The 72089-nt window shown below is 41.3% G+C and overlaps 1 long non-coding RNA gene across 1 annotated transcript; it reads right to left on the reverse strand.

The window, feature by feature from the left end:
• Nucleotides 1-22898: 22898 nt before the first annotated feature.
• Nucleotides 22899-58180, reverse strand: LOC119820965. The gene is made up of 6 exons (XR_005286564.1): nucleotides 58127-58180; nucleotides 57058-57157; nucleotides 32126-32806; nucleotides 31258-31391; nucleotides 26048-26204; nucleotides 22899-25765 (listed from the first exon to the last, which is right to left on the reverse strand). It is a non-coding gene; the product is annotated as an uncharacterized LOC119820965 (long non-coding RNA).
• Nucleotides 58181-72089: the final 13909 nt, after the last annotated feature.

Here is a 72089-nt window from a genome sequence, read left to right on the forward strand (position 1 = left end):
TGGTCCACATTGGAGCTTTAATGAAGAATCTTACTATATTATTATGGTCTTATAATAGTAACAGAAAAAAGTTTGACATTGCCTAGGCACAGATCACCAATTATCTCATATAGAATAAAATTAACTTGTAGATTAAAGCATCACATAGTGTTCTAATATTTCAGTATCTCACTTTCTTAATACAAAGCATTTAGAGCCAGTTGCAAAAGCTATGTGAGATAACGCTTTGGGGCACAGAATTCTTGTGGAGACGGGGAGCAAGGCAGTTAAGCACAGAGTTTGTCAGTGCTGTCAAGTGTCCAGAGGTCTCTCTGCATGGGGACCCAGAACTACACCTCCACAGTTGAGAGGGTGCAGTTGGGCCTCTCGGGTGTAAATCTCATAAAATTAGCTGCTATGAAGGAACCTCCAAGGAATGATTCTTTGGAGCTCACACAACAAACTTGGAGAAATAAATTCGGTAAAGACTCTGGTTTATATATAAAATCAGAAAACCAACCCTTCCCACACTACACATATTTATTATTTGAAATCTGTCCTGGAAGAGAATTAAATCAGAAATAACTTGTTGTTGTTGTTGTTTTAAATAAAATCTTAAATTTCATTACTATCCAGGGACCTTTTAAACAGCCTTAGGGCTGGCTGGGTGTGGTCTCTAATTTGGAAGAGCTCTGTGAGTTCAAGGCCAGCCTGATCTACTTAGTAAATTCCAGCCAGAGCCACCAAGTTACACTCTCTCAAAAACAACAACAAAAAGCCTCAAAATTAATAAATGAATAAACAATTAAAGAAATAAAAGCAGTCTTGAGGATGAAGGCTAAACTGGAATGTCTTTCAGTTTCTGTTTTCCCTTAGTCCTCCCCTCCTTCCCCCTTCTTCCCACATTCTCTTCCTTATTCCCCTCCTCTTCTCTCTGTTTTACATTTGCTTCACCAAATACATAAATTGTGAACCACTCATACAATCAAATAATAAGACAGTTGAAAACAATGTGTTCTTCAACACAGAAAGAGCTGTAATGAAATTTTCACAATAGATTGGATGCCCAATGTACTGAAAGCATAAAAACTATATCATGGGAATCTTTATAAACAGAATGCTAGCTAGATTCTACGCAATAATCAATTTAGACTCACCTTTTAGGTGAGAATAAGATAACTACTGACTTCAAAATATCAAATTAATTTATTAACTGCTTAAATTAGAGATCTTAGCTGTTACTTTAAGAAATAAAATTTGCTGTATTTTATATCATGTAAGTTATGATGTGAATAAGTAAAACAACCTAAAAATTACTGTGAATTATATTTTTAACTGAGAATTATTCCATCCACTATACCTTCCCATCTTCAGAGGCTCAACAAGAATTTTAATTTTTCTTCTGTAACCAGCAAATTCCGAGACTTTAGATTGTTTAATATCTGTGTGCTATAATCTTTTGATAAAACAAGTATATCTGTCCTGCATCTTTAAAAGAGTTTATAACCACTGAGCCATCTCTCCACCTCAGTTCATCTATATTTTAAGTAGCATATATTAGTAATTACAATTAATTTGTACTTTTCAAATTAAAACAATTTCCTAAGTGCAGGATACTATTATTGAACACAAATAAGAGCTTCACATCTGCCTCTCCCCTCTGTCTCTGTCTCTCTCTCTTCCTCTCTTTCTCTCTTTGTCTCCTAAGGATTCTAAAATGTGCCACTGGGAGGACACAGATCAACAAACATGCAGGAGCTCGGATTCCGTGATAAAACAGGTGACAGAGGACTCTAACACAGAGCCAGGAAATTCACAGCTCACGGCTGGCAAGGGACAGAAGGGGCAAGAGAGTAGAAAGGTAATCTTAGTACAGATGGGCACCTTAAATAACATGTGTATGAGATGCGATTCTTTCCTCTTTCCTACACAGGTACTGAGTGAAATGAGGTGGATTCTTCTTCACTGAGAATGAGATGGGCTGGCATCCTAGAACAAAACACATACCACAGGGAGGAATTACTGCACAGACCCAAACTACCCCACTGAAGTCAAGTATTGGCATCCCAGAGAAAGATCTGCCAATCAAACAGGCTACACATTGTCCGTGCAATTTCCTACGAACACAAGCAACAAAGGTGAGCTCAGACGTCAGGTCTCAGGCTTCACGGTTTGAGTGCTTTCTATCAGTTATTATCTACTGACAAAGAGGCAGTGTTTCCAGAATGAACGCTGGAATCTATTTGGTCCCAGTTTCCCAATCTTAAGTGTGCTTGGCATGTAAGAAATGTCTCTGACTGCGTCTGCAAGAGACAGTGAACTCACTGAGGGCAGGCTGCCTGCTTCCTGTTCTCCAGTGCAAGCCTAGCACTCAGTCTAGGGACATCAAGAAAATGTTAGGAATAAGTTTTTAGGTCACCAGGTTCAAGGCCATGAGTTCTTTCAGCCCTTAATTGTTTTTGTGTAGTTTGTTTTCGAAGCAATGACTTTCTGATGAAATTGTCCAGCACAGTGACCTTTTGGATTTTGAATAAGGTAACAGCTATGCCTGGCCTTCAGACATCATCATCTGCTATCTATCTCTTCTTTCTTCCTACAGTTTGAATCTGTGGCAGAATTATACAGCCTTGGCCTCTTGTCAGCAGATACAAAAACACTGGACATCCTGACTAGGGAGGATGTAGCTATATATTCCTGAAGTCCAGGGATCCAGGTCTCAAACAACACCTTTTCTTCACATATACTGCGCTTCTAGAACAAGACCTATGAGTTTTTGCTGGAGGCCCTGCTGATGCTAACATGGAGGTCTTTCATCTGACTGTGTGGTTTGTCGTAAAGAAAACACTTCAGGTTGTAGACTGTGATTGAGAGCCCTGCGCGTTATCTCAGCATGGACATACAGAACATAAATGTCATACATTTCCAGCATCGCACGGCTCAGCAGGGACGGGGCAGACTGCTGACAAACACGCTATCCTAGGGGCCAGACATGAGACAAAAGCCTGCGGAATTTAAACCTGGAAGCTGGTTCTGTTTACCCTGGCAGAGCTAATGAGATGCATCCTATCTTCCTGATTCTCCCACTTCTGTAACACTGTATGCCACTTGTAATAGAACGCACCTAAGGTGTAATTTTGCAATTATTTGTGTGATGCTGTGGTGAATGGCTGCCTCTCCCTCTTTCCCAGAGATGATCCGCTGCCTGAATCTAATTATCGACTAGCTGCTTTGAATGTCATTTTAGCCCCTTAGCCTAGCACAGGACAGATTATGCAATAAATATTAGGAGATGAATGAAATTCACAACTCTACAGTCGTCCAGCAGGCAGCATCTTTTTCCAAGAAAAAGCACAAAAGCAGTGGTTCTTAACTTTGCTTTTAACATAATCCCAAACGGAAAAAATCAGGATTATTTAGGGGTGCTCTTCAAGGTAATCATGCTGGGCTTTGAGTCAGAATCCCAAAGGACTGTGGCCCAACAGTTTACCCCTTAATGCATACTTCAGGAGCCTTTTAAGCACACTAAAATTCGGAAGCCCACTGTATCCAGACCTTTTGTTTGCTAGTACAATACACTTTGAAAGCAAGCCTTCCATCCTAAACATGCAATTCAGAGCACTGTGTGCTATTCAAGGCTCGCCGAGCTGCGGCAAAGGACGATAGCGAAAGAGAAGCTCCGCTGTGCCCCGATTGCACTGTGGACTTTACTTTCATGGCCTGGTGCTCCCAGCCTTCTGCTTTATAAGATTGCAGAATTCTAACAAAAAGCTGTGCTTCCGAATCTGCAGCCGTGTCTTGGGGGACAGACACGCAGTTCTTCCCATCATTCACGCAGCACCTGGGACAGATTGTTCGGGAACCAAATTCGTATGTTTGATGTGAAAAGCACACCTCTAATTAATCACCATGTTCCCAGCTGCCACACTTTCCCGGGTTTGCCGCAAGCATGACTGAGGGGCCTTTCTCACCTGCTTCCCAGGCACATAGGATTCGTAGAAGCAGCCTACTAATTTTATCTCTGTGCTTCCCTTTCTAATTTAGTGCATTTGTTTATTTTTGTCAGATTGGGAATGAGACACTTTACAATCAGGTAGCTTTAATGGGCAAAATGTTGACTCATTTCGCTAGACATCTGGAGAGGGGGGGAGAAGTGTTTCATTTATTGAACTTGAATTAATGAAAGGTGGAGGCACTTAGGAAAAGAAAAATAACCAAACTGCTTATAATCTGAGCCCTTGAAATGCTGGAGAATGCCAGACCAAGTCAAGGAACGCCTTGTACCCCCTCGGTAGAGTGAATTTCAAGTTTTAGAGGGAGCGAGCCCTGTGCAGACTTCCTTTCTCATCCCCTCTTCTTCAAAGGCATCTCTGTGTCTTTGAAAAGGTTGTTTCCATTCATCAGGCTCCCCCATATTTAACAACTGAAACAATTTTTTTTCTTCTCAGATATTAAATGAAGCAATCGATTTCTATCACACAAAGAACTCTTTACATGTTAATGGATTCTTTATCTTAGAGTAGCATGTTGTGCCTGAGATTTCAGAAGCCATGGTGAAAAACGAGCTTTGAAGTCAGATCCATGTGCGTGCCTGTTTCACCTGTGTGAGTCTTAAATGTTGTTATCCATCTCTGCATTAAAATACACAGTGTAACCTTTTGTAAAATTTATGGCTCTGAACTATGTCTTGCCATTATCTGTCAAGCCCACTTATATTTTCTAAAAGTCTCCTTTGAGGCACTATACTGAAGAGTCTAATAAGAGCTTTTCTTGGGAGAGTTACAGCCTTGGTAGAAGTGTGTGCTTTTCTAGCCCTGTGGGTATTGGGATGAGAAATCTCCTTTGTCTGGAAGGCTTGTATACAATATGGAGGCCAACTATAACTAACACATTTCTGAAAAATAAGAGGCAGAACTATGTTTAATACATTGCTGCCTCTAATTAGGTAGCAAACTTAGCTAAAGGGATTTGATTGCTATTAAGGCATTGTCTAGTATTAACTGTGATCTTATGCTGAAGCTCCAGGTAGAGGGGACATCCTCTCCTTCCTTCCCTTCTGCTGTCAGACTAACTTTTATATCACCATCCTCCATGGAAGGACTTGTATGTTTCACAGGTATACAAGAGTCAAAGCTGAAGCTGACTTTTTTATTTGTTTATTTGCTTGTTTTGGTTTTTTTTCAAGACAGGGTTTCTCTATAGCTTTGGAGCCTGTCTTGGAACTAGCACTTGTAGACCAGGCTGGCCTCAAACTCACAGAGATCCTCCTGCCTCTGCCTCCTGAGTGCTGGGGTTAAAGGCATGAGCCACCACTGCCTGGCAGAAGTTAACTTTTAAAGAAAAGATACTAAAGGCTTCTATGCCATCCCTAGGGACAAAGGGCCTAGAGACAAAGAACTCTGCCAGGTCTGGAATAGGTAGGAATCCTACCCAAGGCAAAGCCCTGAGACACTATCCTCTTTCAAAAACATAGGATCTGGGGCTGAAGAGATGGCTCGACACTTAGGATCACTTACTACTCTCTCAGAGGACCGGAGTTTGAATCCCAGCAACCACATTGGTTGGTGTAATAATGCACCTCCAGTTCCAAAGGTTCCAATGGCTCCTTCTGTCTTCACTTTCTTCACTTTTCCTTTACACATGCACACAGAAGCACACACATGAATGAATGAATTAAATTTTTGGTTTAGTGGGAGTTCTTTAGAATACCACTTTCCTCAACCAGGACTTGAATTGAAACAAAACAAAAACCAAACAACAATAACACAATCCATCTCTTTCTGTAATGGAGAATGGAGACGACCTGGGACTCAGGGCCCCTTTCCTCCCTCTCGCAAAGGGTGGTCGGCCTGCATTGCAGCTACATGTTCACGTGTCTAGCCTTACTTAGGGTCTTCTACCAGTTGGAAGATGGCCACAGACATAGAGGTAAGTAAACTAGACAGTCATCTAAGGAAACTCCCCACTATTTGACCAAACTAAATAAATCTATTCCCTTTGTCAATTTCTGTGTCTTCATTGATTTGAAATACAGGGAAAACTGAGGCTGTGGGTTTCCAGGCCTAAGTACCCAACAACAGCAGGACTAGTCCAAAGGAAGACAACTGACATGGGTAAATTATCAAAGGCCTAATCATTGTCACTGTCTAAAACCATGGCAACACCTGTAATTTAAAGCTGTTTAGAAAGAATGAAATGATTGCATTTGATAGTTTCCCACTAAAAGGTTATACTTCCCAAATTCCCTTTCAGACCAAGAAGTCATTTTTGCCTCTGTGAAAGGCTGCAGGGCATCTTCTGTAGGCATTATGGCCATTCACACCCATAGGTGATGGAAGTCCCCCCACCGGAAAGTCCTCAATTACTGTTAATAAACATGGTCCTACCTAAGGTCAGACCGAGCCTCTCTTCCTTTGTACCTTTAGCCTTGCTACAGCTACTCTTAAATAATCTAAGAGTGGTGCCCAAGACCCAGGATAGGAAGATGACCCACAAGTGTCTCAAGCCCACCCAAGGAAAAAACCTCCCAGGCTCTCATATGCTCCTGGCAGGGCCCTCTTTCTCTCAGAAAAACCTTTCTTTCTACTCCATTTCTTCCTTGTCTCTTCCACCTTTGCTGTCTTTTTCTGACACAGCCTGACCTTCGAAGTGGGAGGCCATGTTGCAGTCAACCAGAACACATATGAAACATAACAAAATGCCGGGACAAGGTAACCATGGACTTAACTCGGAGGTGGAGGTGCCCTGATTAGACCTGGAGCTCACTGGAGCTTTCTTCAGTCAAAGAGTCCAAGAGCTTTCCCCTGGCTGAGATTGGCCGAGAATTCCTGGGATTCTCCACTAGTCGTAGCCTAAAACTCTTTCAACCTTCCACTGGCCCGGCAATCTTAAGAGCTGGGATTTGTAGGGGCAGAGATTCCCCACCACACACACATACATACACACACACACACACACACACACACACACACACACACACACACACACACACACACCAATTACCAGGTGGCTGGTGGCTGGATTTTACCCATGCCTTTGCCTATGTCCTTCATCTGCTCCAAATTTTCTGGAGAAAACCAACGACTCTCCTTTGTCTTTCTTTGTAATTCTGTCCTCAACGTATACCAGACAAATGGCCGCCACCAGCAACTTCCAATTTCTAACAGCTAAACTGTTTAGGGTAACTTTATATGACAGAATGGTAGTGTGATCCACAGCCCCTCCCCATAAAACTCACAGCTCACTTTAATTCTTTAATCCTTTTCATGGCTTGCAAGGCTGCCCAGCAGACCAAGATACCTGCCAATGTTTCTGCCTCCAACCTTGTATCTATTCCTAACTGAGATAACATAGAACTCCTTGCCTTGTGCTTTTTGGCTACCTGTTTCTACCTCTCCAAGACTGGAAAATCATTCATGTTTCTTTAAGAACTAAGAGGCAAAAGCATTTCAGATAGTCTACCTCATTTGTCAATGCACACAAACTGGTTGTGAATATGTAGATCACTGGGTTCAGTCTTATAGAAATTCAAATGCCTTTAAAGGTATGCATAGTATTGTAAAATTGTTTCATGCTGTTCTACTCTACTGAGATGGTTTGCTCTGGAGTTGGAATTTGGCCCATTTGTTCGAGCGTGTTTGTTAAGTAGCCAGCATGAGTCTCCAGGCTCAAGGGGACTCCCTTGGATAGAGCACCATCCCACCAGAATAAGCAGCATCCTGCCAGTGTATGTGCCTCATTACAGGACAGGGATGCAGGAAGAATTCCAGGACAAGTCAGTACGATTAGTAGAGTTGCAGCTTAGGTAGGAAGAAAGTCTAACACAGGTGTTAAGCAGAGTAAAGAAAGACGTGGGTGTTCTGGGGAAGGATAGGGCACACCCAAGTGTAGGTGGGGGCCTCCAGAAACAGGTTGCCCTAAAGCATCCTTACAACATATGACTTTATTGTCTTCTGGAGTCACATCTCAAAAGGTTGCTAAGGAGCTTTAGTGAGATCCTAAGTTGGTCCCTGAGGTGTATTAGATATCATCACAGATGATAAGGTATACCCATGTCAGATGAGGGCACTAAACATGGGAACTAATATGTATTTTCATTGTGAACAAAGTTCATAGCCTTGTTTAGGAGATTCCCCCAAATTAAGGGTCTATATGTGGGAAGGGAATTGAAGGCCATATACACTTAGACCCTAAATGTGGTTCATTATTTAACATTGTATTTGGAACATCTAGATATGAAAGGAATAGTGTTTTTACATAGTATAAACAAATGTAATTGTGATGGACTTTTTGACTCCCAGCTAGTAAGCAACTTCAGTCAGGCCCTGGAGCAAGGGGTTCCTTTCCTTTCCCATGTCCCCATCGTTTTCCCTGTCTTTCAATCCAGCCTCCATATTATAATCACCTAAAGGAGTTTTGCGGGATTTGTTTGTTTGTTTGTTTAGCCTTGATTATAGGGGTAATGATTTGGTTCAGTGGGTCAGAACACTTGCTATGCATGAGGACCTGAGTTTGGATCTCTAACACCTATGTTAAAAAAAATAAAAATAAAAACTGTGGATGGCCTCCACCTGCAGCCTCAGAGCTGGGAAGCAGAGACAAGGGGATCCTAATAGTTTGCTGGTCTGAGGAGAGTAAAATCGGAGAAGTTCAGGGTCCGTGGGAGACCCTGTCTCAAATAATAAGGCAATCACTTGATCAAGGAAGGCATCAACCTCTGGCCTCCACTGTCAAAACTTTGGAATCCAGGCACCTGTGCTTTACTGCAGTCAGATTTTTAGGTGAGATTTCAACCAGGCACCAGGACTCAGTGTTAGTGTTCGTTTCCAAAGCAGCATCCTGCTTCTTCCTCCAGAGATGTTTCGTCATCACCTTTCCATACCATCATCGGCTAGCGACACGTGCACGCCTTGGAGTTCCTTCCCGACACAGTTCACTCTTTTTGCCTCTTCTGTCCTTTCTTGTCTCTTTTCTCTCTTGCTTCTTTTTACTTTGTCTTTCCTCTCCTTCCTCTTGCTCCTCTCTTATGCCTTGCTTCTCTTCTTCTGTCTGGCTACCTTCCACTCTCACGCCCCTGTTCCATCATGGCCTTTCGCTCTCGCTCTTCCCGAAGAAACCTCTTGCACTAACTCTGCTGCAGGTAGCATCTTTGCTTAATGGCAGCATACCTTGGCAGGGTCCGCCGAAAGTTACCCACTTCGCCTTTCTTTGCTTTGCTTTCCTTTCCTTTCCTTTCCTTTCCTTTCCTTTCCTTTCCTTTCCTTTTCTTTTCCTTTCTTTCTTTTTAAAATCATTACACCAGAACATCTACATTATAGCATATGCATATCTTCCTCTTGTTTTTTAAGCCAGGGCTTCTTTCTCTGTGTAGTCCTAGCTGTCCTAGAACTCACTCTGTAGACCAGGCTGGCCTGGAACTGAGAGATCCACCTGCCTCTGCCTCCCAAGCTCTAAGATGAAAGGCATGTCCCACCATGCCCAGATTTCTTATTTTAACATATTTCTTTATTAAACCAGAAAATGGTGCACATATGGAGGTCAGCTCTCAGGAGTTGGCTCTCTCCTCTCACCTTCATTGAGGGAGGATCTTTCTGGTCGTTTCTGCTCCGCACCAACGTCGAGTAATTTTGAGGCTTTTGCCTGCCATCTTGATGTTGGAATGCTGGGATTACTGTATCTCACTCCATCCAGCTTCCTTCACCTGTGTTCTCAGGATCAAACTCAGGTCATCAGGTTTGCTTGACAAACGCATTAACCCGCTGAGAGCCATCTTGCCAAACTTCTGTTTTGCTTTTGTGTTTTTGAGATGGGGTTTCTCTGTGTAGCCCCGGCTGTCCTGAAACTCACTCTGTAGATCCTGCTGGCCTCAAATTCACAGAGATTCACCTGCCTCAGCCTCCTGAGTGTCCTGGGATTAAATTTCCAAACTCTTTGCGGGTTTCCTTCAGAAAGTCTCAGGAAGCCTGAAGCCCAGGACTACAAAGCAAAAGCTCCTTTAAAGAGTGTGAAAGGAGACCGGAAATGGCTGGGCTCAGCAGCTGCTTCCTTGGGAGCTGCCAGACACCTGCTTCCTGCAGCTCAACAGAGACTTCACTCATGTATCAAATGAATTCTTAAAATCCATAATGCTTCTCACTAATTATGTGCAATCATGTCAGAGGAACTCAAATATGTAAAACTAGAGACTTTAATCAATCACACAGGCACAAACAAACAAAAAAGGGGAAAATCATGTTTTCTGCAATCGAGGTACTAGATTTATATTAAGAAACTAATCCATTCAAGAGAGACAAAGCAAGTAAAAACATTTTTATGGACTTGTTAAGTTAAAGCCTTTTTAAATACTTGTTAAATGTATGCTTATCTGGTGTGGGAGGTTCCATCTATATATGTCCTGCTTTTACTGGTTAATGAATAAAGAAGCTGTTTTGTGCCTGTGCAGGACAGAATAGAGCTAGGTGATGGGGTCGGGGGAGGATGGACATGGGACATGACTAAACTGAATGCTGGGAGAAAGAAGGTGGGGTCAGAGAGAAGCCATGTAGCCCCACTGGAGACAGACACAGGAAATTTACCCGGTAAGCCACAGCCTCCTGGTGATACACAGCTTAATAGAGATAGGTTAATTTAAAATATGAGTTAGCCAGAAATATGCTTAAGCTATTGGCCAAACAGTATTGCAAATAATATGGTTTCTGTGTGATTATTTCAGAGCTGAGCAGTTGGGGACCAACAAGCAGCCTCCTAAAACATTTATCAAGTATGGTGGATGATCTCATGATTGTATAATCTGCTTGTGGTATGAGAAAGAAATACTTTTTAAAAAGTTATTTTTATTATTTCAGTTTTTGTTTTAGGGTGTGTGTGCTTGTGTGTGTGCACGCACACACACACACACACACACACACACACACACACACGTGCTCATGGAGCACAGGGGCATTGGAGTTACAGACAGTTGTGAGCCACTTGACATGAATGCTGACATCCATGACTTGACAAGCTCACGTCCTCAGCAAGAGCAGTATGTGCTCTTAACCTCTGAGTCACATCTCTGAAAGCTAAAGAAGAAATATGAGGGATCACAAGGACACTTGGCTCATTGCTCAAGTTCATGTAGTTTAACAAGTCAGTATGCATTTCTGGTAAAAAAGACAGTAAATATTTCCTGCAGTCAATACTATCTCTGCTGATGCCATATAATGCTGCCCTTAGAGTCGGAAGACAGCCACAGACTATGCAGAAACAGAGAAGTGCAGCTGTGTCCTCAAGAAATCTATGCTTCCTTCCTTCTTTCCTTCCTTCCTTGTTCTTTCTTTTTTTCTGTCCTACCTTCCTTCCTTCCTCTGACTCCATTAGGCTCACAAGAAGAGTTTACTGACCATGTCTGATGTAGCATTTCTATGCAAGATTGCTGCATCTCATCTGTCTTGCAAGTTCCTGCATCTGCTCTCCTTTGTGTCAGTTGCCTGAGTTCTGTGGTCAACAGCTCAGTCTTCACAGGCAGAGCATTCTTTTTAGATAACATCATCTACTGTAACTGTTAGGCTCATGGTCAGGAATCTACATCAGTCTGTTGAGAACCAGCTGTTTGGCTGGAGGCTCTCTCCTACAGCCAGATGCCTTCTCTTTATATCCACTTAGAACTTCCATAAGCAAGGAAAACTCAACATTACAGCCACCACTGGCTTCCCTGTAATACCTGACTTTCCACATTTTGGACTTTTTGGAATGGGAGGTGATGCCTACTCCCGCTAGGTTACATGTGGGAGGTGCATCTTACACGTATCGCTGTAGCATCAATAGTCATAAGTCACAGCAACAGAAACTAAGCCCCACAGTCCTGAGTGCAGACGGGAAGGAAGCAGCTCAGCGAAGTCTGCCGTGCAATACCATCTGGTGAATCTGAAACACACACATTATAAAAACAACATTACATTTTTTCACATATATGTAAGAATCTGGCTTATAAACCAAATTACACAAATGCAGGGAGGGAGCTTTGGAGAGAGCAGAAAATGGAATGAAGATTGGAGTAAAAAGAAAAGTAATAATATAAAAAAAAATGAGAGAAGAAATTTGACAAGCCATAGATAACTCAATAATGCCTTTAAAAACCTATTTTTAATAGGAAATGTGCTGTAAAGCCACTGATCATCTGAGCCATCAAAACAGGGTAAGTGACTACATGGCCGATTACAATGAAAGTTAAAATTTAGGGTTAGACTGAGGTTACGTGATTATGAAAGTTTAGTTAATTAAATCAGGATAATAATTTTCAGTTGAGAGTATAAGTTATTTGATTGCAAATGAAAATTCCTGGAATCTACTAAAGAAGCTGAGTGTTAGTCTGCAGCATGGTGTGGATTTCGCTTAAGTTTTTAAATTGCATTTTTGTTTACTTATGTCATGACCATGTGTGTGTAAATATGGGCGCACATGTGCCACAGGACACCTGGAGAGGACGACTTTAGAAAGTTGGTCCTCACCATCAACTACCAAGGGCTTCCTGGGGCAGAACTCACGCCTTCAGATTTGAAGCAGGCGTCCTTACACACGAGCCACTCTACCAGCCCATGAATTTCTTTATTGCTGACTGTTTGAGTGATTTGTCCAAATGCGATGTCACATATCAAAACATGGCGCCACACCCAGACACATCCCGTGACATCATGTGATTATTTTTAGATCTATCACATGAAAATGCATGGGCAGAAACTTGGGGGGGGGGGTGAAATTGCCAGCTTCAATTTGGGAAAATGAAGGCATGACCAAAATACAGATATATTTTATTTTCTGCAAGAATAAGTCAAAGTGAAAAATGCTCCCAGTTGTTGCCAACCAGAGTATAAGCCAAGTGAGAGGTGGTTAGACCAGGCAGTCTCTAACACATGCCTTGAGAAACTGTGCTAGCTGCTGAGAGGTGGTTAGACCAGACAGTCTCTAACACATGCCTTGAGAAACTGTGGTAGCTGCTGAGAGGTGGTTAGACCAGGCAGTCTCTAACACATGCCTTAAGAAACTGTGGTAGTTGCAGTTAAATGATACCAACTCAACTTTTAGTTCCAGCACGCAGAAGGCAGAGCCACGTGGGTCTCTATGAGTTCGAGGCCAGCCTGGTCCACAGAGCCAGTTTCAGGAAAATTAGGGCTACACAGAGGAAACCCTGACTTGAAAAAAAGAAAAAGACACAAACTCCTAAAAACTAAGAAGGTATCATCGCCTTCTGGTTAGGTGCTTAGGATGTGAGAAACAGCTTTATCATTAAAATATGAAAAGCATGGAAAAGTGCTTTATTTTGGAAACAGAGCTGAAGTTTCTCAGTGTGTTGATAAAGTTTTCATTTTTCTTTGGGCTTTAGTGTTGTCAAACACAGGGCACATGGAAATTCTTCCCCCATCACTTCTTAATTCATCTCAGTTCCATTTCCTTCAAATCAGCAAACTTGTGCAAACCCAACATTAGCATCACTTGGGGAAGACACTGTGTGGGCAGAGACCGTTTCCAGGTCACTGTGGTTCTTTCTCCCTCACTTTCTGCTTCCCCTTATTGACCCGTGTACTGAAGTTCCTCACTTTTGCTTCTGCAGTTAAAATTGAGGAGTCTGGAGGGAAGGTGCAGAGATTGAATGCATACTGCTCTTACAGAGGACCAGAGTTCAGTCCCAGCACCAGGGTCAGACAGTTCAGAACACCTGTAACTCCAGCTCCAGAGGGATGCGACACCTGTGGTCTCCTTAAGTATTTGCACTCATGTGCGTGAATGTGCGCGCACACACACACACACACACACACACACACACACAAGTTATTTTCAGAGGGTAAGGGCACTTGTCTCCAAGCCTGATGATCTCTGTTTGATCCCCAAGACCCACATGGTGGAAAGAGAGAACCAACTCCTGAAAGTTATCTTCCGACTCCACATGTGTGTTGTGATACATAGGCATGTACACAGACACACTAAAAGAATGTAAAATGTAATACAACTTTTATAGACACATCTTAACTGTAGACATTACTGAGGTTCCATGTGACATTGGGTTCATTCTGACAGTTTCTTCCAGATACCCCCTTCTCTTTCTTTCACCCAGAAAAGGCAGTATATGCGAAAACCATCCATAAACTGCCACAAACAAGTCCTTTTATAAGAATTTTGGCAAGTCTATTTGCACAGAATGAAACAAATATCACGTACTCAAAAATAACAGAAGATTTAGCTTGAGGAGTTAAGAGTAAATGATTGCACTGACGGTGTGTTTGATTTCTAAAGAAGCTGGAATGATATCTAGACTGCCCTTCCAAGGAGTGCCTGGATTTTAAAAGAAGGCAGGCCTTCTGCACCTAGGAAACTGGCGAGTGGTAACTTCCAGATTCTGCACCTATAAAGGATGGTTTGAGTTAGGAGGGATGAGGAGGGGTGGGGATCATCCAGGAAACTCCATCTAAAGGAGCCGCATGCCACACAGAACTGGCTGCCACTCAGCTCAGCCCAGGTTCTATAAATATTGCCCTGGCATTCGAGAAAATGCCCCAAAATAAATTGAGACCATACAAATTCTAATTCTGAGTATGTTGACAAGTTTCCCTTGACTCCACGTCCTCTATCGAGCAGTTAATATTTTGTTCTGCTCTCGTGTCTTGTTGGATTTTACAAGCTGGGCACTCTCTCATTCCAAACACTGGCAGACACAAGGGACATGATGAGGACATTTCTAAGCAGTATGGGTCTGTGCTCTACGTCTTCAGCTAGAAGACCCTACTGCGCTCTGACAGTTTTTGATTGTTGTTAAGCATAACTAAAAGTATTCGTGTTTTGAAATCTCACTGGAAATAGCAAGCTATGAATGACTGGCATTCATCCAGACTTTTGGAACAATCACACATGTTGACTCACTGGGATTTTATTTCACCCAGTCTGGATTTCAAACTATAAAATCCAGACTAGTTTCCTCACCCCGGAGTGTTATGTCACCATATTTGGGCAAGGACTGCAGTGGTCTTAACATAAGCCCCTAGACTCTCTCTTTTCTTCCTCTTTCCTACAGAAAATGAAGTCAGCATATGGATGGTGTATGTTACATAAGTAAGCTAATTTCGCACAATCATATGTTCAATTGGAAGGAATTTAAAAGATAATAATGTACTACAAGCATATTTTTCTCTTCCCTAACTGATGTTCTTAGAAATGACCTAAGATCTCCACTGGATCTTGAGTGGAAATAGGCAGCTACTTGGAGAGTGAGGTGAATGGTGGAAAGCGGGGCTATCTCTCCACTTAGTTTCCAGCTAGCTTGTGAGTCTTACGCGTAGGACAAGACCTCAGGGCTTGCAAGAAATGGGTTTCCCTGGAGATGCAGGGTGAAAACCCTTCTATTGCCATGACCCATGAATATTCTTCCTTGTATCTTTTCAGATATGAAAAGAATTTTCTTAGCCAGCCCATCATTTAATGGCTATTATTAAGATCTTTCTATATACAAGGTACACAATTGGGTGCAAGGGGAGAAATTAGGGACAAAATAACTGTCCCTATCCTCATGGCATTTACAGTCAGGTTAAATTAATATTATCATTTTCTGTAGTATCCATTTAAGTGGCAATTAAAGTAAGGGTCAGTAGGCAGAGGAAACAAATCCTATTAGAGAACACAGCAGAGGACTATGGTTTGATTAGAAGATTAGAGAAGTCATTAAACTTGAGCTGAGAGTCATGAGGCCAAAGGTGGTGACCAGTGAGGAAGTAGGAGGGCTGAAGCTGGTGACCTAGGCAAGCACAAGGTACTAAGAACTTTGTGATAATAGGTTTTAGAACAATAAGGGCATGAAAGAGGGGTTGTGACCTGATCTTTGATGATCACTTGGGCTACAGAGGGAGAGAAAGAACTAGAAGGATCCATTGAAGATGCAGGAGGTTGGTGACTAAATGAATGCCATAGGCTAGGCAGGGGGGAATGGTGCCTGGGCTGCAGAGATGGGAAAGAGAGAGTGCTTGGGTGTGAAGGATGTTTAGGAGCTTCTATTGGGGGCAGGGAGGGGAGTCAGTGAGGAGCAAGGAGCAGAGACTCTGATTTTCAAGGTTATGCAAGAGCCATTCAAGAGAATGGTTTTCTCTTTTGAACTATGATAAGAAATTTGGCAGAGGGGAGTAGAGATAGTTAATTTTGAACAAAATTTTGGAACAGTGAGGAGACAAGCCAGGTGGAAAGCCTGGCTCTGAAAAATACAAGGTCCTCAGGTAGTGTTACATATGGGAGTCACCCATTGGAGCACTTCATATTCATAGTATAAAGCTTACGTGCTGACTTCTTGTTATCTTCTACCAGCCTAGTGGAAGACACTAGGTGAGGGAGGTCTTTTTTATGGAAGGAAATGTGGACCACTATGGTCTTAAGAGGTTTGAACTTGACTCTTCCCTGGGCTCTCCATTGATTCTTTCCTGAGGGCCTTCCTACCCCATGACTGTCGGTTCCTTCTGCATCCTTATGAGTCCAGTCTACCAGCTTCAGGCTTCTTTAGGTTCTGATCAAAACAGGTCCATGCTCTTCCTCGTTGGGGACTTCCACATCTTCCCCATGAGTGCCCTAAGATTACTGCAGATGTACTGCAGTGACCTATTGCCACAGAAATGTTTTAAACAACACAGCTGTGTTTCTTCACAGATGCAGGTCTATGTCTGAGAGCCGTGCCACTGCAAACCGCTTCCCATGAGATCTCTGTTCTTAGATAACTAGACTGGTCACTGTGCCCTCATGCAGCCAAGAATAAGTTCTTTCTTTCCTATAGGGTTAGGAATTTGCCCTAGCTATCCCATTGTCATTAAATACCCACTAAGACCTGATCTCCTGATAAAATCCCAATGGCATTAGGGCTTTGGCATCTGAATTTTATGTGGAAGAAGTCATTCTGTAGCCATGGGGAATACTTGTGTAGTTGGCCACCTCTCCCGACTCCTGGCAGTGCAAAGCCAAGATATTAAAGCTACTGTAAGTCTGAGAGGCTCCCGAATAACCCACTCAGTGTCCACTTCGTGTCTCCCAGCTCACAAAGGAAAGTCAATGCATACAAAATTATAATAAGATGCTTTTCTTTAGTCTCACAGCCTGTAGTGTATGGCTGAATGTAATCATGTTCAGCCTAATTTGTGGACTGGCAATAATTAAAAAAATATTTAGATCTAATGTTAGGATTTTGCAGAACTGGATATTGGAACCACTTGAGGGTCTTTAAACTGGTGTAACTTTTTGTTAAGTATTTGGCAATATCTGTGAAGAAATGGAAGAGATAAAATTGTGATAAAAGTTCTGAGACTTCACCTTTCAGCACTATTTGTCCACGGGTACAAAGCCCTGTGCAGAAGGACCCTTCTACTGCTGCTATGCTTTCTGCGATATCAAGAAGAAAAGAAAAAGAAAATCTTCTGTGGTGGAGTTCTGATAGGAAGCAGAATTCACCACTGCAGTTCAAGACAATAAGTCAACATACATAGGAAGGTGGTAGTGTGGGCCAGCGTCCTGTCCGGGTGTGCAGTTCTCTTGTTTACTGTAGTCAGTGGCGTAGGTTGGAATCTTACAGTCATCGCAGAAAGAGTTGCACCCATAGAAACTGCCAAACACTAAATATTCATAAGTCATTTAACCACTGAATGTTTAAAGGACTCTGTAGTGACAGACAGGGGGCATTAAAGCATGAAGACAAGGAACAGTGGCGTGCCATTTCCTCATCTACGCAGTAGTGGAGGTATGGCAAAGAGGAAGAGGAAGATTACATTGAGGGCTGAGGCTTGCAACTTCCAGGAAATTACACCTCTCTTCCAAGGAGAAGTAGGCAGTGGATGCCATAACATGGTCTCTTTGTTTCCACCCCAAACCTGACATGCTTTCCCTTGGCTAAACCCAGTAAGAAGCCAGATTCAATGTTTGATCATAAGGTACTGTGGGTAAGAGTAAAGAGAATCTGGGCCAGACACATTAAAAATAAACATCATTTTTCATTTGTAAATCCTTCAAGAAACTGTAATATCTTAGTCACTGTTCTACTGATGTGAAGAGACTCCATGACCAAAGCAACTCTTATAAAAGAAAGCATTTAATTGAGGGCTTGCACACAATTTTGGAAGTTTAGTACAATACCATCATGGTGGGGAGTACAGTGGAATGTAGCCAGGTACTGGAGCAATAGCAACAGGCAGGGGGGAGGGCGGGAGGGAGGGAGGGAAAACGAGAGAGAGAGAACTGGGCCTAGTTAGGGGTTTTGAAACTTCTAAGTCCACCCCCAGTGAAACATTTCCTCCAACAAGGCCACACCTCCTAATCCTTGCAATCCTTTCAAAGAATCCCTCTCCCTGATGACCATCCATTCAAACAAATGAGCCTATGGGGGCCATTCTTTTTCAAAAGTTTACAAGTGATTTGTACAGATTACAGAATATTCACTAAAATAAAATACTACACAGACACGAAAAGGATGAAATAGAGTTCCCTTTAATGACCTAAAACTGCCATAATGTATTGCTAAATGTTATAAAGTAACTTACAGAAAATACAAACTTGGGAGTTGGGGTGGATCTGGGAGAAGATAGAGGGAGGAATCGTAAAGGTGAATGTGACCAAGTGTATTATGTACATGTTTGAAGTTACCAAAAAAATAATTAAAATATAATACATATATATTTTAAATAAAAGTATAACCTGGATGTGGTAGTGCATGACTTTAATCCCAGCACTAATGAGGAGATCTCTGTGAGTTTGAGGCTAGCTTGGTCTACATTGTAAATTCCAGGAATGTTAGAGAACAGAGTGAGATCTAGTCTCAAAGACAAAAAAAGTATAAACCTTTAATCCACTTCTATAAAAAGAATATATACACACACCTATACTTTTCCTTTCTCCATAGGTCAAACAAGGTGTGTGTATGTGCATACATGTGCGTGAATGTGTGCCAAATCTCTAAAGTGATCATCTTTGGAAAACAAGATTAATTGAATAGAAATGGGAGATTGATTTTCTGCTCCACAGATTTCCAATGCTTTTGAGTTTATAAATGTCTGTACCTTTATTACAGTGTTTAGACAAAGCTGGCTATACCTGCTTTTTCTCTTTCAAGTAAACTCACAATGGAGAGACAGGCCAAGCCTTCCCAGCGGCACCTACAAAGGGTCTCCTTTTCAGCAGCTTACCTGAATATCTTTCACATGTTTCTTTGAGGCACAGGAGTCAGCATGTCACCTTGCTAGGTGAGAGTCATCGTGGACGTGAGGAAGTAGCCATCCCTGAGGGCTGTGCTGTCTGCCCTGGGGACATTCTACAGGCTAAAGAGCAGAGATTCGATGCAGAGGTGGACTTCTGCCTAGTGATCTGTCCGAAATAAAGTCATCCTGACTGTAGCGCTTAGTGTCATTGCTTTGTTTATGATTTGTCTGTTGGGAATACTGGAGGCCAAATCCATGCTAAGAAAGCCCTCGACAATCCAGCTCCACCCCCGCCCTGCAGCTGCCTTTACACTTTCAAGCTTGGCTATAGTTTCCGATGATTGATTTTGTTTTCAATGAGAAAAAGTAAGAAAATCAAATGATAATTATTGCTATTTTCATAATCCATTTCTAGTTGAAGGCAATATGCTTAGAAAATTACACATTGTGAAAAGTGATTCCCCAAACACAAAATGACTTTACTGCACAAAACAAATTCTTAATTCCTAATCATTTTTTAGTTTTTGGTTTAGGTTTTGTTGTTTGAAACAGGGTTTCTCTGTGTATCCCTGACTGTGCTAGAACTCACTCCATAGATCAAGCTGGCTTCAGATTCATAGGCTGCCTTTGCCTTCCAAGTGCTGGGATTAAAGACGCATCCCACTACACCAGCTTCATTTCTAAAGTTAAGGACTGGGGCTGTGTGTGTGTGTGTGTGTGTGTGTGTGTGTGTGTGTGTGTGTGTGTGTTGACATAATGTTTATTTTTTTCATAGAAAAGAAGAATCTTATACTGTTTATTAGATATATGAACAGAAAGTCAGTGTTTTCACAGCCAACAGTATTTTCAAACTCAAATATATTTATATTTCTGGGATGACTGAATTATAATCAACATTGGAAAAGAAAACATCAGTAAAACATTTTCTTGACCAAAATACACACTCCACCCTTCAGCCACTTCCTCAGGCAAGCATGTAGGCAGCAAACTGTTCACCCTCCCTCATCTGCCTCCCTAGTCACTAGAGCTAATCAGAGAGAGGCGCAGGCATATCAAAGAAAGACTGTGGTAACAGTGCGTACAAACATTTCATCATCTTACCCTATGGAAGCATCATGAAAATTTTCTTTGGAAATGTGTTGCTGAACATTATATAAGGCAGTTATAAAACACGTCCACAGAATAAATCAGATCAAATGAGAAATAAAAACTGTTAACATGCAGAAAAATGGAGAGAAATAGAAGGAAGAGGTGCTTTGAAAGAATACAATTTTGATATTTTCTAAATTTTATGTGTGATTTCTGATGGTTCCTGCTATCTATGGGCAATTCGGTGACCCAAGGTAGACTCACATTTGCGAGCATCTCCACTTTCCATCTCCAGGATTCTCTTCATCTTACTGAACTGAAACTCTATGTATCCTCTAAACAAGAAACCCCATTCTCCTTCCCCAGCCCCAGCCTCTCAATCAGCCCCATACCTTCTTGTCTGCAACTTTGCCTACTCTGCATGCTGAGCATGAAGGATTTGGAAATATTTGTGGTTGGTTTATTTTGCTCAGGTCTATCTGTGTACCCCCTGTAGGACAGGATTTCTGTTTTTCTCAAGGTTGAAAGATGTTAGCACTATCACACTGGATGTGTAGAACACACTGTGTATCTTTATCTGTGGGTGGACTTGCATGTTACTCCGACCTTCTGATGGTTTGACTGACACTGCTGTAATATACAGACCTGTCCTTGAGAGCCTTTCAGCTCTTGTCCTGTACTGTCTATACCGCAAAATGATCTTCTGAATCACACTTTGATATTTATAATTTTCTGAGGAACAACCATGCTGGTGTCCTTAGAAAGATCTCCATAATAATTTTGTTTTTCTTGTTTGCACGTTCATTCAATCGCCCCTGCGTTCATTCAGCCAGCTTGTAATACAAGGGATTTTACTTAGGGCTTATCACATCTTAGCGAGAACTCAACCACTAAACGATATCCCCAGGCTTTTTTTCTATTTTTTCCTTTGAGTCAGAGTCTCACTGAGTTTCTAAGGCTGACCTTGAACTTCCCATCCTCCTCCTCGGCCTCTCCAATGGCTAGAATGGCAGTACCGTTCCACCAGGCCAGGTGTGGTTTCATTTTCTAATGGAAGCCAGACTAATGAATATGAGGCTGTGTTCCCTTGGCGTTTCTGTCTTTGCTGATCCTTTAGGTTTGCAGTTTTCCTGATGATTAATGACAGTAAAGACTTCTCACATGCTTATTGGCCATTACTGAATCACCTTTAGAGAAATATCCATTTAAGCCCTTTGTCTATTTCCCCATCTGGTTGTTATTGAATTTTAGTCTTCTATATATTCTGAACATCAACACCCTGATAAAGTGTCCTTGACACAGTGGCGTGATATCTATTCACCTTTTAAATATTCTAATGTAAGAATCTTTCTTTGTGAAAAATTATTACTATATAATGTTAAATCACTGCTCTTGATAAAATCATAACTTAGAAATTCCATTGAGACTGTGGGACAGATCTAACGGGAGACCATCAAGTCCAGTTGGAATGGGACTGATGGAACAGGGGACCAAACCTGACTCTCTGAATGTGGCTGACGGTGGAGGAGGACTGAGAAACCAAGGACAACGGCAATGAGCATGAACTCTACAGCATGGACGGGCTCACTGTGAGCCTTGTCAGTTTGGTTGCTCACCTTCCTGGACTTAGGGGGAGCTGTGAGGACCTTGGACTTAACATAGTGAAGGGAACCCTGATGGCTCTTTGTCTTGGAGAGGGGTAGAGTGGGGGTATGGGTGGAAGGGAGGGGAGGGAAGGGGGAGGAGGAGGGGAGGAGATGGAAATTTTTAATAAAAAAAATGAGAAAAAAAACCAAGCTGATGAGCTTTACCAACATCATTTAGGCAACAAAATAAACAGTGGCCCTTCTTCCCCAAATGAGGCTGCAGTGTTTGCACAGTCTTGAGGAGCAGCATGGTAAACCCTTGGGGAACATAAAAAATTATTTTGGATCAGATATTAAATGTCCCTGCAAGACATTCTTCCAGTAAAATAAAAACTGAGATAGGGTCGTTTCTCTGCATGATAGGGAAGTTTGTCTAATGGCTGCTCTTGCCAAGCAATCATTTACTCTCTAAATATTTTTCACACAGAACAGTGACTTGCGGGTCTGGGAGCAGGGAAAAGGAAAAAATCTGGAGAAGCTTAACAGTCTCACCTTTTTCATATTTCTGAGCTAAACTGGTAAGCCTGACATGTTTTCCTAGCTGGGTGTTTGATTCTATGAAAGATATTTTTGTTTTGTGAAGGTAGGAGTGGGGATTGGCTTTTTACTTCTAATGACTATGATACTTACTGTATCTAACAGTGTGCATATTACTTCAAAAGAGAAAACAAAACACCTATTTATAATTTTAATTATTTGCATTTTAGACACAGGATTTCACTATGTAACCTAGGCCTGGCTGGTCTTGAGCTGGTGGCCATCCTCCTGCTTCTGCCTCCTGAGTACACCAAGCCCAGAAGCAACCATTTTCCAGCCCTTGAATTCTGTGTTGCTCTCTTTTCCATTGGTGAGGCTAAGAGCGCTTTCTTGAACTGCTGCTTCAATTCTCCTCACATGCAGTCAGCGATTATCCACCAACTGGCTAAGGTCTTTCTGTTCCACCCAGATATAAATCACAAGGAGTGTGGCGAAGGCATCCCTGGCTCGTGAATACTGAAGGCTTAAGAACTGGACTAACAGACTTGGAAGCTTGCATCTCCCAGTCTTGAGAAGTAGAGACCGGGATTTAGATGCCACATAGCTATGGGTGTAGACAATTAGTTTCGAAGCTTGGTGTTCTAAGATTTCGACACAGTAGCCACAGCACCTAGCAGCTATTGGAGTCTTTGGCTCCAAATGGCAATGGCAGAAAATGGGAGATGGTGCCTGCTAATATTACAGCTCCTGAATGGGTCATAGTTGCTGGGACCCTCAGCTCCTATAGTGGCTAGTGCCATAGGTCTCAAACCTAGAGTTTTGGAATCCTTGGACCATAAGTCATAGCAGCTCCCTGGAACTATTCTAGCAACAGAGTTTGAGCTACTAGGGTTATAGGCATGTGTTACCCTTCTTGGATTATTGGTGGCTTTTATGCTTGGATGCTTGGGGGAAGGGACGCATATAATCTGTGATTCAGTTTTCTCTTCACTCACCTACCTAAACCAGGAGTTTATAACAAGACTTCTGGGTCAGAATTCTCAATAATTCTTTACTTCAGAGAGACCATCCCACCTTACTCACCACGTGGTAACCGGTAAGGAGTCAAACGGAAAATAAACATCACAACAGCACCCAATTCTTCTGTTAGGCTCCCCACCTCTCATTGCTCCCCAACAAAGAGTACTGCCCATATACAACTTTGATCATCAGGAAAAACTGAAACGACATCTACAATCAGAAGCCTTTCAAAAGGAACATGTCTCGATCCCTTGGTATGTACCCAGTGTTCTATTATGGTTCTGTGACTTGGAGTTTTACCTAAGACAAAATCACATAAGGGGCAGTACGTGAGTGCTCACTTTATGTCAGACACAAATTGCATAGATGAATTTGTTCCTCAAGAAAACTGACAGGTGATTATTTTTATTCCCAATTTACAAATGAGGAGACTGAAGTTCGGAGAGTTTGACCAATTTCCTCAAGGTTACAATACTGTTGTAAATCATAGCCAGATTTGAGGGCTTCAAAACTCAGCTTTCTATACCATCCTATGGTGTTAATTTGATAGGGCTGAGGAGCAAAGAACACAGTCAGGGCACTTTAAACAAATAAAATCATTGTCTTTCTCCTTTGGAAGTTGGAAACTCAAGGCTGGGGGGGGGGGACGCTTGGTTTCACCCGAAGTCTCTCACATTGGTATGCAGATGGATCCTTACTATACCCTTGCATGGTCGTTTTCTCTGTACCACACATTTGTCAAATTGGTCTAATGCCCACCGATAAATTTTAATTTAGCAATGATTACATCTTTTAAGGTCCTGTCTCAATTATATCGTATTTTGAAGGGCTGGGTGTTAAGGCCAATGACACATGAAATTCATAAGGTCATGCTCTAGTCACAGTCTGGTTAGATCATAATGCAGCTCTCTTGTAGATTCTCTTTAGTTCAAACTGCAACCTGTCCCAAGGACTCTTAGCTTCCTAATCTATGTTTGTACATATTTCCAGCACCCTTCCCACTGCTCATAAAAGCTTAGAGACACCCTTACTGTAGAAGGAGCAAGTGGATAAAACCATAGGCATGAAAGTAGACTCTCAAGGATAATATGACTGTGTGCACAAGGTAATGATCATATCCATCTATCCTATGGTTCTTTTCTCAGTTATCAGAAAGCACTATGGGAATTCAAGGGCTAATCCTCACTCTGTAGTCTGGAAAACTTAGCCTATGGCCTGGAATACTAGGTAGAGTAATGCATTAGAGCTGTTTATGCCTTCAGACCTACCACCTCCTCACATCCTGTGGAAGGAAAATGTGGCTTGAGTCAGACTAAGTTGGGAATCAGCCCAGAACTTCTGGAATATGAAGTTCAACATGAAAAATTAAAATAATCTTCCACAGTCATTTCACTCTGAATCAGTGTTGGTTCTAAATGTATGATTCATTCACAATAAAGCCAGATTCTCTGACCACATAGTTTTAGAGCTATTAAAGCAGAAAGTATTATAAACAAATATATAAATATACACATATACATATATATGTATATATGCATATACATACAATTTTATGGTATTCTCTTTTATACTTTTTTAGTAGATGTAGCAAAAAATATAAGGAATTCAATTCTCTCTCAGCCACAGACCATATAAAGAGATAGTAATACACACATACATAGGCAACCACACAGACACACTAGGAAACATGATTTTAAAGTAATTGATAATTAAGATTTTCAGATGATATTGATACTCACAATTATTTAGGGTACTTGCTTTAAAACCCAAACTGTCATGAGACATGATTTCATTCTCTTCCCCTTCGTTCATTGTAAACTTGAGCTAATATGTAAATTATGAACATTCCTCCTAAAATCAAGAGGAATGTCAACAAAGCTATGTAGCTAATGGAAAGGTCGATGTGCTTTCTTATTTGTTTTCTTTTAAGTTGCCTTGCTAACTTGGCCTATTGTTAGAATGTTTGTTGATACAATACAAATCAGTTTGAAAGGATTTGGGAAAGATTTCAAGGGAAAGGCTCAGCTTGCTGCCATGTATCTAGATGAACCAAATAGTTGATGTCATTGTCCATTTCTCAATGAAGAAAGAATCCTGTCGTTGAATACACGATCTCATGCCAACAGATCATTGCCTCCAGCCCTGGACTACTCAAGTTTCCAGTACAGACACTGCAGTTACTTTGTTTTCCTTTGTGGAGCTAGAGTCACAAAGGAAGAATTTGTCCTTTGGGTCCTTCATAGATTCTGGTTGCCATGGTTTGTCCTTGAACCTCAAGATCTCTTGGTGCCTTTGTTTTGAATTCCTGTTTCCGGTAACACCATTGAAGCTTACAGTTTGTTTAATGCCTCCAGCATCCTGCTTGGGGGAAAGCTGGGGAGGAAGATCATAAACTTGAAATCAGGTAAATGTGACAAGCAGAGGTGACTTATTATTACTGAGTGTTGGTGACTTTCCTTGGGAGACAAAGAAACATGTATTCAACCAAGATAGTGACAGAACCCAACTTGATGAAGCAATGGATTTAATGAGATTAATTACATGAGTACGAACAATTCAAAAGTAGCTATACCAATGGGAAGTCGCATTCCAGCAATATTGAACTCAGGGGAAGTTATACCACAGACAAGTCCCACCTCCCAGTTAACTGCTAACCTCTTATAGAATCTCTGGGCAAGTCTCATGAAGACTTGATGATCTTCTGGTCTCATGAGCTTGTTGTACCTTGTGCCACGATAGAAGGAAAACAAACCTAATCATGAAGGTCTGCTCTGAGTCATCATGGTTGTCCTGCTTCCATACAGGGAGGCTCCTGTCCAAACCAGAGAAAAGAGAGACACTGTTAGTTTCTGTCTACAGTGAAAGCTCTCAACATTAGTCCTGGAAGAGAAGGCTTATATTTCTTATTTGGTCTCAGCAGTGCTGTGCCTGCTGCCTAAGGATGGCTAGCACCTTACATCGGAAGGAAACATCTTTCCAAAACATTGTCTTCACAAATTAGACCAATTTCTCCTATCGTTCTTCTGTTCAGATGGATTTCCCCATTCTTCTTTCTTTGCTGAACTTGCAAATGTTATTATTCTGACTCATTCCTGGCTCCTCTTCCCATTATGTTTTCATCCTAAACAGGTCTTTTCTGTTCAAGTATGTCTGGATGCCATTTTTACACTAACAGTTGCCAGTCTCCCCTCTCCCATTCTGAGTCCCAGACCTGAATACCTAGGTGCTTACAGTTGTCTGGATTATTTCCCTGACCCCCAGACCCACACCCATTGGGCCAACTTCAATTCTTAGTGTCTGTTTCAGGAAGCAGCACTGTCCTTTTCTTTCCATGTACTAGAGCCAGAAACCTGGAGTCATCCAGGGGAAACTCAGATGAGACTTCCTCCAGAATGTGTCTTTGTTCCTAATTTTCCACCTGAATTATTAAAATGCTCAGATCTGTTTCCATATTTCTTCAATTAAAAATCACCACAACTCTGAGCCTTTTTGTTTACCTCTGGAGGGAGGGCTCTGACCACTGTTACCTGGACTCTAGTTGGTCCCCAGAGACAAGTCTTCCAGATGTTCACCTCTTCCCAATCCCATCCAGCCCCAAAGCTCACCAAATGGAAGCCAGAAAGTATTTGCATCCCAGTTTGCAACATCCACCGCGGGACTGCTTGACACCATCTGTCCTTACCCCTGAGACCTACTAATTAGCCTCTTTAAAGGTGAAATCTTTGGTTTTCTCATTTGCATGCATTAGATAGGAATTTTATACTTAAGTATAATGTGAGACAGTACTGGGTATCTGTGTGTGTTCTATTGAGAGTTGGACATAGAACTCTGCCCAGCCCACGCAATGACTCTATCACCCAACCACACCTCCAGCTCCTGCGTCTTTCTGGGTAAAATCTGGTGTTTATGTTTGTCTTAGTGTTCTATAGCTGTGAAGAGACACCATGACCAAGGCAACTTTTATAAAGGAAAGCATTTAATTGGGGCTGGCTTACAGAGGTTTAGTATGGCAGGGAACATGGTGGTGTACAGGCACACACAGAGCTGGAGAAACTGAGAGTTCTATATCCAGAGTCACAGGGAGAGAGAGCTACTGTGCCTAGCTTGGGCTTCAGAAACCCTAAAACCCACCCTACAGTGACATACTTCCCCTAACAAGACTGCCACAAGCCTGCCAGTGGTGGCGCACGCCTTTAATCCCAGCATCGGGAGGCAGAGGCGGGTGGATCTCTGAGTTCGAGGCCAGCCTGGTCTACAAGAGCTAGTTCCAGGACAGGCTCTAGAAACTACAGGGAAACCTTTTCTCGAAAAACCCCCCCAAAAAAGACTGCCACACCTCCTAGACCCTGTCAAGGGGCATCACTCCCTAATGACCACACATTTAAATATATGAGCCTACGGGGCCATTCCTGTCCAAGCCACCACAATGCTGTGTATGTGCCTAAATTGAAACTGGTATTTAGTTTGTGTTAATGTGTTTTGCAAGGATATACAGATTTTGGTGTGTTATGTGAGATGGGTCTGTCTTTTGTGTATACAGAAATGGTCTTCTGTTGTGTTCTGCTCTGACAAATTCCTGAGACTGGCTAGTTCAGAAGGAACACTACTTTTCTTTCCTCACAATCCTAAAGGCTGATTGGTCCAAAGACAACTTCCAGGATCTGATGGGGTCTTTCTTGGAATTTATTAGACTGGCTTACAGGCTGTGTTCTGGGTAGTCCAACAATGACTGTCTCAAGATGGAAAAGTCGAGAATCTGGTAGCTATTCAGTCCATAAGGCTGCTTGTCTCAGTAGTGGCAGTCTGGTGCTGGGGTCCTGGAGGACTCTGAGAGAGTTGCTGACCTTCATTCCAACCTGGAATTCTGAAGAAGCTAGTTCCAGTACCTGAAGGGGAGTGCCTCAGGACAGGATAGATGCTTTCCAGCAAGACTGAGGGAAAGCAGGCCCAAAGCAAACTTCTTCTGTGTCCTTTGAGATGGACTGCTACCTGTTGTGGAATATTAGTTTAAGATGTGTTGCATTTGTTTATATTGTGGAATATTTGTTTAATGATGCAAAGATGTGTTGTATTATTTTATGTTGCCTTTGTTTAACTCTGGAAAACTGTGTTACTTTGCTTGCCTAAAACACCTTATTGTCTAATAAAGAGCTGAATGCCCAATAGTTAGGCAGGAGAGAGGAATAGGTGGGGCTGGTGGGCAGAGAGAATAAATAGGAAGAGAAATGTAGGTTTAAAAAAAAAGAGAGAATAGCAAGAAAAGGAAAAGGAGAGGAGGATGCCAGGGGCCCAGTCACCCCGCCACACACACAGCCAGTCATGGAGTTAAAAAGAAAGATATGTAAAGAAAGGTAAAATGCCCAGAGGAAAAATGTAGTTAAAGAGAAACAGGATAATTTAAGTTAGAAAAGCTGGCTAGAAACAAGTTGCGCTAAGGCCAGGCATTCATAAGTAAGACTTGGCTTCCATGTACTTATTTGGGAGCTGGGTGGCAGGTCCCCAAAGAGTAAAACAACAACAACAACAACTACAACTACCAGAAGATGTAGCCCAGATTTAGGATGGCTCTTCCTGTCTTTCTCACAGGAGTACCCAGACACTTGGGATTTTGTTGATCCCACGCTGACCTCCTATCTCCTTCCCCATATAACTCCAGTCACAGGAGCCTCTGTCATTTTTGGCTCTCTGCAAAACCCTTTCCTGGCTGCTCATATGACTAAGTCTCTATATCCAAACTCTCAGTGTCACATAATCACTTGTTTACTGTAAGTGTCGCAGTGAATGCAAAGGTCAGGGATGCCGATACTCTGCAATCGCATGAGGTGTTAGTATCAACAGGTACTCCCTAATGAGTGGATACCAAAGGTTTACAGTAGATTATGTGTAGAAAAAGTTAATGCTAAAAGTGATAACTAATGCTAACAATCATTTGGGCCTCTCATTTAGCAAAATCCTGATTATATTTTATTTTCAACATGTCAAGTAAACTTTGTTTTAAATTTTATTTAATCAAAACAGAATTCTGAACGTATACATGGCATGAATGTCTATAGAAGCCATGTTTGTATATTCTAGCTCTCAAAGTTACTTAATCATGATGGAAGCTTATTGGCTCTCAATTCTGAGAGAGAGAAAAAGGGTGAAGATTTTGAGGGGGGAAGATTTAAACAGTTTTGGAAAATTAGTACATTTACAATGTTACAATTTTATTGACCTGATATCTGAACAGATTAGATGCCTAAGCAGAAAATTTCTTAGCATGTAAATATTATGCCTGGCTAACCTAGGCATGGTTATGAGGGCATTCATCTCATTTCCAATACCAACTCCTGCTCATACTGCTGCTCTCTAAGTCTTTGTTTTCCACACACTGTAAGTTTGGTTCCAGTTGTCCCACAAGGAAGGACCATGCTCACTTGCATCCTCGGCACACAGAGTGGCTCGGCATGGAACGAAGGCTGTTGATGGAGTTGCATTGGCCAGGACTAAGGCAGCAGCTGCAGGCAGTTAATGAAGGAGACTTCTCCCTTGTCCTGAAGAACCTATAAACAGCCCAATCCACTGACATCTGGAACATTCTCTCTTCAGTTTTATTAATCTCATTTCTGGCAAGACATTTTTTTTTGTATATTTAATTGAGTAGCGTAGCTTAACTTTCTTTTTCAAAATTAGTGCTTATTTTATTCTTTGGCAATTTCATACACGTACACAGTGTATCTTGATCACACCCTCTCCCCACTCCCTCCTTCAACTCTTCCCACTGCAGTGCACCCTATCATGTTTTCCGATGTTTAAGTTATTCCGATTTATAAGTTATTTCTATTATTTGATGAGTATGTGGACTGATAAATGAAGGGTGATTGCACAAAGCAGCGCTTCTTGCTCATCTCTTGTTGAGAAAGATACTTTTTAAGAAACTGACCAAAAATTAGTTCCTAATGTAAGACTTCAGAGATGGAAAAGCTTTTGTGTCGTGTGTGCCACTCATGATGATAATGAAACAAGATCCCACTGCTCCAAAATGTACCTTCTAAAATTATCCATCACAGGGAGGTGGCGGAAAATTTTAATAAAAAAAAGAAAAAAAGAAAATTATCCATCAGCAGGCTTAGTTTCCCACCGTTTCTACTGGAAATGATTCCTACATGGTTTCCTAGTTAATCTAATGTCTATGGGATGTACACATAATAAATACCACAGAATAAAATTGGTTATGTTGAATTGAATTAAACTGAAGTACCCCAAATAGATTTGGGCCATCATCGGGACTTTTTTTTTTCTAGGCAGGGTTTCTCTGTGTAACAGCCTCGGCTGTCCTGGCACTCACTTTGGTCTGCCATACTGGCCTTGAACTCACGGAGAGCCGTCTGCCTCTGCCTCTACCTCCCCGGTGCTGGGCTTGAAGGTGTGTGCCACCGTCCAGCTATTCTTGAGACTTCTGAAGACCTACCAAGATAACTAAAACCCTTATCTTTGTCCTAACTTGACTCTTAAATGAAAATACTTTTAAACAAAACTCTATCCAAAAATATGTCCAAAATACCAGGGATGGTGGTACATGCCTTTAACCTCCACACTCAGGAGGTAGAGGCAGAAGGATATCTGTGAGTCTGAGACCAGCCTGTTCTTAATAACAACTTCTGGGCCATCTGAGGCTGCATAGAAAACGTTGTCTAAATGTGTCTATATATTTATGGAGACATGTATATCTCTACATAAATATAGAGATATGTATAGAGATAAGTTTGTATGTCTATATATTATGCATAGATATTTCCAAAGAAATAGTCATTATTGCCAAGGGGAGCCCATATCAGTACTATTCCAAAAGGCCCGCATAAAGGTATAGATACAACGAGACATACACATTTCCGTTTGTCGCCATTGTGATGAAGGGTGCTCTGACAGTGACTGCTAATGTCATGGGGTGGGTCTCGACACATTCTAATCCATCCACAGGTGGAGCAGGTCTCGACTTTCCTTAATCCATTCACATTTACTGCATGGGGAAAGAGGGAGGGAACAAAAATGAATCAAGTGGTCACAGTCTACCCAGAAAAGGGCTGGGACTTGAAATACATTCTCCCCCTGCCCCCACCACCTACAGCATTTTCTCAATTATAGTATGTTTTCTCTTTGCAAATTTTCTTGCTTTAGGAAGATTTTTGAAGAGGAATTTGGACTAAAGCAAGTAAAGCAAATTGCCAAGCAGGCTAGTGAGAAACTTTCCATGTATTCTGGGCTTTTCCCATGGGGTTCTGTGAGCTCTGAGACTCAAGTTAGACTCTACTGCGCTGCTGTGCTTCTGTCTGGGCATCAGCCCAGTACCATCCTTTGGAGAGCTGGGAAAGTCGTCATCAAAGTCATTCCCTGTGTTCTATGGTTCAGAATAGGGATGCCAGTAGAGGAAGATCAAAAGTCTAACACAGAAAACAGACGAACAGTGGATAGGTCACCAGAGGCAGAAAATGGGAAATGGGAAGAAAACATCTTGGTGTAGGGAGAGAAGGTGAGAAAAAATGGGCTTGTAGTTGGGCCACATTAAAGTTTTACCACATGAGGAAGTGGTGTGACTTTTACAAACCTGATTTCCTTCATCTATAAAACAAAAACAATACATCATACATCTCAATATCCTTATGAGGATTAAACAAGGTAATACATACACTATGTATATTTCATATACTTTATGGGAAAAAGATGCCATGTATCCCAGGCTGGCTTTGAACTCACTATGTAGCCGACCTTGATCGTCTGGTCTTCCATCTCCACATCTCCATTTCTCCAGCACTGGCCACCATACAGGTTTTATGTGGTGCTGGGGTTCAAACCCACAGAGGGCTTCCTTCACACCATGCACGCTCTCTAACATCTGAATAACATCTTTTGCTGTGCTTCATGTGTGTTTTAGGAGAGATCTGCATCACATAGGATGAACCTGTGGCCTTAAGGGCTGGACAGACTAGGTTTTTTAAGAAGGTAACCAGGATGCTGTAGAAGTTCCATGAAATATCAGCTCCTACCCCTTACTCTCCTGAGCTCGTTGTCTTCCATCCAGTTGGAATATGTGAAGATGGCTCTCAAGCTGTGCTGTGGTGTGCAGCAGAGTCAGCAGGAGGGCCAGCTCTCTGATGCAGTGGGTTTGAGGTAGGATCCCCAAGTTTGCACTTGTTGCAAGGCCCTAGAAATGCTGGGGTTGCTTGTGGCGCACACAATTATATTGATGTCGATACAGAGCTGGTTATGGGAGGAACAGGTTTGAGCTCTATTTTGATTTCTAATTGAAAGTCTGTTCTGAGACACTTTGATTTACTATGGCACTAATAGTGACAACATGTCTGGTTTCTCTTCTCAATCCCACTCTTCTCCTCCTCCTTCTCCTTCCACATACCACTTTGGAATGCAGAGCTCTGTCTGAAGTAAGAAAAGAGCAAGCGAAATCCTAGATCAATACTCAGTGACCAGACAGTTCATCAAATAAAAAGCTTGGGAATATATTTTTCCACTTCTACCAATTTATCAAGTTTCTCATTACTGATTTTGCAGGTGAAAACTGTAATCTATTAAACACTAAACCAAATACTATGAAGCACATTTCTGAAGGCCCAGCTTTATTTGAGAGCAGGCCACTGTTATTTGTGTCAAGGTCAATGGTGCTGCAGTTGTGGTGTGGGAAGTCATTCTGTCTATGTGTTGCTTATATTGGTTAATGAATAAAGAACTGCTTTGAGCCTATGGCAGGGAAGAACAGAACTATGTGGGGAAAGCTAGGCTGCATGCCGGAAGAAAGAATGATGGAGTCAGAGAGAAGTGATGGAGCCACCAGAGAAGATTCTGGGAACTTTAGCTGGTAAGCCACAGCTACATGGTGATTTACTGATTAATAGAAATGGATTAAATTAATATGTAAGAGATTAGCCAATATGAAGCTAGAGCTAATGGGCCAAGCAGTGATTTAATTAATACAGTTTCTGTGTGATTATTTCAGGTCTAAGCTAGCCGGGCAGCCAGGAACCAACAAGCAGCCTTCCCCACTACACAGTTGTAGCTGAAAGCCATATTTGGTTTGTTTAGTCCTATAAGATTTCATCATGGCTTTTCTTAACTCTGTTAGTGTTATCTGGTTGTTTTCTTTTTCAATATGAACTGAATGTTTTGCAGCTCCAGAATGTGTGTGTTGAAGATCTCACACTCACTATGGCTGTATTTGGTGATGGGCCTCAAAGGAAATTAAAGGTGCCAATCCTATCAGACCCCTGCCATAAGAAGGGGAGTCGGTGAGCTGAGTCTCCCTCTTTGTATGTGCTAGAGTTAAAACCAAGCAATACATGGCAATGTGTTAGCTGTCTGCAAGCCAGTAATATGTGAGCCATTACCAGAAACTGGCTGGGCAGGTCCCTTAGTCTTGGTCTTCTAGACTCCAGAAAACAAAATCGTGTTCTTTAAGCAGCCCATTTTTTTAAAAAATGACATCCAAACAGACTAATATAATATCTGGATGGCTGGGAGTGGTTTTTGGTGTTTTGTTTTAGTTTGGTTTGGTTTGGTTTGGTTTTGGTTTTGGTTTTGGTTTTGGTTCTGGTTTTTTTTTTTTTTTTTTTTTTTTTTTTTTTTTTTTTTTTTTTTTTTTGCTTTGTTTTGGTTTTGGTTTGTTTTTGAAACTCTGAATTAGCGACTGTGTCCGGTGTCCTGTCCTTGAAAACTTACCATACCTTCCCATCGCCATGTATCTATCCTGTTAGAGAGCTTATCTGTTTTGAGTGAGAAAAAATGATGATCTGATCAACACTTTAAAGTTGAGAAGTTTTCACATGAAAATAGATCTGGATTTCCAAGCTCCCATGAAAAAGAGAGCATGATCTGGCAACACCTGTAAGTATGCTGGCACTTCCCTTTCAGACTGGGCGGAAACTCTCACATTGGGCACAGTTCCTCTGGCACACTTCGCTCAATTGCTTTACCAGGCTAGTCACTGTGGCCACCTAAGAATACCATCCCTATTTGTCATGCAGTGGACGAGAGGCTGAAAGCCCAGATGCTCGGAAATCCCTTTTCTGCTTGTGGCAGATTTTGCTGGTAATGCCCCACCACAGCCTTTCCTGGAGTGGTGGCTGAAGTCACTGCTTAGAAGTGCTTAGCAGAAACATATTACAAAATGGCCCTCTCCATCCTGGAAAGAGCAATTCTCCATTCAGGAGACCAAGATGAGTCTTGTAAGGATGGTAGGCTTTATTCCTACAGCTAGCCTCACTATCAGATTTACTGACTCAGTATCTTATATAATATCACTCTGGATTGAGGGACCCATTCTATGGCAAGAGGGATGTAATACTGTGTAGCTGGAATCTTCTTTGGGCTGCCAACCAGCTCCCAAATAAAGACATGGAGACTTACTATTATGAATGTTTGGCCTTAGCGTAGGCTTGTCCCACTAGTTATTTTAACTTAATTTAGCCTGTTTCTATTCATCTACATTTGTCTTGGAAATTTTTACCTTTCTTTCATTCTGTATGTTCTACTTTTCTGCTTCCTCGGTGTCTGGCTGGCTGGATCCTGATATATCCCTAGCATTTCCTTTTCTTTCTTCTTCAAGCCTAATTCCTCCTCCTACTTCCTCTCACTGCCCAGAATTCCCACCTATACCTCCTCACTCACTAATGTCATTCAGCTTTTTATTAGACCAATCAGGTGCCTTAGGCAGGCAAGGTGAACATCTTTACATACCTAAAAAAATTCAACACATCTTTTCATAGTTAAACAAATATTCTGCAGCGGCATATACAAATGCAAGGCATCTTTGCATAACTAAACAAATGTTTGGCGCCAACATTGGACATATGACTACCAATTCTACTGGTTGTACCATACTGAAGCCACTGACACAGCAATGTAGTAGAGTGACTTCTTGAAATCACTGCCTAGGAACCAACTTGAGAACAATTGTGCTATTTTTACACCACTGTGATCAAAATACATAAAGAATGGAGCATTTATTATGACTCACAATTCAGGGGACACATTCCATCATGGCAAGAAAGGCATAGTAGCCAGAGAGACTTCCAACTGTGGCACTAGGAGTGTATAGACCAAGGCTGTCACTAATAAGGTCTCCCTGCCCCCAGCAACCTATTTCTTACAGCTAAGCTTCACTTTCGAATGAGTCTACATCTACTAAAAGCTGGAGAATGAACACTGACTATGAATTTGCAGGGACAGTTTACATTCAAACAATTATGATGATAGTATGTGAGGAGAGGAAACATAACTTTAACTAATGACTGTTAGTCCTATGCCCTCAATAACTAGACTACAGGTGTCTAGTCCCCTAAAGAGAAAAACAGAAACAAGCCCATTTATTGTCACTTCCAGAGAGCTTCAAAATTTTTCAGGCAGTTTTTAGAGGAGAAAGTTGTCCATCAGAGAGATACCATGGGAGCCACATTAAACCTAAAGCTTTGACTGCTACCTGGTCACTTCTGGTGTTGGAAGATCCATAAACAAAAAGGGAGTTTGTACCTTGGTGGTGGTCCTATCCACAACAAAGGTGGTTCTTTCCACCTCAATTATCATGATCAAGACAACCCCACATCACCATGCCCAGAGCCCACTTTTGAGGTCATTCTAGATCCTTTGAGGTTGACGACCGTAACCATCACAAGAGGTACCAGTACTGCTAGATGGTGTTGGCCAGAAGGAATACGGGCAGCACTTTGGTAGTCTCTTAGGGCATTTGTTGGTACTCTGAGATCACATTGTATTGTGGCTGACTACCATGACCATGGGCATCCAATTTGATAGCTACTCAGGCTCAGATATCTCAGGAATTAAGTTCTAAATCCCAAACCTTCTGTTGCAGTGGAAGTTTGTTAGATGGCCTTGACACAAGCTTCTATCTCAATTGTTACTTTCCATTAAATTGTCTTTTTTCTCATTCAAGCCACCTCAGCCAACAGATTGGGAAATGAAAGGAATAAGAATGGATACAAAAGGGGAGAGATGATTGACTTATTTTTATAATCTTAGAACCAAATGTAAAAGCACAGCTATAATCCATTCCAAAAACCTTCTTTATGTAAGTTTTTTTTTAAGGAAATCCAGAAGTGTTGAGAAGTTGTGGAAGGCTGAAGAGAAAGAAGTGAAATAGGGTATCACAGAGGATGGCCTGGAATGGGTTCTGCCCGTGATGGTCACTGAGCTGTGATGCTGATGATGCTGTGATGATGCTGTGATGATGCTGTAATGATGCTGATGACACTGTGATGCTGTGATGACACCATGATGCTGTGATGCTGTGATGACACTGAGATGATGCTGTGATGATGCTGTGATGCTGTGATGATGCTGTGATGCTGTGATGACACTGAGATGATGCTGTGATGCTGAGATGCTGTGATGCTGTGATGCTGTGATGACATTGAGATGATGCTGTGATGATGCTGTGATGACACTGTGATGCTGTGATGCTGAGATGCTTTGATGAGGCTGTGATGCTGTGATGATGCTGTAATGCTGTGATGACACTGAGATGATGCTGTGATGCTGTGATGATGCTGTGATGCTGTGATGATGCTGTGATGCTGTGATGCTGTGATGCTGTGATGACACTGAGATGACGCTGTGATGCTGAGATGCTTTGATGAGGCTGTGATGCTGTGATGATGCTGTAATGCTGTGATGACACTGAGATGATGCTGTGATGCTGTGATGATGCTGTGATGCTGTGATGATGCTGTGATGCTGTGATGTTGTGATGCTGTGATGACACTGAGATGACGCTGTGATGCTGTGATGCTGTGATGATGCTGTGATGCTGTGATGATGCTGTGATGCTGTGATGCTGTGATGACACTGAGATGACGCTGTGATGCTGTGATGCTGAGATGCTTTGATGAGGCTGTGATCTGCTACCAATGACTCACACCTGAAGTATTCACCTAAATTTTTCTCCAGAGTGGGGCTGCTGTGGTAGTCTGTGGAAGCTACAGAAGTGGGGCTTCCCTGGTTAAAGTAATTCACAGGGCATAGGTTTTCCAAGGTTAGACCAGGGCCCTGATTCTTGCTGCTTTCTTTGCTTCCTGGTCCACAAAGATGTAAACAAACCTCACTACGCATTCCCACCACAAAGCTTTCCCCCTGGGATGGACTGAGGCCTTTTGAAATATGCACCAACATACATCCTTTCTCCCTTAAGTTGTTTCCTGTGGGCATGGTGATGACAAGAAACAAGCATATCTTTGTTTATCCTCCATCTCCCTCCAAGATGTCTCCTGAGAGCACAACCTGAGTTAATCATCGCACAAAGATCTCAAGCTTGGGCTCTTTACCAGGCTGTCCTTCGACAACCTTCCACCCCATGGTTTTCTCTCCTACTGCGTTATAACCTTCTATTGCTCAGTTTGTACCTGAAGAACAGTAAAGGCAGTTTTATGGGGGTGTGAAATTATGGGAATAAAAGACTCTCCACTTTTTTGAGATAGAGAATCTTGTGTAGAAGTCCCAGGACCCTATGTGTTTTGAAAGCTCTGAAGATGTACAATTTTATAGAAAGTAGAGCCTCCTCCTGCTCACAAAGTGAGTCTGAATGCATTCTCTACAAATAACAGGGAACTTAAGCAGATATGCTTTTTTTCTATTGTAGATTTTCATTTTTTATAAATTCAATATTTCATTTATGTACAGATTATATGTGTTAAATAATGGGTTTTATTGTGATGTTTCATACATGTGTTAATACACTTTGACCATACTTTCTCTATTGCATTTTCATCTCCCTTTGAGACAAAATTGTTTTAAATTATTCAAATTACTTCTGGTTTTCCATTTCATATTGCTTGTCCAAATCTTGTCAGAATCTTATCAAAGCTATAGTAATACTTTTTGTATAAAACGGTTTTTATTTCAATTGAGGAACCTAAAAATCCTGAAGAAGATGAGCTTAAAAGTAAGAAAGAATTTTCCTAAGCTGGAGAAATGGCTCAAGATTAAGAGGACTAACTGTTCCTCTGGAGGACTTGGATTCAATTTCCTGCATCTACACAGTGGCTAATAATGGTCTATAACTCCAGTTCCAGGAGATGTGACGCCCTCTTCTGACTTCCATGGGAACAAGGCACACACATGGCACATAAGCACACATGGAGGCAAAAGTCCCAAACATATGCAATAAAAATTAATCTTAAAAAATTAAGAAAAAAGCAAGAAATTTTCCAAATAATTGCTGTTAGTATAGCTCTGTTCTGTGCTGTCTTAGAAATTTAGGTTTTTTGTTTTTATGGGGTTTTTTTGGTTGCATGGGGTTTTTTATTATTATTCTATTTTTAGTTCCACACTTTAGTTATTGTTCAACTCTTACTATTTCCATGGATTAAAAAAAAACTCTGGAATCTGGGAAAAGTCCCTTTCTTAAGTATATCTTGCTATGTTTATGCCTAGAAGTGTTGGTGCAGTTTAAAGAATTCTTTCTGCCTTTGAGAGGTTTTGTGTGAACTCAAAGCACACAGCAAGGGAGACAGTGGAGTTCTGAGGACGGGAGAGCAGAGAAAACATCTTAATCCTAAAGGCAAAATTTCATTTCATTGCTGATAAAATTAATAGGTGTTGGTGTTTTCTCTGAAGTGGTGCCCAAATTGCTTGCTGTTTTTAATATCAGCATGGCATTTATTTTCTTCCAGGATCTCCTCTGGAAATAGCCAAGGGTTTCATGCTCTTTCTTGAAATCACGGCCCCTCTTATGTAAAGATGGCCATCATTTCCCAGCCACTACTGTGAAGATTCTGTAAATGCCATTTAAACTTAACAAAGCTCTTTCAAAATTGGTTCAAAGTGTTGTGTAATTTCTCTGTGATTTTTAAATATTTGTTTATGTTAGCTATAGTTTTTTCTCAGTTAAATCATGATAGTATCTGGTTTTTTTTAATGCTTTGTTTTACATTGATGGTCTTCACAGTATTGTGAACACAATTTGGTACTGAATAGCATGGTTTTCCAAATATCCCTTCTCCGTGTGTTTTTTTTTTTTTTGACCAAGCCTTAGAAAGTTTTAAATTTTTTTCTCTTCTCATCCCTTCCTTCTTCTGCTTCCCTCCTTCAGCTCCTCCTCCCCCTCACCCCCCATTCTTCCCCTCTCCTGATCACATCCATACTGATCTCAACATACTGTTGTGATCTCATGATCACAACATACTGTTGAGGAAGAGTCAAGCATCTACATGTTTTTGAGGAGGAATCAGGTGCAATGGCCCAGGGCAAGGTGCAGACGTAGGAATCATCCACACCAGCTTTTGCCCATGGTGGGTACTGGACCTTTAAAAGGATGAGAGCACTCATGAAAATTAAAAAGCTCCACTCCCTTATGGGTTTTTAGACCCCAAACATTATGAACAGATTATTTTCATAAGAGTGATAGCCTACAATATGAAAACCTGAGCTGAGTCAGAAGGGTACACTGATGCAGGGGTGGGCCCAATATGGGTTTTAGGTGAAGTTTACCCGCAGAATTCAGAGGGTGGGAAGGCCAGTACCCTGAGGGCAAGGTGGAATGGACATCCACAGTTGAGGGGTGTTCTGGAGGTCCTACAGAAGAGGCTTGGCCTTTGACTGCCAAAGTCTGGGTTGAAATAACGGTTGACTTGTTACAAAGCTCTGGGGACCAAAAGGTAGAAGGAGCGGAAAACTCCCTATCAGAAGCGTGGATCAGATCCCCTGGAACTGGAGTTTCAGATATTGTAAGTTTCCACATGGGTGCTTGGAACTGAACAAGGGTCCCTTGCAGGAACAGCCTCTTCATTGTTGAATCATGTCCCTAACCCCCTCAAAGCCAGAAAATTGTAAAGATCTGAATTTTAATTTAAAAGAAAATTTCATTTTACTGTATTTAGACCATTCTGATAATATCTGCTCAGGATTCCTTTAGACAAGGAGGTATTCTGAAGCCGCCCACTCACCCCCCCACCACTTTGGTGATTGTTTGAGGCTTCGCTAGTGTCCTCTCCCCTGAGTGTCTCAGAGGCCTCTTACTGATTCTGCCTATCTTGTCTGTAGTTTGCTCTCTACACAGCAACTAAAGATATCTTTGAAAAAGAGAATCCAGTTCTCACACTGTTCTACGAAGACTCCTATGGCATTCCATGGCTTAACTTCAAGTTTTAAGTCCTTACTGGCCTTTGTTCTCTCTCAGGAGGTCCTAACCTTCACTTCCTGGTTTCCTTGTTATGGCCCCCGGGTATTGTTACTCACTGAACCTAGAGACATGGTTGTTTTTTCGCAGAGAAAAAAGGCTGCTTCTAAGGGCTATGTTAGTCACCCCTGTCTCACAACCTTTCTTAGTTCTCCACTGAAATCTTTGTTTCCTGTGTAGCTTCCCTGGTTGGATAGGGACCTTGTTTTGCACTTCACTGTTAAACTTCAATGCCTAGAACTGATCCAACATCCCTGAGAAAGATGTATGAAGGACAAAAGCAGAGGTAGAGGAATATAGGTTGTAGACAGCATAGCTCACACCTGTAATCACAGCACTCGGGATGCCAGTTCAAGAGCAAGAGTAACTCCAGAATTGGGGAGGCCAAGTCAGGAGTGCTACTCTCAAACTTAAAGCCAGCCTGGAGTATGTAGTGAGTGTCAGGCTAGCCTAGGCCATACTGTGGGACTGTCGCAATAAAACCAAGGAGAAGGAGGGGAAAGGAGAAGAGGAAGAGGAAAAAGAAAAACTGTGTGGGAAGAACTTTTGAGCCATGGAAACATTGTCAGTTCAGTTCAGTTTTACTATGTAGCCCTGGATGGCCAGGAATTCACTGTATAGACCAGGATGGTCTTGGAGCCACAGAGTTCTGCCTCCTTCTGCTCATCCCACTTGGCCCCTGAACAGTCGTTTTCATACAAATGTTTAAGCTGAATCTAGCGATTAGGAAACAATCAGACAAATTTAGGGCATATGAGTCCCTTTGGAGACACTGCCTTCGTTTACCAAAGTAACAAGGGTTTCAACAGGCAGAAAAGTAAGGCAACCCTTTCCGTAGATTACAAAAATTCAGCACAACTGTGGTTGTAGCGCACACCTTTCATCCTGGCATTAGTCTGCAGCCAGCCTGGTCTACAGAGTGAGTTCCTGGACATCCAGGGCTACACAAAGAAACCCTGCCTTGAAAAACAAAAACAAAACAAAATAAAAATGACAACATGACAAATGCAATGCCCCACCTTCTGAAGGAGAGTGTAACTGTGATTCATTGGTCTGAAACATAGTATCAGATCCTTTTTTGTTACATATAGATATGTATACATAGAAACATACAACCATGGGTATATTTTGAGAAACTTGCCACTGAAAAATCTCATGGCAGTACAAATACCATAATGTGCTCAGATGAACTATGCCTCTATTCCCAGGCTATATAAACAGGTAAGGACAATGTTATTTACATATAACATTAAAATATCATTACACTGAAAAAATAAAAACATATATCATGTTCATGGGTTGGAATTTTTAATACTTTTGAGAACAAATAGGTATGGTAGTGGATTGGGGTGACAGAAGGCAGTAAGGTATAGAAATGTTTATGTAAAAGAACCAGCCTACAATTCACAATCCCAGAGAACCTAGACAGCAGTGAGGACCCTAAGAGAGATACACATGGATCTAATCTACATGGAAAGTAGAAAAAGACAAGATCTCCTGAGTAAATTGGGATCATGGGGACCATGGGAGAGGGCTGAAGGGGATGGGAGAAGAGAAAAATGTATAGCTCAAAAAAATAAATTTTAAAAAAAAGAAAAGAAATGTTTGATGTAGTGACTGGGCATATCTGTGAATATGAAAATCCATTTAACTAATTGCTTTAAATGAACAAGCATGTGAAAATAAAGCCACAAAACAACAACAGAAAGGAAATATCATCACACAGCAAATGGTTATGAGACTGCAGCTGGGAAGACTATGGTAGCTCACATTTGGTGAGCTTCAGCAAGGCGTAAACAGTTGGAGAAAGGTGATGACGATAAAAATTGGCAGAGTCTGGGATCAGATTCTGGGTTCAAATCCAGGCTCCAAATATCTACTGTGAGTTAGGCATTTCTAAATCTGCTTGCTCATCTAGGAAAAGAAATGAAGAAGTCCCAAATGGACAGCTTCCATTCCAGGGGAGCCCCAAAGCCCTTGTCACCCATTGCTGGGTTAAGACAACTGCACAGACTGAGCAGTTTAACAGAGGAGGCACTCAGGGAGGGTCTGAGAAAACACAACAGTCATGCACTGTCAGAGCAAAGAAAGATCAAATTCTGTGGTGTGGGATGTTTTCCTCTGAAAGAATTACAATTCCAGCAGCCTAGCCCAAAGGTGTGGCCCAGCCACGGGGTGGAAGGCAATCTCCGCGGGCAGAAGGGACTGATGGAAAGAGAGGTTGTAAGTGCAGAAGACAAGGCTCTTGCTTTGTCTGTCTGGAGCTAGTTAACCCTGTTTCCATGGAGCACAGATTCCCAACTCAGACTTCTGTCTCTGTGTCTTAGTTTCATATAATGTCATCGAACTGTGTTTAAAACACTGATGGAAAGCTGACTGGACCTCATTATGTAGCCAAATTGGCCTTAAACTCCAAGAAGTCCTCCAGCTGCCTCAGCATCCCCAATCGCTGGGATTACAGGCATGCAGTTCCATGTCTGGCTGAGAGAGAATATTTGGAGGCTGCACAATTTTGCTTCCTATGTGGGGCAGGAATCAGCAGCTAAACTTAGAGGACAAAGTCAAAAAGCATGGGCTGTGGAAGCTCTAATTTCAAAAAAAAAGTGGAAGTAGGAGGTTAGGGATTCAAATTTTTATTATTTAATCTATTATTTACTCTGTGTGTGTGTGTATGTGTGTGTGTGTGTGTGTGTGTTTAGCTCAGTGGTGCCTAGTAAGCACAAGCACAGGAAGAATAAAAATTAAGATAAAAAAGAATAAAAATACATAACAGAAATTTTTCTTCTCCCATTCTCAAATCCACATGATCTTGTGAATAAAAAATGCAAAACCATTGGCCAGATGGATGCAAGGCATGGCTCGCCCTATGAAGAGGCCGACACGTGACTCCATGGGGGACCCTGACACCTGGGATCAAAGTCAGGAAAACAGAAAGCCGTTTTCACTAAATGAGTCAGACACACAAAGCCAAACCACTCTCCGGGAACAGCCTGGAGGTTTTATTGACTTTCAAAATATTCATACCTCTGATTTTTCCCAGGTCTGCTTATTATGGAATGCTTCGATTTTAATATCTTATCCAGAAGCCAGGAGAAAAGGAGGACTTTGTCATTTACTCCAAGACATGAGCAAATAAATTGTTGAGTGATTTAGAAGGAAGGGAGACTCACTGCAAGTCATTTTCCTGAATCCTCACTTTCTTCAAACCTGGTGAAAGGGCACTAGACTGGCAGAATAGATCCAAGCTATCAAAACTGCGTTGGACTCTGATTGATATTCAACTTCATTACTTCTGCAGATCAAAGGGGGCAAGGGTATGATAGCATGAAAAGATAGATAAGCCAAAAGTAAAACTGAAAAACAATTTTGTCTTAAACATGATTTTGATGAAGAACTTATTCAATAGTATGCAAGATCTCAAAGATAATGAAAACGCAATATGGGAAGGGCATACAGTTAGAAGATCTATATTGGGGTTGGACAGAATAAAGCAGGGATTCTGGCCTTAGCACTACTGGCTATATGGCAAGATATTACTTGATACTACTAAACCTAATTCTCCCGAGTTGTAAAGGGGGCTTGTGCCATTTCATTGTAGGATGCCAGCCAGCAGGGGTTATTAGGTAAGTAGGATCTGTATGTAGATGACAGATGGTCACTACTATTGCTCGGATACCGCTCTTCCCCAGCCAACCCTTTTGACTCTGTCCTTCGAGTTCAGCCACCCTAAGATTCCTGCTTCTCAAAGGAAGCAAAATCCTGCCTGGATTTCCATAGAACAGTAACAGTCTTCAGTCTTAGCATGAGATGGTGGCCCGTGCCTATAATCCTAGTGCACGGGGAAACCAAGGCATAAACAGGCTTCCTTGGGACTTTAAGGGTAGTCTGGGCTACGTAGAGAATTACAGGTCAGCCTAAGCTACAGAGTGAGACTTTTGCTTTTAAAACAAGAGGAGGAAAAGGAAAGAGAAGAGGAGAAAGAAGAGAAATAGAAGGAAAATAGAAGGCTTTGTCATGATACAGGTCTGAATTGAGTTCACTTTCTCAAGATGAGGAAGAATGACAAGTCAGGACACTAGGAGGACTACCAGGCAAGGTTTGTTTTTTTCTTTTTTTTCTTTTTTAGTCTTTTTATTGATTTTATTGAGCTATACATTTTTCTCTGCCTCTCATCCTCTCCCCTCCCTTTCAACCCTCCCCCAAGGTCCCCATGCTCCCAATTTACTCAGGAGATCTTGTCTTTTTCTACTTTCTACTTCCCATGTAGATTAGATCTATGTAAGTCTCTCTTAGTGTCCTCATTGTTGTCTAAGTTCTCTGGGACTGTGGTTTGTAGGCTGGTTTTCTTTGCTTTATGTTTAAAAACCACCTATGAGTGAGTACATGTGATAATTGTCTTTCTGGGTCTGTCTGGGTTACCTCACTCAAAATATTGTTTTCTAGCCGGGCGGTGGTGGCGCACGCCTTTAATCCCAGCACTTGGGAGGCAGAGGCAGGCGGATCTCTGTGAGTTCGAGACCAGCCTGGTCTACAAGAGCTAGTTCCAGGACAGGCTCCAAAGCCACAGAGAAACCCTGTCTCGAAAAACCAAAAAAAAAAAATATATTGTTTTCTAGCTCCATCCATTTGCCTGCAAAATTCAAGATGTCGTTATTATTTTTTTTTCTTTCTGCTGTGTAGTACTCCATCATGTAAACGTACCACATTTTTCTTATCCGTTCTTTGATCAAGGGGCATTTAGGTTGTTTCTAGGTTCTGGCTATGACAAACAAATCTGCTGTGAACATAGTTGAGCACATGTCCTTGTGGCACAGTTGAGCATCCTTTGGATATATAACCAAAAGTGGTATTGCTGGGTCTTGAGGAAGGTTGTTTCCTAATTTTCTGAGAAATTGCCACACTGACATCCAAAGGGGTTGTACCAGCTTGCACTCCCACCAGCAATGCAGGAGTGTTCCCTTTTCCCCACAACCTCTCCAGCATAAGTTGTCATCAGTGTTTTTTATTTTGGTCATTCTTACAGGCGTAAGATGGAATCTCAGAGTTGTTTTGATTTGCATTTCTCTGATGACTAAGGATGGTGAACATTTCCTTAAGTGTCTTTCAGCGATTTTAGATTCCTCTGTTGAGAGTTCTCTGTTTAGGTCTGTACTCCATTTTTTTTTATTATTATTGGATTGTGTGTTCTTTTGATGACAAATTTCTTGAGTTCTTTTTATATTTTGGAGATCAGCCCTCTATCTAATATGGGGTTGGTGAAGATCTTTTCCCACTCTGTAGGCTGTCATTTTGTCTTGTTGACCATGTCTTTTGCTTTATAGAAGCTTTTCAGTTTCAGGAGGTCCCATTTACTAATTGTTTCTCTCAGTGTCTGTGCTACTGGGTTTATATTTAAGAAGTGGTTTCCTGTACCAATATATTCAAGTGTACTTTCCACTTTCTCTTCTATGAGGTTCAGTGTGGTTGGCTTTAGGTTGAAGTCTTTGATCCATTGGACTTGAGTTTTGGTGTGGAAGGTCCTTCTGTCTATGTGTTGCTTTTATTGATTAATGAATAAAGAACTGCTTTGAGCTAATGGCAGGGAAGAACAGAACAAGGCAGGGAAAGTTAGGCTGTATGCTGAAAGAAAGAAGGGTGGAATCAGAGAGACGCCATGGAGCCAGCCAAGACAGTTGCTGGTTGTAACTTTACCCAGTAAGCCACAGACACATGGCAATACACAGATTCATAGAAATTTGTTAAATTAATATAAGAGTTAGCCAATAAGAAGCTAGAGCTAATGAGCCAAGCAGTGATTTAATCAATGCAGTTTTTGTGTGATTATTTCGGGTCTAAGCTAGCTGGGCGACCAGGAACCAACAAGCAACTTCCCACTACAGAGTTTTGTGCATGGTGATAGATATGGATCTATTTTTATTCTTCTACATGGTGATCCAGTTATGCCAGCACCATTTGTTAAATATGCTTTCTTTTATTCATTTTATATTTTTTGCTTCCTTGTCAAAAATCAGGTGTTTGTAGGTGGGTGGATTAATATCTGGGTTCTTTGATTCAGTTCCATTGGTCCTCCTGTCTGTTTCTATGCCAATACCAGGCTGTTTTCAATACTGTAGCTCTGTAGTGGAGTTTGAAGTCAGGGATTATGATGCCTCTTTTATTGTACAGGATTTTTTTGGCTATCCTGGGTTTTTTGCTTTTCCATATGAAGTTGAATACCGTTCTTTCGAGGTCTGTGAAGAATTTTGCTGGCATTTTGCTGGGCATTCCATTAAACCTGTAGATTGCTTTTGGTAAGACTGCCATTTTTACTATGTTAGTTCTACCTACCCAAGACCATAGGAGATCTTTCCACTTTCTGGTGTCTTCTTCAATTTCTTTTTTCAAAGATTTAAAGTTCTTGTCATACAAGTCTTCCATTTGTTTGGTTAGAGTTACTCTGAGATATTTTATGCTGTTTGTGGCTATTGTGAAGGGTGATGTTTCTCAGATTTCTTTCTCAGCCCTTTTATTATCTGTGTACAGAAGGGCTACTGCTTTTTGTTTGTTTGTTTGTTTTTAGTTACTCTTGTATCCTGCTACATTACTGTGTTTATGAGTTGTAGAAGTTCCTTGTTAGAATTTTTGGGTCATTTATGTAAACTATCATATCATCAGCAAATAGTGAGAGTTTGACTTCTTTTCTGATTTTTATCCCTTTGATCTCCTTTTGTTGTCTTACTGCTCTAGCTAGGACCACAAGAACTATATTGAATAGATATGGAGAGATTAGACAACCTTGTCTTGTTCCTGACTACAGTGAGATTGCTATGAGTTTCTCTCCATTTAGTTTGGTGTTAGATGTTGGCTTGCTGTATATTGCTTTTATTATGTTTAGGTATGTTCCTTGTAGCCCTGCTCCCTCCAAGAGCTTTATCATGAAGGGATGTTGTATTTTGTCAAAAGCTTTTTCAGTATCTAATGAGATGATCATGTGTTTTTTGTTGTTGTTGTTTTTCAGTTTGTTTGTATGGTGGATTATGTTGACATATTTTCATATATTGAAACCATCCCTGCATCTCTGGGATGAAGCCGACTTGATCATGGTGGGTGATGGTTCTGATGTATTCTTGGATTTGATTTGCCAATATTTTATTTAGTATTTTCGCATCAATGTTCATGAGTGAGACTGATCTGTAATTCTCTTTCTTAGTAATATTTTTGTGGATTGGGTATCAGGATAATTGTAACCTCATAAAAAGAGTTTAGCAATGTTCCTTCTGTTTCTATTGTGTGGAACACAGGCAAGGTTTTTATTGAGAAGTAGGGAACAGCATCCTGCAGCAAGAGTCTGGGAAATTCATTATCAGGGAACAGTTTAGAGCAGTGATTTCTGCATCGCAGGAGTGGGCCTTTAGGTCTAGAGCTGGATGAATCTGTTTGGTCAAATTAACTAATCATGACCATATGTGGGGAATTCTGGATGAGTAGGGACAAAGAGAAAACCCTCAGGAAAAGGTTCCAATTGTGGAGGCGGAGGATGGAATGGGTGGGGCGAGGGGCACCAAGAACCAGGAAGTGAAAAGCACAAAACTGGTGATCAGCTGACATCATGATGAGTTAGGCTTTTGATTTAGTCCTTGAGCACACAGTAGGTAGGGTTTGTGGTGAAGCTGAGTGCTATAGTTGACTGTGGTGCCACCAGAAAATGGAGATATCTCTGTCTTCCTTAGGCCAGTGACCCTAACTGCCTCTAGAGCTATGCTCCATTGTTCCTAACCCTTACCAACATCACGTTATTGATATTGGCCCACTTAGAACCTCTCTGGGTGACAACTGGATCAAGATATAACAAGAGCCGGGCAGTGGTGGCACACACCTTTAATCCCAGCACTCGGGAGGCAGAGGCAGGTGGATCTCTGTGAGTTTGGGGCTAGCCTGGTCTACAATAACGCTAGTTCCGGGACAGGCACCAAAGCTACAGAGAACCCTTGTCTCAAAAAAGCCAAAAAAAAAAAAAAAAAAGCCAAAAAAAAAAAAAAAAAAAAAAAAAAAGAAAGAAAGAAAGAAATAACAAGAAGGAAACGTTTTGGCAACTCCAAAGTACTGCCAGCATTTTCTTCTGTAAAAGGCTTTAAATAAAAGATGAATTCTTCACTGATATCTCTCTCTGCCTTCAGTTTTGTCAAAAATCCAGCATTAGCACCAGAAACCATTTTTTTTCCCACATAGACCTCCATCAAGGGCCACTGGCTCCCTTTCTTCTTTGGTCTGAAGGAATGATTGCTGTCTCATCAGACATGCAAGATGGACCTTGGACAAGACTCCCAGCACGTTAGCTTTCTGTCTTCTTCCTCTCTCTGCCAGATTGCCACTGCCTGATCACAAAGCAATATTTTTCAGCCTGGTTCTTCTGCGGCTCTTGTGAATTGCTTTAATCACTTCCTTCTTCTGTTCCTGCAACTTCCTTATATTCTTTCCAAACCTTTGTCTTTGAAATTGCCATGTCCGCCCACTTGTCACTCTGTGTAAAAATAGAAGAATCCCCTTCCCTCCTCCAGAACCACCGTTTCAACATCCTGACTCTTCTTGAGGACTTCCTAACTATGTTCATTACTGTTTTGTATCCCATCAGCCTCCTGTTTCTCCCTCTTGGTGCCTATCTAACCTGGGCAACTGTCCTACACAAAATGTTAATTTCTGGCCACAGAGGTTTGGGTCTCTATATCTCCCTTTAAATGTTTATCTCTGTTACTACGGAAGTTTCCTGAAGTTCCTGTGAGTTGACAACCCAAGATTTATTTTAGTGAGAGATTTTTCTTCTCCATCTTTGCTTAACTTCATGCATGCAATCTAGTATCCTATTTAAAAGCATATTGTCTGTGAATGAGATAGAAAATGGGCAATTCCTTATTTATTAAATCTTCTGGCAATAAACAATGACTCTGAGTGTTTTACCGCAAACACAAATAACCTGCCGCCTCAAGTCTGTGCTAAGAAACTTCACGCTGCCATTCCTGTTCATTCGCAATGTCTGTCTTTCCAGGCCCTTGGGAACAACTATTAATTGCCGCTGCATTTTCCCACCAAGTCTGGCCTTTTCAGAAAATGCTTCTTGCCTGTCTCCTGGATTAGTCAGGGTATTTTTCTTGGATAGTTTCTGCTTGTGTAGCTCCTTTTCTCCAAGAAGGCTTCAGCAATCTACGGTTCTTCTTCTCTGCAGAGGATGGGCCCTGTGGCCCATGTGGAAGAGCCCATGAGTGACAGAGAACGTGAAGGAAGAGCGTGTGCACTTCTGCCCGCAGCACTGACTGTTCTGGCTTGGCTGAACTCCTCCATCTCTCGTGCTGATTTTGAAAGCCTAGACTTCTGCAGTACATCTGTCCAGAGGATGTCTGCAGAGTCGCCAGTACGAGAGGCACCTTAGGCCTGAAGTGACAGTGTGCTGAATACCTGCTTCTGTGGCTTTCTTTAGGGTGACTTGTTGGAAAGCAGAGATTCGTTGTTTCGCATCCATGGCTCCTTCCTACATAAGACAGGCATCCTCTACATGACGTTCAAACACCTCATCGAATCCTGCTTTGCTTGCTTGCTTATAAAACATTCTCAGCTCACTAAACTGACCTTTAGAATGCTGCCCAGTCCTGAGTCAGACTTTTCCAAATTTTGTGAGTGTCTATGTAATAATTTTCAGTGATATTCAGGATAAATACAAAAAAAAAACATTTTTTTTTTTTTTAGAACCTTGGTATGTGGACCTAAGTGTTTTTCTGGTGGCCTGGCTTCTTCTTTCATAGAAAGGGAAGGAAGGGAACAAGACATACTGTGTGCCTTCCATTCATGATCCCAGCTTTGTCTTTGTAATCTTTCACGTCGTGATGTCAGCCTCATTTTGCACATGAAAAACAAAGAAAAACTCAGAAAAAAAAAAATGAAACTGCTCACAGCACTGAACTGAAATCTTATTAGGGGTGCATCCTTACCCTTCCGGTCCACTCCATCAGAACAACAGATGAAGAAGGTAGAAAGAACAACTTATCCAGAGGCTGAAAAGAATACAAAACTGTCATCTTCCCAAACACAAGAGAAATAATGTAATAAATGTAATAAATGTAATAAATAATGTAATAAATGGCTTTTAGAGCAATGCATGAGGTAGATTGTAAAACACAAATAAGTTAGTGGTTGTGTTTAAATAGTAAATGGAAACACACACATTTATCACAGTCACTTTCCCATGAGTGCTCTACTCAGTATTTTGAAGTGATCATTACACAGTCTGCTCCACATCTGTAGTCTGGCTACAACTTTATGTCTGGTGGCAATGGTGAAATCACATAATCTCTCTCCACTGTAAGGTGAATCTACGAGGCCTCTCCACTGGGCAAGATGTTAGGAAAGAGAAGGGTCAGGAGAGAGATTTGGACATAGCATGGAAGCCTGAGAATCTGGAGAGAAAGAACCTTACTTTTCAGAGGCTCCAGGTTTGGTTTCCAGCACCCACACACTGGCTAATGACCATCTGTAACTCCAGCTCTGGGGGATCTGATGGCTCAGAGGTATCCTAGGAAACAGAGTGTGGGACATAGTCTAAGATAAATACATTTCTATGGTAGCAGAGGGCATCCATCATCTGTCTGTAAACTGACCTGTTCACCATCACCATGAGAATTTTTCTTGAAGAAATTGTTCTGTTCTGTTTGAACATGTGAGGTGATAAGTTCCATTATGTTTGTTCAAATTAAACAGTGAATTAAAGAATATTCAGGTCCCAGAATTAGATGTAGACCGAATATATAGGATTGGGCAAAAATGTCTCTATGCTTTTTCTCCCCATCTTCTAAGTTCGCATTACCTATTTAATGTGACAGATCTTGGCCCACATGGACATCCTCTTTTTTGTTTTTGAGCTTTTTGTTTGTTCTGTTTGTTTTGGGGGGTTGGGAGTTTGAGACAGGGTTTCAGACAGTGTAACAGCTCTGGCTGTCCTGTCACTTGTTCCCCAGGCTGGCCCCAACTCACAGAGACCCAACTGCCTGTGCCTCCCAAGTGCTGGGATTAAAGGCATGTGCCACCACTGCCCAGTGATAATCCTCATCTGAATGCCCATGGTGACATGGGGAAAGAAAGTGATAGTTGTTGGTGTAATTAAGGTTACTAGCCACTTACCTTGAGACTGAGGATGTCACAAGGCGTTTAGATGTGAAAAACTGAGACAGAAGGAAAAGGGTTAAAATGACGCAACTGGGAAAGACAGCAATGGCCACTGGAAAAATGGAGAGAGTCTCCCCTGCTGAGGACAGGCAGACCATAAAAGCCTGGCAAGGCAAGAGAAGAGCTTTTCCTGATAGTTGCCCAAAGAAACAAAGTCCTTGTGAACTCGGTGAGAAACCATCCAGTCTTAGAACCTCCAGAACTTGAAGACATTGAATGTTTCCTGTGTTATTTTAAGCCAGCAAGTTTATGGCCAAGCACAAGAGTCTGCTCAGCATTTTGTCCTGTGTCGGTCAGTACGAAAGTGTGGGTCAACTGACTGAGAAGGACCCGAGGATTTTAGATATTTGCAAGAATGGTGCTGGTGCCCAAAGGAAGTTTCAATGCAATTAAACTCTAAAGTTTGTTAATCCAAGCAAAGACAGGCTGATCTCTGTGAGTTCGAGGCCAGGCCTGTCTATGTAGCAAATTCCAGGCCAGTCTGCTCTGCATCCTGAGTTCCAGGTTATCCAGGGTTATACAATGATCCCTTGTCTCACAAACTAAGCAAAGGGAAAAAAGAAAGAAAGAAGTACATGGCCCAGAAATGCAGAACATGATAATTGCTGGATTCTGAAAATTGACAGTTTGTTATATCATCCTAGGTATTTCTTGTTTGTTTTTGTTTCTGTTGTTTTTATGACTACAAATGTGCACAATGAGGTTTGAACTATTTATATGCTCCTAAATTAAAAACTTTCCAAAGACACCCTCAAGCAAATACCTGGTTATGTTAAACTAACACCAGCCTGTCTTTTTCTATAATGAAATTTGAAAGGCAAACACTCAAAGCTTCTCTCGTATGATTGGCTGAGGAAGCCTTTGGTGCTGGTGTATTTCCACTGGAGGATATTAATGCCAAATCTTCACGGCAGATGGCGAGTCTTCTGTCTGGGTTCGCAAAGAAAAGCTCTCTGTGCCTACTCACAGAGAAGTGTGTGAGCCTTGCGGCTTTGCTCAGGGCAAAAAAAGGCTTCTTAGTGATGGATGAGACCAGAATAGCATTCACACAATGACTTTATGCAATTTTTAAGAAGCAGGGTACAAATACAGCACTATGCCATGAAATTCATGCAATACTGTTTGGGGTAAGTGTCGTATTTAATTCAACTTTAAGAAAACTCACTATTCATCTAAATTCTGATAAGCCTTCTAAACGGGGTTAGAAAGAGATAGTGGGGCTCTTCTAGAGGATCCAGGATTGATTTCCAACACCACGCACCAGGAATGCACACAAGCAGATAAAACAACCATACACATAAAAATAAATAAATAAAAATTTAAAGCAAACAGTGAGACTCTGTTTTTATGTTTTGAACACCCAAACAAATAGAATTTTTCCAAAGAGTTAGTGAGTCTTAATTCTTCACCGAGATAACCAAATGGCCAACAAGATAAGTCACTGTAAACATTTTAATTTTGCTATTATTGAATTGATTGGTTGACTTTCTGAGTTGGGTCCACATACATAAGTCCACACTGAGATTTTTATGTAGAAGCATATCTGTTTAGGGCCCCACTAGGAAAATCAGCTTAGCCAGTTGGAACAGAAAATTAAATAAAGGAAAGAAAGGGGGTACATTGAGCTTCTAACCCTTATGGGTTCTCTGGCCCACTTGCTTGATTGATCTTTCTTTCTCTCTCTCTTTCTTTCTTTCTTTCTTTCTTTCTTTCTTCCTTCCTTCCTTCCTTCCTTTCTTTCTTTCTTTCTTTCTTTCTCTTTTTTCTTTTCTGTTTTTATTGTTGCTGTTTATTTTTTTATTTTGCTTTGTTTTGATTTTGTTCTTCAAGACAGATTTTCTCTGTATGACAGCTCTGGCTGTCCTAGAACTTCCTCTGTAGACCAGGCTGGCCTCGAACTCAGAGATCCACCTGCCTCTGCCTCCTGTGTGCTGGGATTAACAGCGTGTACCACTATTGCCTAGCAATCATGTTGTTTTTCAATGATTATCATTATCTGTACAAAAAAAGGAAGAAGAAAGGAAGGGAGCAGAAAAGGCTTAGAATTTTTGTTGTTGTTGTTGTTGTTAACGTAATTCTGAGATTATTAGTCTATATAATTTTGTAGTTTAGACATGCACACACACACACATGCACACATACTTGATTTTGGGTTTCCCTGTGTCACAGATAGCATTTGTTGTTGTTGTTGTTGAAGCAGAACATCATGTTAGTCTTAACATGGAAACTCCCTGTAGAAATCAGTTTTGACTTTGATTTCATTTATTTTGTGAAAGCAAACTTTAGATCCTATGAATCTTGGGCCATTATTCATGCTCATTCTCTTAAAATATGCCTCTGTTTTTACAGGCTTATAAACCACGATGCTACCTGTGACATCAGTATTATGTTCCACCACCCAGAAAAAATGTGAGGCTCCCAAATAATCCAACATTTAAACAACCGCAGAAACATTTCTACAGAGCCAACAATTTATATTTTAGCACAGGCATTTTCTCCAATGCGCATCTTTTCCCCCATATTTGACTGATGCAGTGGGAGACCTCGGCCTCTGCTTCTCTTCGACGAACAAGGAGGGCAGCTGGTAACCATCACGGATGAAACATACCTTCACACACTGAATGACAGGTCTTAGGTTCCCTTTCTTCTCTTTCCCTAGATAAAAACTCCCAATCGCTTTAACTCTTTCATTTTGTTGCAGTTTTTGTCAACTCTCGCATCATCGTTCACGGTCTCCTCTGAATTCTCCACATTTTGGTAGTTCTCTCAATGGAAAGCATTTTCTATGACTAGTGCTGACTCAGAAAAGCACCATCTACTTCTCCACCTACTCGTTGGTTAAGCGATCTTGGAGCATCTCCCAGCATACACCAACGAAGTTGGGCATATTTTGTCATGAAAGATGCCTAGATTTCAAAGAAGACAAAGCAAGTCTGCATTTGTCACAAAGTCATGACTTCAGCAGTAAAAGAGTTCTTAGGATGGGAGACGGGTCCAATGCCAAGGAACAGCAATGTCTGGTCTCAGTCAAGGACAGAGTATAGCTCAGTAAATAGACCATAATCTCTGAAATCTATTCTTTCCATTTTATATGCTGATTATCAAGTCCTGCCTTTCTGTGTCCTCACATGTGCATGTGTATGTGTGTGGGTGTTCATGCGAGACATTTATTTATACACAAATCTTTTGTTAATCTTTAAAAAATAATTGTGTTTATGTGTGTGATGTGTGTGATGCATACGTGCGTGATGTGTGTGTGTGATGTGTGTGTGATGTGCATGTGTGTGTGATGTGTGTGATGTGTATGTGTGTGATTTGTATATGTGTGATGTATGTGTGTGTGATTTGTATGTTTGTGATGTATGTGTGTGATGTGTATATGTGTGTGTGATGTGTGTGTGATGTGTATGCGTGTGATGTGTGTGTGATGTGTATGTGTGTGATGTGCATGTGTGTGTGATGTGTATGTGTGTGATGTGAATATGTGTGTATGTGCATGTGTGTGATGTGTATGTGATGTGTATATGTGTGTGATGTATATTGTGTTATGTGTATGTGTGTGTAATGTATATGGGTGTGATGTGTATATGTGTGTGATGTATATTGTGTGATGTGTATTGTGTTATGTGTATGTGTGTGTAATATATATGGGTGTAATGTGTATATGTGTGTGATGTGTATGTGTGTGTGATGTGAATATGTGTGTGATGTGTATGTGTGTGTGATGTGAATATGTGTGTGATGTGTATTGAGTGATGTGTATGTGTGTGATGTGTATATGTGTGTGATGTGTGTGTGTGATGTGTATGTGTATTCATGTGCACTGTGTGAAGAGATCAAAAACAGCCTCAGGTGTCAGTCCTTATCATCTGCCTTGAGACAGAGTCTCCTGCTTTCCGCTATGTACTCCAGGCTGCTCCACGAGGCTAAGGATTTTTCTGTCTCCATCTCTTCACTCACTACAGAAGCACTGGATTGCATACACAGTGTGCTTGGAGGTTCCAAACTCCAGACCTCACACGTGACAGGGAGCACCTCACTCACTGAGCCATTGTTTTAGCCCCTCCTTGTCCAGTTTTCAATATGCACAATTTCTTCATTAAATCTTGCATTTTGCTTACTTTGTTTTATAAAAGAATCTGACTTATCTACGCAGACCTGTGAATTCCGCACATACTGAAGTAAGAAAGGTGTTTACTTTCAAGAGTCTCTCGTTCTTCCAGCTTTCACTCTGGGGTTCTCAGTTCTGCTTGGTTAGTTTGTACCTCCTTTTCTCCCTCTATGCTCTCTCTTGTTTCTCTCTCAGGAAGCAACTATAATAACCAGATACAGTTGAAAACATCAAATAGGAACAATGACTTAAGGTAGATGCGACCTCCAAGTTGTGAAACAGTAGAGAAGAAAAGGGAAAAAGTTATCGAATGATCAAAAAAAATAAAAATAAATTTAAAAAAAAAAAGACACAGCACCTTGGACTCAAACTTTCAACAGTGCAAAATTTGAGATGTTTTTCTTTCAGAGATGAGTTGTGAGGTATGTTTTATCAAAAGTAAAGTTTAGAATAAAGGGTTCCATTTTCAAAATTGTCTCCACAGCTTAGAAAAGAAGAAAACCTAGACTCTCCACTTCAGAAGGAGCTCTTTATTAGTGTGTCTGCACAGAATTAAACCCGGAGTCAAAGGGGGAGACAGAGCCTCCCCACCTCAGACGAGCAGCAGCAGGCAGACAGAATCACCACCAACGTGCTTGGCCAATTAGTGTTAAGAACTATTATTATGTCTCAAATGTAGGAAGTCTGCGGGCAGAGTGTTTGTGGTGTTATCAGACAAGAATCTCTGTGTACCTGGACTCAGTGTCTACATCTCTTCAAACCCAAGGCTTCGCACTGAGTTATGTCAACATATGACTCAAAAGGGCCGGAAAGGGAAAGACGGGAGCAAAGAAGGCTGGGGAGACAAGCACAAATAAAAACATAAGCCAAAGTAAGCCTGCTTGTTTTGAGAACTAGGGATGCTTTCTTTATAAAAACTAAAGGTGAAAAAAAAGAAAAAGAAAGAAAAAGGGGGGACTGTATACCTTCTAATGACCTTCCTTCTCATTTCAAGGAGATCAGAAAACACTAAAAATATATATAATATTCTAAAAGATAATGAAAATTTTCTTCTAAACCAAACTATTTCCTGAAAATGCCAGTCATGGGCTATGGGGACATGGCTCATCTAGATGCCTGCCTTGCAAGCTTGAAGCCCTGGGATCATATCTAGAATTCACACTTAAAAGCAGAGGGGACAGTGCATACCTGTAATCCACAGCCCTGGGATGACAGCAGCAGGTCTCTTGATCTCACTGGCTGGCCAGCCAGCCCTACTGCAAAGCTCCAGGCCATTGAGAAACACTCTCTTAAAAAAACAAGGTGACAGAATCAGAGGAACATTGTATGGGGTTGTCTGTCACTCCACACGCACGTGGGTGTGTTCATGGACACACACACACACTCCCCCCTCCAGATACTAGTTATATAAAAAATAGCCTCTAAGTTACAGCAAGAACCAGTAATAATTTTCCTGAGCAGTCTATATACACGATTCATCCATTGTTATGAACAATGAGAGATGAATGATTGGCAGGGCTGGCCTCCTTCCTCGCATGAACCTCTGGGAGAAGCACTATGCAGAGAGCAGGCACTAATTCTGCCTCAAATACTATGTGGTTCATTCTAGTGCCAAGCACACTTCCTCTTTTAAAATGAACTTATAAGAGTAGTTTTGTAAAATAGGAACCCTTTATTTTTCTTACTTCATGACCAAAATTATGACCATCAGAAATGCTTACTAAAGAGAAAAACATCTTCATTTTCTTTCTAGTGTACAATTGCAATTATATCTTAGCAAAAGCATAATTATGTCTGCTTGCTTTTAAGTGTCATTGCTAAATAAGGGCTATGAGCCTGCTGGCCAGAGACTGAATTGAAAGTGACTCTTTATTAAAATCTGTAACTTACTGTATGAATACAAGAAAGACCTTTACATGAGCTAATCCCAGAGACAGGGGAAAAATGATCAAAATACTTGGGAAATTTGATTTACTTTGCTAGACAATTTAGAGAAGCTAATGTTCTCTGCCTTAGTATAATATGAAATTATGCAATAACCCAAACACATATAAGAAATGTCCCTACCCCAATTGGTCTGGCTCTGGAGACACAACTGATCGTGTAAGGATTTGAAGGTAAATGAGAGATACTAGTGACTGAAACTGGCTGGGCAGATGGCAAACTCTTTTTTTTTCCTTTTCTTAAAATTTATTTTTCCATTCAAAAATTTCCACTTCCTCCCCTCCTCCCATTCCCCTCCTGCTCCTCCACTCACCTTCCTCCCCCTCCAGTCTTAAGAGAGGGCAGGGTACCTTGCCCTGTGAGAAGTCCAAGGCTCTCCCCCCTCCATCCAGGCTTAGGAAGGTGTGCATCCAAACAGACTAGGATCCCAAAAAGCCAGTACATGCAGTAGAAACAAGTTCCAGTGCCATTATCAATGGCTTCTCAGTCTGCCCCCATTGTCAGCCAAACCCTTCACTTAAGCAAGACTAAGTTTAGCATTCAACCATGAGTTTCAAATCCTAGTTAGAAATTAACAAGGTATTTCCCCTTACTTTTACTCTCAAAAAATTAAATATTTTGCATGTTTGGCAAGGTTCCTAAACATTCCACGTGTTTCTAGTGACATTTTGTACTCAGGCAATGGAACGAGATCAATTGTGATATGTTAAGGATCCCAGGCAAGTTATGCAAGAACAATTCATGTTTCTCAATCTGATAAACTGAGAAGGTCAGCAATGTGACTCTTCTTATTTTAACCAGGCAATTATGGAGTAAAATGAGTTGCTAGTCCAGTGTCTTCTTATGACTTCTGTCATAGAAGTGGATAACAACTTAAAAATGAAAATATAACCGTGAACTAACTTCAAGGCAGACTCTACCGATGTACAGAACATGCCTGCGATAGCCCAATGAAGAGAAGACCAGCTTTTCCATAAAGGCAACACCGAAACTGAAGCTTCCCTGGGCTAATATCCCTCTATCTTGACACGCAATCAATGGCAAAATCAATGGCTCCTAGAACTCGTCTTCACTGAGGACCTCATCTCCACATGCATTGATAACAGGACAGAGCCTTTCTGCTTATAAGGTATATTGTTTTAAGCGGTAGTTGCCTTGTAGCAGAACTTCACTTGGCGTTTTGAACTACTATGCTACGCTCAGGAAAAGTTCTCAAGTTGAAACAAAAAAAAATAGGTTTAAAACAAATATGATGAGGGTGGGCAGTGGGAAGACCAAAATAACCTGAGGGCCATGTAGATCTAGGCTCAAATGCTATAAACTGGCATAACTCTCATTTGGAACCCAAGCAGATCCAATTTTGAGGTGGTTGTTATAGAGCAAATGAGAATTTTTGCCTATGGGACAGCTCTCTCCTCTGCCTGTGGAGAAAGACGTTCATTCATGATGCTGTCCCTACAGAGTCTCAATGCTTCTTTGTAGTAAGCAGCTAGATCCAAAGGATGGATGGATGTGTAGATGGATGAATGGATGAATGGATGGAGGGAGGGATGGAGGAATGGAGGGATCGATGATGATACCCTAAAAGAACAAATGCTGGCCTTTAGACATTGAAAGGAGGGGTTGAAGGAAGTAGCCATTATATTTCTCCAACACACACACACACACACACACACACACACACACACACACACATATATATATATTAACAGGGTCCTATTAGGTAGCCCTGGATGGCCTGGAACTCACTGAGATCAGCCTGCTTTTGCTTCTTGAGTCCTAGGATTAAAGGTGTGCACCACTATATCCAGCATCCAATGTTTCCTTCATTCTGTTCTTTCTTCAAGTAAGAGAGCTGATGGGGACGGGTCAAACATAAGGCTGGCTAGAAAACAGAGACGCTGCACAGAATCGGTGCTGACAAGGAAGGAGGTTTAGGAATTTGAGTCTCAGACATTTCCACTTCTTCATCTTTCTCAGCTAAAATCGGGAATTGTGCTGCATTTTAGATTAGTAAACACGATGAATTTGTGGGGTGATCGATGCACTTATTACTTTTGTTTAAGTACTGTAATTCATTGGCTGATTTAAAGAACTGTGCACATAGCATGGACTTCTTTATATGATGTTAGTTATACAATCTTATAATAGCTTCTCTTACCCAAATTCATGTTACAAAATGGAGTGCTCTTTTATTTTCTGAGATAGGGTTTCTCTGTAGCTTTTGGGCCTGTCCTGGAACTAGCTCTTGTAGACCAGGTTGGCCCCATACTCACAGAAATCTGCCTGCCTCTGCCTCCTCAGTGCTGGGATTAAAGGAGTGCACCACCACCGCCCAGTGGAGTGCTTTAAAAAAATGTAGAGGAGCCAGGTATGGTGGTACAGGCCTTTAGTCTCAGAACTTGAGAGACATAAACATGTGGATATCTGTGAGTTCAAGCCAGACTGGTGTATATAGTAAGTTCTAGGCAAGCCAGTGCTACACTGTGAAACCCTGTCACAAAATAAAATGTGTAGGGCCAGGCCTGGAGAAATGGTGCAGAGACTAAGTGCTCACTGTTCATTCAGGACGTGAGTTTGGTTCCTGGCCTCCATATCAGATGGCTCACTACTGTCTGCAACTTCAGCTCCAGGAAGATTTGATGCCTACGACTTCAAGGACACCTGCACTCTTAGGTGCATGTACACACACACGCACACACACACACACACACACACACACACACACACACACTAAAAACACCTTAAAATAACGAAAAACAAATCATTTAAAGGATAATAAAATATGTACAGCTCTGAAGTACAAAATTTCACTTGTAATAAATGATTACTTGAAGAAATTTGAGACTGCAGAAAAATGCAAAGGTATATAAGTCACCAAGAACTATTTGTTCTGTTTTCTGCCCTAGGAATGGTAAGGATAGCTCCACCAGAATCCAGGACCCCTTTCTTCCTGGCATTTCCCAGGCCTTGAAGATAGTGGGGCCATATGATTGCATTTTGGTCAATGATACACAGATGGAAGCGATGGGGCTCAATTCACACATCACTTTACTTGCTTACTAATATAGAAAACCCTGGGTTCCAAAACAAATGTACCAAGAAGAGCAACTTCCCCAACCTGCACTGGACTTTGATAAGGATATACGTAAGCACTTGATGTCAATCAAGCCATCCATAGCTCATGCTCACCCCACAAGGGGACTCCTTAGTCCTTTAGAATGTTTCTCTCCAGTCATTTTTCAGTGTGTGCATTCAATGTGGTTGCGGTCATATGAAAGATATCTCCTTATATTATTGGGTTTTATCAAATATTACATCATAAGGATTTTTATGCATTGCAAACCCCTATAAATATAATTTTAAGTCTATTTTTATGATTGTTAGTTATTTGTATGTGTGTGTATGTGCAGAAAGTACAGGTTCTTGCTGAGGCCAGTGATGTTGGCTCCTCTTGAAGCTGGTGTAGCAGGTAATTGTGAGCTACCTAATGTGGATGCTAGGAACTGAACACAGGTCCTCTGAAAAAATAAGGCATTGCTTTTAATCACTAAGCCCTCTCTCTGGCCCTGTCACTTGAGTTACTCCTTATTTAATCATATATTACACCTTATGAATGTAAGCATAGTATGTTCCATATAACTAAAATCCTGGTTTTAGGTATCTTGGTTCTATTTGCTTTTCATTGTAATCATATTAGTAACATGTTTATGTGTAAACCTTTGCGCTTTCTTGAATAGACTTTTTAAAAATAGAATTACTGGTAAAAGAGTATACGCAATATATATTTAGTATTGGTTCAGATATATTTATGTATATGAGCTAGAGAGACAAATTGCTTTCTTCAAAGGCAACAAAGCTTGAATTTTCCTCATTAAGTGATATGAGTATTTGTCATAGCTTCAATTATCAGAAATAATTATAACAATCAGTTTTAACTAAAATGTATATCTTAAACATTAAAATAATAATAGCTGACAGCATAGTAAACAAGCCACAAAGGAAAATTTTTCTATATTCTCTGTTGGCTCTACACATAATCTTTTCAAGAAATGCCCAGACTCACTGTATTGGCAAATTTCAGTAGTGAAGGGCATTCTCTTTCAGTACAGAAAACTGTTTTAATATCATAAGAAGTTCAAAATCTATTAGAATGAGGACAAAGGACAGGAAGGTAATATCAGAATAGGATCCAGAAGAATAAATTGGCAGGCTGACATTCAGGCAGAGGGACAAAGGACATTCCAGGTGGAGTCTTCTCTATGCAAATACATATGAACATGAACAAGAGGTCATATGGATTGAGAACCAAGCACACGGGTGTTTTCAGAGCATCATGAGATGATGGTGCAGAAACTGAGAGAAAGGAATCAGCAGACTATGACAGTTCAGACAAGCCAAGATTAAAGTTGAAATTTATCTTGTAACTAATAAAAAGAAAGACATTCTCATTACTGAATTGGCTTGAAAACCTGAAAGAACTTTATACCATGTCCAGCCACTTTATAGGTAGTTATATTTAATTCTAAAAAGAACTTAAGACATTCAACTGCAACATAAGCCATATTATTCACATTTAAGAGATGTCGTGTTAAGCACACGCATCTGCACTGTGTCACTGAAGTTTGAATTCAGGCCTTTTAAAACTCAAAGTCTGTCATCTTCTCATTGTGGCATGTGGTCTTCTGGACTGTGATGGTACACAGGATATATTGGGAAAAAAAGAAATGATAAGATACTTGCAGAGTACACCAAGTTCAGGGTGGGGAAGAAAGAAAGGAGGGAAGGAGGAAGAAAGGGAAGAAGGAATTAAACTCTAGAGCAGGCAGCAAATAAGAAGACTGGACTTAACATAAATTTAGGTACTGATGGGCTTCACAAACAACTTCCAAAAAAGTAGTAAAAGCCAGAGAGCAGTTGAGGAGTGCCAGACTGCAGTGACATCAAGAAGACAACTCTGGTGATGGAAATAATCTAAGAGTATGACTAAGAGGAGGTCTGTGAAATGTCCTCCAAGGTTTTCATGGTAGCATTATGCCAGCTTACCAGATAACTGTGACAACACCACTCATATTGTTAGGAGTCAGAATCTACATTGTGGGCATTGTTATCCACTTGTCACAAAAATATCATAGGAGTTCATTTCCAAGGTGTTTAGAAGCACTGAAAATTCCTAGCTTCAACAAGATAGATACAGATTATTCAAGACATCATGAAAAAAAATTGCCCTAAAATGTATTCTTGTGGGGTTGGAGAGATGACTCAGTGGTTAAGAGCATTCCTGCAGAGGACAGTTTCAGTTCCTAACCCTCACATTGGGTGACTCACAATCACCTATAGCTCTGGTTCCAAGGGATTCAATGTCCTCTGGGTTTCATGGCATTTACACTCACAAGTACACATAACTCACACACACACACATACACACACACACTTAAAAATTAAGTAAAATAAATATATTCTTGATAAGAAAGTAAAAAGACAAAACCACGGACTAAGAGAACATACTTGTGAAGCACATATCTGTTAGCGAAAATTCAAACTGCAATCATGAGAATATAAACATTCAATTTAAACACTGCTGTGTTAGTTACAGTTTCTATTGCTGTGAAGAGACACCATGACCATGGCAACTCTCACAAAGAGAGTTAATTGTGGTGGCTAGCTAGCAGTTCAGAGGTTCTGGCCATTATCATCATGGCAGGAGATGGTGGTGTGCAGGCAGAAAGATAGCTGCCACATGTTGATATGCAGGCAACAGGAAGTAGATTGTGTATCACACTGAGCAAGGCTTGGGCATCTATGAGCCCTTAAAACCCACCTCCACAGTGACACACTTCCTCCAACAAGGCAATACCTACTCCGACAAAGCACCACCTCCCAATAGTGCCACAACCTTTGAGGGCCTTTTACTTTCAAACCACCACACTAGGTAAAAGACATGAACAGGTACCTCTTCAAAGAAGATATACAGGTGACAGATAAGAATATGAAAAATAGTGTTTTCTATTTCCATCCATTTGCATGCAAAATTCAAGATGTCATTGTTTTTTACCACTGAGTAGTACTCTAATATGTATATATTCCACAGTTTCTTCATCCATTCTTCCACTGAAGGGCATCTAGGTTGTTTCCAGGATCTGGCTATTACAAATAATGCTGCTATGAACATAGTTGAACAAATGTTTTTGTAGTATGTTTGGGCATCTCTTGGGTATATTCCCAAGAGTGGAATTGCTGGGTCCTGGGGTAGGTTGATCCCGAATTTCCTGAGAAACCGTCAAACTGCTTTCCAAAGTGGTTGCACAAGTGTGCATTCCCACCAGCAATGGATGAGAGTACCCCTTACCCCACAACCTCTCCAGCACAGGCTATCATTGGTGTTTTTGATTTTAGCCAATCTGACAGGTATAAGATGGTATCTCAAAGTTGTTTTGATTTGCATTTCCCTGATAGCTAAGGAGGTTGGGCATGACCTTAAGTGTCTTTTAGCCATTGGATTTCTTCTGTTGAGAATTCTCTGTTCAGTTCAGAGCCCCATTTTTTAAATGGGTTAATTAGCAATTTGAAGTCTAGTCTCTTGAGTTCCTTATATATTTTAGAGATCAGACCCTTGTCAGTTGCAGGGTTGGTGAAGATCTTTTCCCAGTCAGTAGGCTGCCTTTGTGTCTTAGTGACAGTGTCCTTTGCTTTACAGAAGCTGCTCAGCTTCAGGAGGTCCTATTTGTTCAATGTTGCCCTTAATGTCTGTGCTGCTGGGGTTATACATAGGAAACGGTCTCCTGTGCTCATACGTTGTAGAGTACTTCCCACTTTTTCCTCTATCAGGCTCAGTGTGTTCAGATTAATATTGAGGTCTTTAATCCATTTGGACTTGAGTTTTGTGCATGGTGATAGATATGGATCTACTTTCATTCTTCTACAGGTTGACATCCAGTTATGCCAGCACCATTTGTTGAAGATGCCCTCTTTCTTCCATTGTGTACTTTTGGCTCCTTTATCAAAAATCAGGTGTTCATAGGTTTGTGGGTTAAGATCTGGGTCTTCTATTCAATTCCATTGGTCGACCTCTCTGTTTTTATGCCAATACCAAGCTGTTTTCAATACTGTAGCTCTGTAATAGAGTTTGAAGTCAGGGATGGTAATGCCTCCAGAAGTTCCTTTATTGTATAAGATTGTTTTGGCTATCCTGGGTTTCTTGTTTTTCCATATAAAGTTGATTATTGTCCTCTCAAGGTCTGTGAAGAATTTTGTTGGGACCTTGATGGGGATTGCATTGAATCTATAGATTGCTTTTGGTAGAATTGCCATTTTTACTATGTTAATCCTCCTAATCCACGAGCAAGGGAGATCCTTCCATTTTCTGGTGTCCTCTACAATTTCTTTCTTCAGAGAATTAAAGTTCTTGTCAAATAGATCCTTCACTTCCTTGGTTAGGGTTACCCATCTTGAATTTTGCATGCAAATGGATGGAAATAGAAAACACTATTCTGAGTGAGGTAACCCAGACCCAAAAGGATGAACATGGGATGGTCTCACTCATAATCAGTTTTTAGCCATAAATAAAGGACATAGAGCCTATAATTTGTGATCCTTGAGAAGACAATAAGAAGGTGAAACCAAAGAAAAATATATAGTTATCCTGCTGGATATTGGAAGCAGACAAGTTTGCCGTGCAAAAATTGGGAACTTGGGGGTGGGGTGGGGTGGGGGCAAGGGGAGATGGGGAGAGCAAAGCGTGAAGGGGAGGATAGGGAGAGCTTGGGGAAATGGGATGCTTGGGATATAGGAAGGGTGGATATGGGAGCAGGGAAGCATATATCCTAATTAAGGGAGCCATCTTAGGATTATTAAGAGACTTGACTCTAGAGGGGTTCCCAGGTATCCAGGGAGATGCCCCCAGCTAGTTCTGTGTACAGCTGAGGAGAGGGAGTCAGAAAAGGCCAGATCCTATAGCCATACTGATGATTATCTTGCATATCACCATAGAATCTTCATCTGGCGATGGATGGAGCTAGAGACAGAGCCCCACATTGGAGCACCGGACTGAGTTCCCAAGGTCCTGACGAGGAGCAGAAGGAGGGAGAACATGAGAAGGAAAGTCAGGACCGTGAGGGAACCTTCATCTGGCAATGGATGGAGATAAAGACAGAGCCACACATTGGTGCACCGAACTGAGCACCCAAGGTCCAAATGAGGAGCAGAAGGAAGGAAAACATGAGCAAGGAAGTCTGGACTGCGAGGAGTGCTCCCACCCACTGAGATGGTGGGGCTGATCCATTCGGAGCTTACCAAGCCCAGCTGGACTGGGACTGAAAAAGCATGAGTTATTAAAACCTGTCTCCCTGAACATGGCGGACAATGAGGGCTGCTGAGAAGCCAAGGACAATGACACTGGATTTGGACCCTACTACACATACTGGCTTTGGGGGTCCTGGCCTGTTTGGATGCTCACCTTCCTAGACCTGGATTGAGGGGGGAGGAACTTGGACTTCCCACAGGGCAGAGAACCCTTACTGCTCTCTGGACAGGAGAGGGAGGGAGAGCGGAGGAGGGAGGGGGTAATTGGGAGGCGGGGAGGAGGTGGAAATTTTTAATAAAAAAAAGAAAGCAACAGAAAAGAAAAAGAAAAAGAAAAAGAAAAAGAAAAGATCTCCTGAGTAAATTGGGAGCATCAGAGGGTAGGGGAGTGGAAGGAAGGGTGAAGGGAAGGAGGGAGGAGAACATGAGGGAATAGGATGGTTGAGTTGGGAGATGTACAGAAAAAGAGAACTCTGGTGCTAGAGAAACTCCCAGAAATCCATAAGGATGACCCCAGCTCAGATTTCTAGCAATTGTGGAGAGGCATCCTGAACTGGCCTTCCCTTGCAATCAGATTGATGGTAACTGCTCCAATTGTCATCATAGAAACTGCATGCAGTTAACTGATCAAAGCAGATGCAGAGATCCACAGCTAACACTGGGACAAGCTTCCAGAGTCCAATCAAAGAGAGGGAGGAGAGATTATATGAGCAAAGGGGTCAGTATCATGAATGGGAAACCCACAGAGACAGCTAACCTGAGCTAGTTGGAGCTCATTGACTCTGGACTGATAGCTGAGGAATCTATATAGTACCAAACTAGGCCCACTGAAGGCGAGTGACAGTTGTGTGGCTTAGGCAGTCTGTGGGAACTCTGGCAGTGGGACCAGGATTTATCCCTAATGCAAGAACTGGCTTTTTGGAATCCATTCCTAATGGAAGGAATATCTTGCTCAGCCTAAATAGGAAGAGAAGGGACTTGGTCCTGCCTCAACTTGATATGCCAGACCTTACCTACTCCACATAGGAGGCCTTACACTTTCTGACTAGGCGATTGGTGGGGAGAAGGTAGGGGAGGGGCAGAAAAAGGGGACTCGGGTTGGTATGTGAAAAAAAAAATTTTAAATGAAAAAAATTTAAAAATGGAGTGGGAATTTTGTATCCATCAAAAAACCCTATAATTGTGAGATTATGAAAAATCATCTTTGTAGATACAGTCAAATAAAAACATTCTCAAACATAAAAAATAATATGAAAAATATTAAACATCATAAATAATTAGGGAATTACACATTAAAATAGCAATATGGTACCATGGTGCACATATCAAAATACTTTAAATCCATAATTAACACTAACAATCATCAAATGCTGGCTAGGTGTGAAGAAGTGGGAGTCCTATTCATCACCTGCAGGGATATAATGATACCTTTCATGTTAGAAAACAATCTGGCATAGTCTTCATATGATCAGCTCCAAACTTACAGCCACACAAAAACATATACATGTACTTATGGTAGGTTTACTTGTAGTTGCCGAAACACAGACACAATCAAGATGTCTGTTAAGAAAGGGATAAATCTATGAGGTACACTCCTACTACAGAACACCTTAGAACTCAGCTATCAACACTGAGTAATACCAGGACGAATCTTCAGTAGATATTTCCAAATGAAAGACACCAGTATAAGGAGGTCACAAATTATATGGTTCATGCTGTATGACATTTTAGAAATGAAATTATCCAGACATCAGATCAGTGTTTTTAGGGCTTCGTTGGAATGAGAAAGTGAAGTACATGAGACTTTTGGGGGCCATGAAACTATTGTGTATGATATATGGATACAGGACATTATATATTTGTCAAAACCTGTAGAACATACAACACAACATAAAAAGAGAACCCTAATGTACACTATGGACTTGGGTCAATATTGGTTCATCTATGGTAAAAACATATATCACATTACCACTTGACTTTTATCAAGAGGGAGGCTTTGGAATGGAGAGAGATAGTGAAGAGGTATATAGAAAGTCTATATTCTTTCTCCTTAATTGCTATATAAACCGAAAACCATTAAAAATATGCAAACATCAATAAATCTTTATCTAGCCATGAGAGCCATTCATTCTAAGTCTGAAATAAATTTTTCACTGAAACTAAAATATATAGGTGTGATGTGGGAGGGTCTTCTGTTTGAGTTGATTTCATTGGTTAATAAAGAAACTGCCTGGCCCATTTGATTGGAGTAGACAGAACAGAATGCTGGGAAGGGAAGTTAATAAATTGCCCTGCCTCTGCTCTCTGGGTCAGACACAATGAAGCTCCAGCCCAAGATGGACGTACACTAGAATCTTCCCAGTAAGGCACAACTTCGTGGTGCTACACAGATTATTAGATATGGGTTAATCAAGATGTGAGTAAGAGGCTGAAACTAATGGGCCAGGCAGTGTTTAAATGAATATAGTTTGTGTGTTGTTATTTCGGGGCATAAACTAGCCGGTGGCCGGGAGCAGGACGGGATGAAAAGCAGGTCTGCCCACAGCTCCTCACTACATAGGTGCTTGAGCTTTTAATTAGTTAAGGTGCCACTAAGTTGTTAAGTATGGTAAGGACTAAGTCAACTAAAACCATTAGTAATATTTTATGTTAAACTCTACTGAGACCACATACAGATTCTGCAAAAATATCCCATATGTAAAGATAACATACAATCCTCCTTACTGAGAATACAGTCTTTGCCAAAATTTGTCTTTGTTATTCTTATCAATGGCATGATTGTAGATACCTGAACAATTAGGAAAGATGCACAAATAGTTTCAGAGTACTTCAGATTTCTGTTACTCTCGAGGTCCTGGAATTTTCTATAATATTTTGTAATTCTCTGTGAAGGGTCTCATAAGAGTTTTGTAAATGTATGTCAATTTAAGTCCAGTAAAACCAGATTCTGCTTTAGGTCTTGTTTTATTTACTAACTTTTCTTTTTCGTTTTATGTGGGCCTGAGTGAGTTTATGTGCACCACATGTGTGCAGGACCAATGGAGGCCACAAGTGGGCATCAAATCTCCTGGATTTGAAGCTAGAGATGATGGTGAGCCAACACTAGGTGCTAGGAACCAAACCTGGGTCCTCTGCAAGAGGTGTAAACTCTTAACTGCTGAGTCATTGCTTCAGTTCCTGCTTTAAATGTCTTTAATAGGGAGAGCTTAATATAAAAAAGAAAAAAACATCTTTTGGCCATTTGAAATTCTTCTGCTGAGAATTCTCTGTTCAGTTCAGTACCCCATTTTTAACTGGATTATTTAGAATTTTAATGTCCAGTTTCTTGAGTTCTTTATATATTTTGGAGATCAGACCTTTGTCTGATGTGGGGTTGGTGAAGATCTTCTCCCATTCAATAGGTTGCCTTTTCATCTTAATGACTGTGTCCTTTGCTTTATAAAAGCTTCTCAGTTTCAGGAGGTCCTATTTATTCATTGTTGCTCTTATTGTCTGTTCTACTGGGGTTATATGTAGGAAGCAGTCTCCTGTGCCCACGTATTGCAGGCTACTTCCCACTTTCTCTTCTATCAAGTTCAGTGTGGTTGGATTTATACTGAGGTCTTTAATCCATTTGGACTTGAGTTTTTTGCATGGTGATAGATATGGATCTACTTTCATTATTCTACAGGTTGACATCCAGTTATGCCAGCACCATTTGTTCAAGATGATTTCTTTCTTCCATTGTATAATTTTAGCTTCTTTGTCAAAAATCAGGTGTTCATAGGTTTCGATTCCATTGGTCAGCATTTGTTTTTATGCCAATACCAAGCTGTTTTCATTACTATAGCTCTGTAATAGAGTTTGATGTCAGGGATGGTAATGCCTCTGGAAGTTTCTTTATTGTATAGGATTGTTTTGGCTATCCTGGGTTTTTTTTTGTTTTTCCATATACGGCCAAAAGATACTTAAGGATATGTATCCTTAAGTTCAACTTCTTTAGCTGCCAGGGAAATGCAAATCAAAACAACTTTGAGATACCATCTTATACCTGTCGGAATGGCTAAAATGAAAAACACCAATGGTAGCTTATGCTGGAGAAGATGTGGAATAAGGGGAACACTCATCCATGGCTGGTGGGAATGCAAACTTGTGAAACTTTGCAAACTTTGGAAATTGGTGTGGCTATTTCTCAGAAAATTGGGAGTCAACCTACCTCAGGATCCAGCAATACCACTCTTGGGAATATACCCAGGAGATGTCCAATCATACTACAAAAGTATTTGTTCAACAATGTTCATAGCAGCATTATTTGTAATAACCAGAACCTGGAAACAACCTAGATGCCCCTCAATGAAAGAATAAAAAATTAAAGTGTGGCACATATACACATTAGAGTTCTATTTAGTGGTAAAAATAATGACATCTTTAATTTTTCATGTAAATGGATGGAAATAGAAAACACTATCCTGAGTGAGATAACCCAGACTCAAAAATATGAATATGGTATGTACTCACCCATTAGTGGATTCTACCCATAAACAAAGGACATTGAGCCTATAGTTCGTGATCCTAGAGAAGCTAAGTAATAAGGTGAACCCAAAGAAATACATATATACATCCTCCTGGAAATTGGAAGCAGACAAGATCTCCAGGCAAAAGTTTGGGAGCATGGGACTAGGGATGGGGTAAGGGGAAGGGGAGAGGGGGAGAGAAAGGGGAGAAGGGAAGGGTTGGGAAGAGCTTGGGGGAGTGAGATGGTTGAGATGGAGGAAGGATGGATATGGGATCAGGGAGATAACTTAAGTAAGGAGCCATTTTGGGGTTGGCAAAAAGGCTTGGCTCTGGAGGGGTTCCCAGAAGTCCATGAGGATGTCCCCAGCTAGGACTCTGGGCAGTGGAGGAAAGGGTCCCTGAACTGGCCTTGTCCTGTAGTCAGACTGATGACTATCTTGAGTATCACCATAGAACCTTCATCTGGCGATGGATGGAGATAGAGACAGAGACCCACATGGGAGCACTGGACTGAGTTCCCAAGGTCCAGTTGAAGAGCAAAAGGAGGGAGAATATGAGCAAGGAAGTCAGGACTGCGAGGGGTTGGTTCACCCACTGAGACAGTGTGCCTGAGCTAATGGGAGCTCACCAAATCCAGCTGGACTGGTATTGAACTAGCATGGGATCAAACTGAACCCTCTAAATGTGGCTGACAATTGGGGCAGACTGAGAAGCCAATAATAATGGCACGGGGATTTGTCTCTGTTGCATGTCCTGACTTTTTTGGGATCCTATTCTGTTTGGATACATACCTTCCTAAGCCTGGATGGAAGGGGAGGGCTTTGGAATTTCTACCAGGCAAGGTACCATGCCCTCTCTCAGTGCTAGAGATGGAGAGGGGAGGGTATGTGGGGGAGCAGGAGGGAAGCCGGAGGAGGAAAGGAAGTGGAAATTTTGATTGGTATTATTTATAAAGTAATAAAAAAAAGAAAAACACAAAAACACTTGATTAAACTAATCTTATAGACATTAAGGCCTGGTGCAGAGGGGAACCATGGTGGACTTCCCCAAATTAGAGGCACCAGTAGATAAACCATGTTAAAGGCATTGCCCAAAGCAGCCAGGTAACACATTTTCTTCTCTCTCCTTCCTGGCTTCAAGTGTCTCATTTGTGCCTCCTACAGAGCAAACTACAGTACAAGGGAACCCGAAAATGCAGCTCTTCCAATGTAGAGATGAGCAACACAGAAATGGATGAGAGGCTCTCATACTTCAGCAGTATGTTAATAATCATGACATCAATTTTTTTAAAAAAAAGCTAGATTTACAGAAAAGAAAACCTCAGAAATATGGGAAAAGAAGAAAGTACCTTTACAAAGCTTCCTGTAAGTGCTGATAGCAGGAAAATGCTAATGTCTTTTCAAGGGAGGAAAACATGCTGATGGTCTCCTGAAACAACACAGTGGGAGCTCAAATGACAAATGACGTGGGAGCCAGGCCAT

The sequence above is a fragment of the Arvicola amphibius genome, chromosome 8, assembly GCF_903992535.2.
Source record: "Arvicola amphibius chromosome 8, mArvAmp1.2, whole genome shotgun sequence".
In the NCBI taxonomy this organism is placed as follows: Eukaryota; Metazoa; Chordata; class Mammalia; order Rodentia; family Cricetidae; genus Arvicola; species Arvicola amphibius.